Here is a 72,089-nt window from a genome sequence, read left to right on the forward strand (position 1 = left end):
GATGCCTCTTCAAGGGAATCCCCACTGCACCCCCCAAGACTAGAGATTATGGAGCCCCAGCAAATGGTGTTCACAATCTGCATCGAGCAGCAGATGTGACAGAAGCCCTAGCAAGACACCACCAGTTCCTTCCAAAACTAGAGGCAACTGGACCTCAGATAACAACTGTCATCCACAAACACAAATGCTGAGGTCTGAGCAAGCAAGTCTTACATCCCCCCATAACTAGAAATCATGGAACTCTAGCAAGCACCCCCTAGTCACTTCCAATTCTAGAAATGACAGCAGCCCCAAAAGTCACACCCTTAGCTGCTCCTCAACACTAGAGAATGGGCAGGCCCAGCCCAGTGACCCACCCAGTCTATGCCAACAATACAGACAAGGGCAGACCCAGAAAGTGTGACTTCTGATCTCCCCCAGCACTAGACAAAAGGAGGTATATAAAGACCCCGCGAGAGCCCCCTGACTAAAGATAAGTGGAATCTCATGCAATTATCCCTATCCTCTCCCTGAATTAGACACAATGGCCCTCCATCCAGTGACCCGTCCCTGTCACCCCAACATTTGAAAAGTGGGGGCCCTGTACAAGCAGCGGTCCTCCAGTCTCCAAGCACCAGAGACAACAGGAACCTCAGCCTCCTACCTCCCAGTTATCCCCAACATCATGAGGGCTCCATCACATGATACAAGGTTCAGCAAGTGATCCCCCATATTCCTGCAAGATTAGAGATGTTGGAAACCCCAAAAAGCAACTTACATCCCCCTACACACCAAGAAGAAGGAGCCGCAACAAACGCCACACCATTTTCACCAACACAAACCCCAACTTGCCTCTTGACTCCTAAGACTAGATACGAATATCCCCAGCAAAGAGTAACCCCAGTCTCTCCCCGCAGAAAAGAAATGACTAGAGTCTCCCTAGGCAACACACCAGGCTCTCCAATGTAAGTGTCAAACACATCCTCAGAAAACTCCCTCTCTTCCCATTATCACAAAATAATATCTATAGAAGCATCAGCAAGCAGCACTCAACACAAATGAGAGGAGCCCACAATGCAAGTCCCTCCCAACAGGAGACGCCGGCCCCTGTGTTGACTCCTCCCTAATCCCAAACACAAGGAACATTCTGAGCCCCAGCTGGCAGCTCTTCAGCTTCCTCTTGTTGTGTAGATGTCTCTGTCCCCAACTGTAGTGGATAGATAGAGCCCCACTCAACCTAATATCCCCTGCTCTGGAGAATGTGGAGGACCGAGTCTCAGAATAAGGGACACAGCAGTTGTCTTGACAAGCCACCTAAAACCCCCAAGCTCCCCTTCTACAGAAGGTGACAGGAGCCCAGGAAGCAAACTTTCCTCCAACATTTCCTGCTCCAGCAAACCCCTCTTATCTGTTGCACATCCTGCTGACCTTCAGAATATCCTCTACCGCTAAAAGACTTACTAGGGGCCAAGGAAGTTTGGAGCTGGGGTAGAGGCTGAGAAATATAGAGTGGGGAGAGGAGCAAGCGTAAAGGGAAAGATGAGACCGTCCATGTTGTCCCAAACACAGCCATGAATTCCAGAAGCCCCAAACAGCTCCAATCAAACCAGGTTCTTAGGGGTGAGCTGGAGCAGAAGAAAATGAATTCTGGGCTGCTGAGGAGAGGTGGCCTGGAGGAAAGGCAGGTGTGTGGGCTAGCAGCCAAGATAGCCACCAATGGTACTTTACACCTGTGTTTATGCCTTGTGCAGTCTCCTCCCACATTTGATTAGCCGTGAATTGTCATGAACCCAAGTGATCAATACAGTGCTGCAGAAATGACAGGGTCTCACAACTGAGGCTACATCATAAAACACACTGAAGCTTCCTCCTTGGTCTCTTAGATTGCTCCCTCTCTAGGGGAAGTCATCCACCACATCATGAGGATGCTCAAGTAGCCCTGTGGGGATGTCCACGTGGAGAGGAATCAACTTGTCAGTACCAAGTGCTCACCATTCAGTGAGCCACCTGGGAAGATCTTCCAGCCTCAGTCAAATTTTGAACTTTAATGACTATGTATGCTAACATGTTTAGGAGTGAAGTCTGCTGCTGTCTGCAACCTACTTGAAAATGCATTAAACAGAGATGGATTCTTGGGTGATAAATGGATGGAGGTGGCAAAGTAAATATAGTAAAATATAACTGATGGAATCGAGGTGGTGGGCTGTCTTCATTAGGGCTGCCATGCCTAATGTGCCTAATGTGCCCCACCACAGACGGGGTGGCTTAAACAGCAGAAATTTACTTTCTCGTAATTCTGGAGGCTGGAAGTCCAAGATCAAGGTGCCGGAAGGATTGGATTCTCCTGAGTCCTCTCTCCTTGGCTTCCAGATGACCATCCTCTTGTTTCCTCCTCACATGGTCATCTCTCTGTGTATTCGTGCCCCTGGCATCTCCTGGTCTGTGTGTCCTAATCTCATCTTATAAGGACACTGATCAAATTGGATTAGAATCCACCCTAATGGCCCTATTCTATCTCAGTTACTTTCTTTTAAGTCACAACCTCCAAATAAAGTTACAATAAGAGGTACTAGAGTTTTGGGCTTCAACACATGACTGTTGAGGGGACAGAATTCTGTCCATAACATGAGTGTTCACTGTACAACTCTTTCAAATTACCTCCATGCCTGAACATTTTTCCTAATAAAGTGGGTGCGGGTGGTGTGTTAAGGCAGGAAAGAAAAAACGAATTGTTAACAAAAAAATCATGTTGGAAACCCTAGTTGCTCTGTGGACTAGAGATTATCATAGATTTAAATGTAAGTATTAAAGCTGTGAAAATCCTAGAAAAAAACAAGGAATAAGTATTTTACATATAATCTCAGAGAACAGATGGTCTATTAAAAGTATAACATAAAACAAGAAACGAAACTAACACTTTTGATTTCCTTTCAAAAAATCTGCATGGCAGCAACGACCAGATACAAAGACAAAACAAGGAAAAGAGGAGAATTTTGGCAACTCATCACAAAAAACTAATTTATTAATATTAAGGAACTCTTACCAACCAAAAAAAGACTAAGAATCCATTGGAGAAATGGACAAATGGAGAAGAACAGTTCACAGAAAATACAGAATGTTCTCAGTACAAGAGACGATTCTCAACTTCCCCCACCAAAAGAAAAATACGAAGTAAAACACCAAGATTCTTGATTTATTTATCAGATTAGGAACACTTACTGTTTGTTTAATATGTTGATGTATTAGGATGTAGAGAAAGTGGCACTCCCATACCACAGTGAAGGCGGGGTGAATTTGAACAACCTCCGCCTCCACACACGAGGACCTTGGCAGACAGAGAGACCCCAGCGGAGCCCGGGACTTGGCGGGAAAGAGCCAAACTGTGGCAGTGATATCCGAGACAGCCAAAACCAGACCGAGAGAGACGAAACGCAACTGATGAGCCCAGGAGCGGCAGGGAGGGGCCGAGGGAGCAGAGGCGGGCGGAAAGAGCCTAAGAGAAATGGAAATAGCCAAAGATGTGAAGACACGGCGGAGGCCAGGCTGAAGGGTCCGATGCCTGGCTGGAGGAGCCCAGCCCAGCCGAAAAGCGGCGAGAGACGGCGGAGAAAGCCGAACCCAAGGGCCGCTGGGAATTGCTGAGAGGTTGTGGGCGGCAGAGAGAGGACAGGCTGGCGGCGCCGCGGAAGGAAGCGGAGGCGAGGACTGCAGAGAATGAAGGCGACCACGCTGGATGGGGCCATGGACGTGGAGCGTGTAGCCCAGAGCCTTCCACGCGCCCCAGCTGCCCCGAGCGCCCCCCGGGAGAGTCGTGGACCCTGTCGCTGCTGCCCTCCTCCCCGCTCCTCCGGCCCCGCCGCTGCCCATCGCGCGGGGCGCTCTGGCCTGACAGCAGCGTGTCCTCCGCCCACGACGAGGATGCGCGTGTCCCCACGGCTGCATCCTCCAGACGTGATGGCTGTGTGGAGTCTGGCGCTGATGTCCGCTGCGGGGACTGACCCCTTGGGGTGCAGCCTCTGACCCCTGCTAAGCCCATGGACTCAGCCCCTGGAGAAGGCCGCTGGGGGAAGTGACCTCTCTGGCTGACCTGGGGTCTGGGAAGAGGCCCCCATCCAAGACCAAGGCTGCAATGCAACCTGTGGGCCCTTCCTGACCGTCTCCCCACTTCCAACACTAATCCCAGGTTCTCATTTAGGGCTCTTGATTGTGTGAAACAGAGGATTGTTAGAGTGATCGCTCACAGAGCCTCTGGGAGGACAAGGATGGGCTGGAGCCCCGCTGAGGCTGCTTCTATTAGCTGTTGTCCAAATCCATCCTCATCAGAGCGTAGGTCCCACCTCCTGGGTCAGAGTCTGTGTGCGTGCCTCAGCTGCACAGAACAGTTGCCATGGCTGCAGTGGGGAGGCTGCAAATGGACGTATCTGGCATTTTCTGCTTTTAAATCAGGAAGCTGGTGTTATCTGCCCCCAGGATCATAAAGCGAGAGAAGCCTTCAAACATAGGATAGGGGTTCAGTGGCTGAGAAACCAAGAAGGATAACAGATGTCTACTAGGAGGCCCTGTGCTTTAAGTTTTTTGAGAGGAACCACCGGCGACCACATGTGTCAGTAGCCTTGGGAATTTCTGCTCTAATTGTTTATGTTCAAGTTGCTGCAGCTGGAAAGCATGTGTTGTGCTTGGCAGTCATCAGCGAGGTGGCCACTACCCGTCCCAACCTCTGCCGTTTAGGGCCCTTGGTAAGGGCTCGACCAGTGTTTACATTGAGAAGACCTGGTGCCTAAGCAGAGCTGAGCTGACTGGATTGTAGTGAAGAAGAAGGGTGATGGGACACATTGATGTTGGGCCACTGAAGGTGAAAGAGGGACCGGCAAAAGATGGACCAGAGCAGCCCAAATATCCATCATCTGATGAATGTATAAACACAATGTGATCGATATTTCTGTACATTGTATGTTCTTCAGCCATAAAGATATGAAGGACACGTGCTACACCATGGATGCACCTTGAGGAACTTCTACTAAGTGAAAGCATCTAGCCAAAGAAGACCACTTATTATATGATTCCATTTACATGAAATGTCAAATATGGGCAAATCTGTACAGACAGGAAGTAAATTTGTGGTTGTTTAAGGTTGGAGGTGGGATCAGGAAGTGCAGGGGTAATACTCAATGATTTCTACTTGGTTCTTTTTACAATTTCTATCTCTTTATTGATATTCTCTGTGAAGTGAGACACCACTCTCTTTATTTTCCTTGGTTCTTTCTCCCTACTTTCCATTAGCCCTTTGAGCATATATAAGAGAGTTGTTTTAAAGTCCTTGTCTCATAAGTCCAATGCTTGGGCTTCCTCAGGAAAAATTTCTTTCAATTTCCATTTTATCTCATATGAACCAGCTATACTTTCCTGTAGCTTCATATCATTTGTAATTTTGTAGTGGTAACTGGACATTTTGCGTATTACAATGTGGTCGTTGTGACAATCAGATTCTCCTCCCTCTCCGTGTTTTGCTGTTGTGGCTTTTTATGAGCTGCAATCATGCTTTTGTTTAGTGACTTTTTAAAGTATTTTTGCAAAGACTATGTTCTTTGATGTGTGTGGTCACTGAAGTCTCTTTTCAGTTATCTTAACAATCAGCAAGTGATCTGACAGAGATTTCTTTAAATGCAATGACCCAAAAGAACACATTTTTAAAAAAGAAAAAGTTAAAATCTTTCCAGCCTTTGCAGCTGGGGCCCCTGAAGCTCTTCCTTAGACTTCACCCCTTACCTGCATGGAGCCCACAAATCTGCCAGAGGTGCAGGCCCAGGTCCTCTCAGGTCTTTTCTCAGCACACGTCCAGTCCTGGGCGCGCACATTGCACTCCCGCTTCCCTGGTATAAACAGTGGACCTTCTCAGCTTTCATCCCCAAAAAACTTCCTCCTCAGATCTCTCCTTGCCAGATTTTTATGTCTCTCTCCTGTCTCGGCCATCATCCCTTGCACGGGCATCTACAAATAGCATAGACATTTAAATCTTTCATCAGACAATGACACCACTTGGAGACCATCTAGCCTGAGGGGTATAAATACCTCTCAACTTCTGCACTGTTCCCTCAGGGACCCAAAAGACAGATCACTACCACCCAGTCACAGAATCACCCCATTTTAAGAAGCAGGTTAGTATTTGTCTCCTGGCATGTGTAAGCCATACAAGGAATCTTGGCTCCCATCTTCACATCCTCTGTTGTACTAGAGAATGGCAGCGGGTAGGCATTAACCAAAAACACCACAATGCTTTCTTACCCAAATTCAGCCACATTTTCCTTCATTAATCACTCCTCTAGATGCTGTAAGTTTTTCATTATATTTCAGAGTTCTGCAACACTTGATTCTGTCAGTTTTGTCCAACTGAACGGTTGCTTCAGTGGAGAGACTGGTTCTGTGATTACATTAGTTTGCCATTTTTGTTAATAGAACTAGGGAAATGTTTTGATATGTCACCTTTGTCCTTTTTCTCCTTCATGTTTATTTTGTTTGGTGGTTGGTTCTCAAAAATTCTTTTATTTTGTAAAATTTCTCTTTCATATGAATTTAAGAATCACCATCACAAGTTCAAAAAAATATGATTTTTAAGTTTATTACATTGAATCAAGTACTTTTGAGGCAAACATCTCATCCAATATTGTTGGTGAAAACAACTCCTCTGATATTGTTACCATTCATATCTGCCTGAGCCAGCTCCCAACCTCAACTTGAGGGTAGAGGATTCAGTCAGTTGAATAACGTCTCCCAAAGACTCAAGCTCACCCGGAACCTCAGAATGTGATCTTATTTGGAAACAGGGTCTTTGCAGATGTGATTAAAGATCTGCAGATGAACTCATCCTTGATTTAGGGTGGGCCCTCAATTCAATGACTAGTGTCCTTATAAGAAGAGGAGAGGACACAGAGACATGGAGGGAAGAAGATCACGTGAAAGACATAGGCAGAGATTGGAGATCTGCTGCCACAAGACAGGGAAGCAGGAACCACCAGGACCTGGAAGAGGTGAGGGAGGATTCTCTGCTGTTGATAAACTGTGATTCAATTGTAGGGATCCCTTTTGTTCTCACTCAAACCCTCAAAACCTAATAGTGCCTTGTCTTAAAAATTCTGATTATCAAGTGGCTTATCATATGGATGTCCTGAAGATCATGGACCACGCCCAATGCCATCATTTAAATTTCTCAGTTCTGCAATTATCACATGTGAACACCTTCATTTTTCAATGTAATTCATTGAAATCATGGTATACATATAAGAATTCGTCAAGAATAATTTAAAGGTATGGGAGAGAAATCCCAACCAAAGTTAACTTGAAATAATTTAACAGAATATACGAGGGAAGAAAAGATCCAATGAGGGAAGAAATCAGCTCATGGTAACGAGAATTGAGGAGTAAATTGTGTCCAAGTGCAGAGAGGCAGCATACATATGAGGCAGCAGGTCTTGTCCTGACTGCCCCCGTGCCAACACCTATTGTGCTCTCCTCCCAAGTGGCCTCAGACCCTGTCAGTGGCTCCTACACTGTGGCCTCACTGAGCCCAGAACTCCAGGTCTGCCAGGTAAGAACCCCGTGTATACCCAGCTCCAGCTCCTGTTCCATAAAGGGTCCTGTGCCTTGATCCTGTTGGACCAGAGAGGGCCATTTGACACCCCAATCACATGACATTTGGGGGTTTGGAATATGCAGATTAGCTCACACTGAGGAATCAGAACACCCTAGTCCTAGGGAGGAGTAAACCCCACACCACAGCTGTGGGCTCTGGGAGGGAGCCATTGCTGTGTTAAATCCAGAGGCCATTGTCAGGAGGCACAAGGCACAGCTGTCCACCTCCACTCATTCTCTGCCCTTCTATTTTGCAATAACTCATTTACACTCTGAAATAGGCTTCCTTCCCCATGACTGCTAAGACTACTCTATCAAAGGTCTTCAAGAAAGTCCAGAAAATTCCAGATCCTTCCAAAACCACATCAGTCCTTTTCCCTCCTGACCCAGTAAAAGAGTCCTACCATCTCACTTCTGTAACTTGACCCTTTTTGCCACCAAATATTGTTCATGACATGTTTATTGAATAATTATGGTGCGCCCTATTCTGTGAGCAGGTGGACAAGTTTCCTTGACTGAGGACCTAGTGTCAAGGTGAAGGCAGCAAGCCTGCTGTCAAGATTCTCTCAGTGCTAAATGCTCCCAAACAACATTTTCCTTGTTAAGAATCTAAGGTGAACTCTATTTTTAAAAATCACCGAGGTGATTTTAGGTAACAGATAAGGCTGTAACAGGTAGTCTAAGGGCTAATTAAATTATATGAAAATGTCTTGTATTTGAGTTAACATTTGGCAAAAAAAGGATACAACTTATGTTAGATTGAGATATAAAAGCAAGCTTAGTAAAGTAAGACATTTATGGAATCAAATTAATTTAACGTTAAACAACGTTAAAGCTCTTTACAATAGGTATCATCTTTTCCTGATGGCAAGTATTCAAAAAAAATATAACTAAAAATACTAAACGATCCCTTAGGCCAAATTACCTTTAATATAAAAGTGAGTAAGAATCCTGGTAAGCAGAAATTGCAGTATACCAGGACAAGTAAAGATCTTCTTTCCTGTCACATGAAACCCGATCTCTCACCCACACAACTGTCTACTCTTCACATTTATGTCTCTCAAAAGAGTTCAATTAAGTACAATTATAAAATGACAAAGCATCACAGTCCAGAGCAAGAAGCGGGGTTGACATTAAATGAGGCAAGTGAAACCGGGGGCTGTTCATGGGGAACGCTTCTTCAGCATGACCTTCTCCTATTTTCCTTCAGGTCTCAGAACATCCGTCTTGGCTCCTTGCTCTCTGGGCCTCCCTGGCAAACCTCTCTGCCCTCAGGGCCTCAGCCAGTCTCTCCCTTGCTTATTTCACTCTCTGACTCTGTCTGTGAATGTCTCCATAAGTTGCAAGTTGTGTTTAGAGTGGCTGTGGGAGACCGAGACCCACTCCTGGAATCATCTCTGCCCAGTCTGAAGACTGTGTGGCAGTGGGCTTGAGGCTGAGGTCTACAGACCCAGCACCAGCACAGCCCAGGCGTTCACCTGGACCACGTGGTGCAATTATACTTAAGATATTTGTGATATCAAAAGTGCTTAAAAGTTCTCCTTCACTGCTGCAGGCTTGGAGACTCTGCAGTCTCCTGTATGCACAGACTTACTGGGGCTCCTGCAAGGTCTCCTCTCGTTGACTGTAACTGAGCTCATTGCCAGGGTGGGAAGTCATCCTTGTAACTGGCCTCTTGAAAATGCAGCTGGTGAGTCTTCTAGGAAGTGCAGACCTTTCACGATGTCTCCGCTTGGTCTTGGCTACATGGACCTGTTTTTCCTTCTCTGAAGTCTGGGGCATCATATTTCTTTTGAGCTTTCCCCTTTGAAAACAAAATGAAATGTTAAATTTGAATAAAATGGGGGATGCAGACTGCCAGCCATGGAGAATGTTCTCACTTCATTTGGATCTTCCACCCACCTGTATCTTGGAGAAATATCTCTCAAACTGCCCTGTGCATCACAATCATCTGGAGGGTTGTTAAAACACAGATTGCTGGACCTCAACCTAAGTAGGCCTGCGGAGGGCTAAGAATTTGGATTTCTAAGTGTTCCCGGATGCTGCTGATGCTACTGGCACAGGCACCACACACTGAGAACGAGATCCTGGGACATCAAACTGATATGAGTCAAGGACAGAAAGGACTATGAAAACTGAATGATTCTGTGCCCAGAGCATAGGAATTTAGTGCCTCATCTCTAATGAAATCACGTTCCTCTCAGCAATTTGATGCTCACTTCATTTGCACACCCAAGTCCCACCTTCACGCAAATATCCACCTGTTCATAAGTAAATAACTTACACATGCCATATTCCCATCACATAGTTCTATCCACTGTAAAAAACCATTTTTCCTCCCGTGACTCTTCCTTTCTCCTCCTACTCTTCTCTGTTAATCTGGGCTCCACCATCTGACTTAACACAATTGACGCTTCTTAGAAGTTAATCCTGCCCTCACATATGTTCCACATCCACACCCTCTTCTAGGCCAGCCCATCCATTTCCCTGGCTTCACATACCATTAATGAACTAGAAATGCCCATAGAATCAGCACAGATCTGGCTTCAACCCTGAGACCCAAATATCCATCTGCCCACTCACAACATCAGTGATAACTCGATGACCAGCTCGCAGTGAGCTGGGCCCAAGATGAACCAAGCAGTTCTGCAAATAATCACCCATATCTGAGCGTCCCCTAATCTCGCTTGTTTGTATTGATATTCTGTCTACACCTGAGTGTCATTCTGGACACTCTGCCACCCCACACTCATATATCAATGAACCATCCATCCACCCTCCTGAATCCACCTAAAGATTCTCCACTTTTGAATAATTCTTGAGCACCTTTCAGATTTCCTACAAAATACGATTTCAACAGAGTGACCTTTCCTGATACAGCCACCAAAATTAATATCACATTTTCTCTGTTAATTTTTAAAAGTTTAATTGTATGTGTATTATCATCTACTTCTCTCATAGTGTTTTTCTCACTAAATTGGATACTCCATGAAGTGAAGACTAATGTGGACTGTAATGTTTTACACTGCCGTATTAACTCATTGCTTTGCCCTTACAAGGTACTCAATGTATTTTTGGAAAGAAATTATTCAAACTCCAAAAAAAAACTTTCTAAAATTTTCAAACAAATTCACTGAACTACAGTTATACAAGGATATAATCTGTCTTGTGGTATACTGTAATAAATTATCACTAAGATTGCAAATCCTTTCTGTCTGTAATCCATTATAAGACTCTAGGCACAATAATCTATTTAAAATGTAAACCTAATCAGTGCACCTTTCCTTTACAATCTCTCATTTCTGTCTTCAGATACTTTTTGAAAGTGAAGTCATAAATCTCACTTCATCTCTGTTGTCCTGCCATAATTATTAATACCATCTCTGGGGCCAGCCCAGTGGCCCAAGTGGTTACGTGCACTTGTTCCGCTGCAGTTGCCCTGGATTTGCTGGTCCGGATCCCAGGTAAGCACTGACACACTGCTTGGCAAGACATGCTGTGGCGGCGTCCCGTATAAAGTCGAGGAAGATGGGCACGGATGTTAGCCCAGGGCGAGTCTTCCTCAGCAAAAAAAAAAAAAAAATAGAGGAGGCTTGGCAGATGTTAGCCCAGGGCTTATCTCCTCACAAAACAAAACAAAACAAAAATACCATCCCTTTCATTCTCCAACATGTCCCAGTTTGGAGGGAAAACTATTTGGGCGTCCCATTTATAGAACAACCATTATATGTCAAGTTATGTACTAAAACCCATGATCCAGAATTTAACTTAAAAAGTCACTTCACCTGTTTATTTTAATCTTGGTTTGAGGAATGAGTTAATAAAGAGACGGATGAATGTCTAATATAGTATTAGGTATAATTAGATCCTGTAATAAACAGTAAGGGCTACACAGAGATAGAGAGACCGAGGGAGGGATGGAAGGAGAAGAGTAAGGAGGGATAAAGGGGAAAGAAATTACCTACAATTATTTCATTTATTTATTTACCTTGTGAGGAAGATTAGCCCTGAGCTAACATCCATGTCAGTCCTCCTTTTTTCTTTTTTTTCTGAGAAAGGCTGGCCCTGTACTATCATCTGTGCCCATCTTCCTCAACTTTATATGAGACGCTGCCCCAGCATGGCCTGACAAGTGGTGCCTTGGTGCGCGCCCGGGATCCGATCCCCGGCCGCCAGGAGCAGAGCTTGAGCACTTTACTGCTACGCCACAGGGGCCGTCCCACCTACAATTAGATGATGCAGATATTAGTGAAAGACTAACTTATGAGGTGATATTTGAGCACAGAAATGAATATTTTTTAAAAAAGACCAATCACATTGTGGGTAAAATGTTTTCCAGAGATGGGAAAGCGTAAACAGTGCAGGGCTGAATACTATGTCCACTTCCCAGTGATGTTGTTGGTTAAAAACAAAACAAAACAAATGTTTGGACTGTTATCCCAAGAAAGCTCCCTATACAGAAAAGTACAATACCGTGAACATCACTTAACAAACCTTAACACCTAGGAAACAACTTTCAATAAGGTATCTTCTTGTTTTAAGAGCTACTGCCTGCTCACTTATAGAGGTTTCACAGAAAAACAAAGTGTACAAACGGACACTCTTGCTGTCCATATGGCTTCCACACTCACCAGAATAGGCTGGCTTGGAAAACAGGCTAACGCAGGTTCCTCCATGGCTTGAGAGTTGTCCTGCTCACACCACTCCTGATGTGCAGACAGCCTGTGGAATGGTGGAAAATGCAAGGACTTCTGCCTCTGATTCCCCTTTTATTGAGGAAGGGAGTGGATAATCCCATCAGTGGATAATCCAGGGGAGACAACCTGTCTCTTATTAATGGGATTTGAGAGATTCCTAAAGCTTTATACCTAAAAAAAAATGTTGGGTTATTGACACTCTCAGCTACTGTTGGTATGAAAACATTTAATACAATTGTGTGGGGAGGTGGTATTTGCAGTTTCTATCAACATTTTAATGTTTCCTTTTTCTTCCACTAATGATACCTTTGTAAAAATGGGAATGGAAGTTCATATGTACAAAAATGTCCATACCACTTAGGTTTTAATAGGAAAAAATAGAGACTGTGTAAACGTTTATCAATAAAAGAATGTCCAAAATATTTATTAACAAGTAGAATACATCACACAGCCATTAACAAGAAATTAGTATTTAGTGCATTTACATCTCGTGTAATTACCAGTAAACTTGTAATTATTTCAACCGTTTTACTCTTTCCCTTCCCTTTGACCTGAATAATTAATGTTCCTTTACTCTCTTTACTTCATTGATGTTGATTTAACTCTTATTATTCCATTATTTCCTCTATATACTTATTACTTGGAATCATATAGAAATCTTTAATTGCACTAATGGTTAAATCCTGAATCCCTAATACAGTCTAATATGAATAATTACTTTTACCATCTCCCCCAAATGCTAATACCTTCAACACTTTCAATTCTATTTTTAACATTCCTGACATTTGTATTACTGTTTTCATACATTTTATTCTACGTATATTTTAATCTCCATGAGAGATTTCTAGAAGTACTTCACAAAATAAAATTCATTTGTATTTATTTATAAATTATCCTTTCCTTTCCTCTTCAGTCCTTCCTGCATTCCTGGTTTTCAAGCTGGGTTAATTGTCCTTTGGATGTGATAACTCACTGCAGTATTTTGTCTAATTCAAGGCTGCTAACAGTGAAAAGTTTCACTTTAAGTTTTTCTAGGACATCTTTATTTGGGGCACTATTGCTGCTGGGTGTAGAATTCTGGTTTGACATGAGATTTCTTTTAGCATTTTAAAAATGCTGCTCTGTTGATGTCTATCTTATTTTCTTTATAGTTAGAATCACCAATTGGTCTTTTTCTTGCTTATTTGGCCTCTCTCGTCCCGAAAATACTTTACATTAACTTTGGTTTTTAGACCATAGTTTAGTTCACCAATATTTCCTGTGTAGTCACTCTGCTTAGGGAATGTTGAATTAATTGAATCTGTGGATTGATGTCTTTCATCAACTTGGAACATGCTTGTGTATTTTGACTTCTGATATCAATTCCTCCCCACATTCTCTCCATTCTCATTTTAATCACACCCCATGTGTCTTCTAATTTTACCCTGAATTTTCCAATGTCATTTGCCCTATGGTTTTCTTGGGAGATTTGCTCTTGAACTCTCTTCCATTTTAGTAAACCAGCCTTTTGCTGGAATCCAGTCCTTCTTAATTACTTAAATTCTTAATTTCAGTTCTAACATAAACACAATATATCGCTTTAATTTATAAAAAAAGAGATAGCAGAGCAGTTTGACAATGAGGAAATGATTTCCTTTTGATGCAATAAAGCTCAAATAGATGGGATAAAATTATATATTGGATCATATTAAGATATATGAGGAACTAATATTCATTAAAATTGACCAGCAAGACAGAGGGGGCGGAAAACCTGAGTATCTTGTTCTTTGTACTGATGTGGACTACATTTTGAAATGATAATATTTAGGTTTCTTGGGTTAAAGAAAAATGTTATAAAATCTGGTTTCATCTGTTTGTATTTACTTACTTTAACATGTGTTCTGGAAAATTTAAATAACATAGGTCACGTTGTTATATCTCTGTTGGTCTTGTTTGGATAGAGCCATGATGTGATGGTTAATTTTAGCTGTCAACTTGACTAGACTCAGGGGTTCCCAGATAGACTGTGAAGCATTATTGCTGAGTGTGTCTGTGAGAATGTTTCTGGAAGACATTATCATTTGATTCCATGGTCTACATAAACAAACTCACCCTCACTAGTGTGTGTGGGCATCATCTAATCTGTTGAGGGCTCAATAGAACAAAAAGCAAAGAATGGCTGAATCCATTGTGAATTCCTGACCTGGAATGTCCATCTTTTCCTGCACTTGGACATCAGAGGTCCTGGTTCTCAGACCTTCAGAATTTGACTGAATTATATCACTGTTTTTTCTGGTTCTCCAGCTTGCAGATGGCATATTGTGGGACTTATCAACCTCCATAACCTTGTGAGCCAATTCTTACAAAAAATATCCACTTCTATATGTTTATATATATTCTATGGTTCTATTTATCTAGAGAATCCTGACTAATACACATGGATAACAAAGTGCATATTAAGTGAACATTTAGGAAATTTCCCGAGGCATAGGAGGCTCCCCCAATCCCCAGGAGGAAGCAACTCATCCCATCCAGGCAGCAGGCATGAGCACGTGCAATCACACACACACACGCACACACACACATACACACACAAGTAATTTGAAAATGCGCTCAAGCTCAAACTCTCACTCTCTGCCTTATTGTTCATCACAGCAGTGATTTCTACATGGCATGTTATAAATCCTTTGCTATTTATGATATCTTTCCTCCCACTAAGACTAAACCAAACAGGGGCAGTGAGTCTATTTAGTTATTTTGTAGATCACAGGTTTTACACCAGAGCTTTGCATGTAGTAAGTGCTCTAAAAATAGAATGACCAAATAGTTTTCCCTCCAAACTGGAACATATCAGGGAATGAAAAGGGTAATATTAATAATTATGTTAAGACAACAGGAGAAATATGTGCTGAAGACAGAAATGGAGGATTTAAAAGTTAAGATGGACTGATCACTTTTGCATTTTAAACGGATCATTGTGACTAGAATCTCATGATTGGATTATGAGGAGAAAGTATTTGGAATCTTAAGCTACTTCTGCTAATTTATTGCAGTGTAGCACCTAAATGTGGTATCTTTGCACAAGAGTAGTTAAGTGGAGTGGCCGGTCCCATGGCTTAGTGGTTAAGTGTGTGTGCTCCGCTGCTGGCGACTGTGGTTTGGAACCCCAGGTGGGCTTCTCCAGCCATGCTGAGGCCGAGTCCCACATACAGTAACTAGAAGGATGTGCAACTATGACATACAACTATCTGCTGGGGCTTTGGGGAAAAAAAGGAGGAGGTCTGGCAATAGATGTTAGCTCAGAGCCGGTCTTCCTCAGCAAAAAGAGGAGGATTAGCATGGATGTTTGCTCAGGGCTGTTCTTCCTCGGGGAAAAAAAAAGAGTAGTTAAGTGGATGGATTTAAAATATTTCGTGAAGCAATGTTTCAGTGTTTGAATTTTATATGTATATGAATAAAATTTATATATTGTACACATAATATATGTGAGCCATTTATGTGTGCAAAGCCATATGTGAACATTATTGCGGGAAAATTTGGAAAATCCACATTAGTCTTGTCTTCATGAAATAACTAATTTAGTGAGAAAGAACTAAATCTTGAAATAAATATATAATAATGCACATATAACTAAACTAGAAAAAAAATCAACAAAGAGGAAAAATGGAGTTTTGTAATTTAGGTTACTGGAGCAGGAGTGTTCACTGTCTGGAAGTGATATTTTGTATGAGGTCTGAAAGGTTAGTGGAAATAAATCAGAAGTGGATAACCTGTAGGTAGATTCAGAAGGGTGGATGGATGGTTCATTGATATGTGAGTGTGGGGTGGCAGGGTGTCCAGAGTGACACTCAGGGGTAGACAGGTTATTACCAAAAGAAGTGAGTTTGGGAACACTGAGAGAGAAGCCAATTATTTGGGTAAGTGACTTGTTCAACTTGGGACTTGGTCATTGTGAGTTGAGTCATCACTGATGTGGTGAATGGGCAGGTAGATAAATGGGTCTGGGGTTCAGAGTTAGGTCTCTGCTGATTCTTTAGACATTTTTGGCTCATTAGTGGTATTTGAAGCCAGGGAAATGTATGAGGTTACCACAGAAGGAGGGTGCAGATGGGGAACAAGTGTCAGAGCAGGGCTGACTTCTGAAGCGTCAGTCATTGTGGGGTGGTCATAAAGAGAAGCCTGGAAGTGGTTCGGGAAGTTTAGACAGACAAAAGCAGGACAGTGTAGGGTGGTGGATCCCAAGGACAAAGCAGCTTTTAAAAGGACATTGGAGTCCGCAATGTCACGTACTACTGCAGAGCATGTCAGAAAATCATGAAAAGTCCCCAGTGGATTAGTAAGAGACATGGCTTGTGAGGTTAGCAGGAGAAGCATCCACAGAATGGGGATGGGATTAGGTGGGCACTGTGGAAACAGAGGCATTGGGATATATGTGACCTTTTCAAAATGGATCCCTGGCAGGAGGAGGAGAGAAGGGGCGTGGAGGCTGAGGACTATTAGGAATGCTGGCTGAGAGATTGGTTTGTAGATGGTGGAGATTTGTGCATATTTGAAACTTGAGGGATGATTCCAGTAGGGAATTTATGGAAAGCACAACAAATATTGAGGGCATAATGTCATTGAAATGGAAGGATAAGATAAAAACCAGTGTGGTTTCAGCCAAAAAATCAATTTATTTGGATACAACAACAGAAAAACTGTGATAAATGAATTCCTTATGAGGAATATTTGTAGATCTGATGACCAGAGAGCGAAATAGTTCTTGTCCGGTGGTTAAAAATTTATCTGTGAAATATGGAGGAGGTCGGAATATAGAGATTTATGGAACTCAAGAAATGGAAAGAAATGAGCAGAGCATTAAGGAAGCATTAGAGAAATGCATATAGGTCCATTGGTTGCTGTTGATTCTCTGTTGGGATCCACAGGCTCCTGGCGCATTCTCTGTTCAGTGCAAGTGTCAACATGGCATGGCAGGTATTTGAAATCATCTGAAGTGTGCAGGGTGGATATGATGGCAATAAAGAATCTGGGAGTATGGTCAGTGGATGATTGAAATGATGGACTGTGAATCTCAGATTACTAGAAAGGATTATGAGAAGAAAAGAAAGAGAGGTTCGTGAAGATATTCCTACTGGAGTAATCTAGTTTACTGAAGAATGGTTATTTAAAGTGAGTTTCTTTGTGTAAAAACTGGAAATGTGGAAATTTGTGGTGGGAATATGGTGTTTGTGAATTACTGATTTGTGAGCAGGAGAATTTTGGGTGAAGATAGGATCTTGGTGTGGAAGTGAATGACTAAGGATGGAGTAGTGAAAAATTTGATTAGAGGTGAGGCCCTGAAAGGAGCTCTGGAGTCCTTGGAACTCTGTCCCAATAACAGTGGGCTGTGGGGCACCAGCATGTGTGTATTCGACCATGACAGAGAGAGGAGGAGAGGAACGTCCTGAAGCAAGACGGGGGAGGGAAGTTGGTCTGGATTTGACACTGGATTATGACCTTGAGCTTTCTGTCCTTGTCTCACATCAGCTTGATGATTTCACTGAATCCTGTTCTCCACGTGTGGTCCCTGTACCAGCAGCTCAACATCACCTCTTAGAAATGAAAATTCTCCATTCCTTCCCCAGACCTACTTTGGTTGAGATCCAGCCATCTGAGATTTAAAAACCCTCCAATGATTGTGATGCATAGTGTGATTTGAGACACATGTGTCCAGGGAGAGTAGGAGGGTGGAATATCCACGTGAGCTGAGAAGATTCTCCACGGATGGTACTCTTCATCCTCCATTTTGTTGAAATTTCACATTTAATTTTGTTTTGAAAGAGAAAGCTCCAAAAATATTCCCCGACTTCATAGTGGAAACAGTAAGACCATGAAACTAAACCCAATCAGAAAACTGAAGATCTATGCACCCTGAAGACTAAGCAGCTGCATGTTCCAGAGGCCAGTTACTGGAATAACTTCCCATCCTGGCGGTGAGGTCAGGTGCAGTCAGTGGGAGGAGACTTTGGAGAAGCTGCAGCAAGACTGTGGATACAGTAGACTGCAGGGACTCCAGGGCTGCAGCAGTGAAGGAGAACTCTTAAGTTCTTTGGAGTCGCAAATACCTTCGAAACAGTGACAAAGGCTGGTCCATGTGAATCCGTGGACCATGCTTGGGCTGAGGCATCTGCACACCAGTCCTGAGCCCACCCGAGCCACTGTCAATATTGGTCAGAGATGAGTCCAGGAATGGGTGTGGGTCGTTCACAGCCCCTCTGCAGGCAACAGGCATCTTCTAGAGATATCAGGAGACAGACACAGAAAGTGAAGAAAAGCATGGGAGAGACTGACTGTGGTCTCGAGGACAGATGAGATTGCCGGGGAGGCAGAGAGAGCAAGGAGCCAGGAAAGGCATCCTGAAAACACAGTGAGGATAGCAACATCGGTGCTGAAGAAAAGGAGAGTGGTGCCGTTGAGAAATTCCCCATGAGACAGGCTTGACTCTCAAAGAATCTCTTTATAACGTCCATCATGATCTTGACCTTTCATGGTAAACCTCAATTTTTATTTACCATGAGTTTTCTCCTTTTTATATTAAAATTGATAGGATAATTGAAGCTGAGGAATTAGTGTTTTGAACTTACATTTTTTTTTCCAGAACTTACACTCAATGAAGTGATGATACCTACTAGAATGAGATTTGTCTTTGAATGTGTATTAAATCCGATTCCATAAATTTTTATTATGATTTTGCATCTAATTTTTTTTTTTTGTAGAGAAAGTTTCACCCTAAGCTAATATTTGTTGCCAATCTTCCTCTACTTTTTGTGTGGGTCACCATCACGGCATGGCTGCTAATGAGTATTGTAGGTCCATGCCTAGTAACTGAACCTGGGCCACCAAAGCAGAACTTGCCAAGTTTAACCATTCAGCCAGGGGCCAGCACGATGATTTCGCATCTAATTATAACATAAAATCCATCAATCTTTCTCTTCATTGTCACATGGTAATTCAGACATATGTGATTTCTATATCATGAATTAAGTATCTCTTATCTGTTACCTGGCAAACTTGTGTAGCTTTGATTTTGGAATCTCCAGAATGAGCATACGCCCTGGGGGCATTATTTTCCACTTAGAGAACCTTGGCAGCAGGCTCATTGTCTTCCTTCCCACACTAGATCCAGAGTCGTGGAAATGTTTGCCTTGCACACAGCACAGAGCACACAGGAATTACTCAACAAACATGTGATAAGTCAATAATTGGTGGCATCATCAGGTCATTCACAGAGGCCAGACTGAGAGAGAGCTTCCTCAGGTCAGGAAGGAGACGCAGTCCTTTATATTTGTGATGTTTTAGTTTGTAACATTGTAATGTGGACACCAAGTATACTGTTTTTATCAAAATTGTGTTCTGAAGGTTTTCAAAAATCTCTAAAACTCAGAGTAGAGAAAAATCAATCTCTGTGAACCTGTTACTTGCTTCAAAGATTGTCAACTCGTATACCATCTGGCTTTCATTATCTTCACACCAAGACCCCAAGAATTAACCAGAGGAGATGGCTGAGAGCAAATCATTTCAGCTGTAAATATTTCAGTTTCTCTTACAGATGAGGGATTTTTGGAACACAAACACAATAACATTATCACACACTAAAATAAAAATGTCATTCGGATAATCAACTATCTAGTCAGAATCCGAAGTCTCCCAGTTTTGTCAAGGTTATTTCCTGGTTTTACATTTTATTTGAGTCAGGATCTTAACGAAACCCTTCTTTTGCAATTGGTTGATCTGTTTCTGAAGTCACTTTTAATCTCTTAGTAGTTCATGCATCTTGGGATTTGGGTCGGATATGAGTGTGTGTGTTTCTGCTGTCTACACCGATGTGTGAATTCTTTCTGTTCTGGATGGCAGTGCTCTGAAAGGAAGGACCTGGGCTGTGGGAACCAGGATTTCTACTCTGCTTCTGGCTGAACTGAAAAGGCCTCCCTGGGTGACACTTGCAGCCTTCAGAAAGGAGGGGGAAGAAGTACTAAGGAATTCAAGACAATGGTCCTTGTCTTACAGGGTGTTTCCAGGGCATGATGTTCAAAATGCCGGGTGCTAATCCTTTAGCTCCAGGTCGTCGGGTTGGTTCTCGGCATGAGCTCTGAGCAGCGTCTGTTAACCACCCACCTGGGGAGCATTTCAGAATTTTAATTAGTAAGGTTGTGTCTGTTGTGTCTAAGATTGGTGGCATTCCCCTGCTGGACCCACTTCTATACCTGCCCCTCTCCTGCCTCATCTTTCAAAACTCCCAACAGGAAAGTTTCACATCCCTGTAACACAAATCCATATTACAACAGCACAGACTGGGGAAAAGAACACAGCCGTCCCAGGGGCTACGTGCTCTATGCCCTCAGGCCCAGCAGCCCCTTTGGGACAAGTCAGTAACAACACGAGTGTGTAAACTAGTGATGGTCTGAGACCAGGGACCTCAGAACCACATGCGCCCAGATGTCACCCAGGGCAGCAAGGGATGGTGTAGGTCATTCAGTGGACAGGATTAAGGTCTACTAGTAAACCAGAGCTTACCCCTGATCCATCAGGCCCAGCTGGGGAGGAATGGCCATGATGTACCTGACAGAGAGGCTGGGGGCCATCTATGGAATTTCTGCCCAAAAAGAATCATACAAGGAAGTGCAAGGATGTTGGAAATCCTAGTTCACTGGGAGCAGTTAGGTTTATGGAACAAATTCCTGTTGTAGGTTTAAAAGGTTCATCATGAATCTTTCCCTCTGGATATGAAACAAGCGGGAAAAGGACTTCCAAGGGCATGGGCCAGGATCCCAGGAGGATTTCAATCTAGGCGAAGAGTGAATATGGAGCCCTAGAGGCGGCCTGATGGGGATGTCCTGTGGGCCCTTAGTCCATCTGCACATGAGCTTCCTCTGTCCTTGTCCGTTACACATGAAAACTTTTATCTTTTTACATTTTTTTTTCTCATTTAGTGTTGATGCAAATCCAGAGACTGGTTAGAAAATGGCAAGTTCCAATATCTTATCAAAGAAACCTCAACAAGAGAAGCAAAAAACATTCATTCTTCCTGGAAAGCTGTAGAAAGACAGCCACTGTCCTGGGGAAGGACATGGTCCTGGTAGGTGTTATTTGAAAGACACCCACATTTCAGTGGTTATTGCTCTGCCTGGGAAAGTCCCTCCAACCTCTACATCCAGGGAGATCTGAGGGGCTGTCTCTGCTCCTGGTCCAGGTGAACCACACAGAAATGCACCTGTCCTCTGAGGAAGGGGGACTTCAGGGTTTCATTCAATAGCCAGGGAGGAGGCTGGCCCTCCTCCCTTCTGCCACATAAAATAAGCTGTGACCATACACAAGTTCTTAATTCAAGGAGGAAAGTGAGATTCTGTGTCTCGTTTACATGAGCATAAGAAGTGAAAGAACCACACCACAACACCCAGGCTGTGACAGAAACAGGATATAACGTAAGAGTCAAATCTACCATTTACTAGTAAAGAAATAATATCACTCCTCCCCAATGGGTTAATAGTCGCTGGGGTGCAGATGTCAGGGAGTTGGAGGTGGTGGTGCCCTCCCTCTGGGGCTTTAGGGGAAACCAGGGAAAGTCTTAGGATGTCCTCGTTCACTTAGGGTGGGAAGAGCTGGCCCGGTACACCCCGAGGGCGCCAGTGTCCCTGCTGGTCAGGAGGAGCTACACTTGTGGTCTCCAGAGTGTGACGGCTCATAGCCAAATGCGTGGCGGCTGAAGAGAAGAAACAGACTATTTTGGGGTACCTCCCTGAGATTCATGGCACACATCCCTGCCCCCCTGCACTCTGATCCAAACCCTGTGCTGTGTGCTGAGTCCATCAACAGCACCCTGTTTGTCCCTGATGCAGGAGGCATCATTTAGCATCACCCATTTCAGAGGAGGCAACTAAATCCCAGAGAGGAGAGAGGAGCGGCCCGTCCCAGGCATGGTCAGCAGTGGAGCTGGGACCCAGGCCCATGCTTAGCCTGAAGCTGCACTGAGCCCCTGGATTCAGTCGCTGCTGGTCTCAACACTCACTCGGCCTTAAACTGGAGGATGTCCGGTTCCTCTTTCTCTTGAAGAGCCGCATTTTGCTCGCCTTCTGGTGTGCGGGCTCCAGCTGGCAGGAGACCCAGTAGCTACAGGACAGAGTGGACCTGTGAGCTACAAGGAGCCACACCTCAGGTGTCCCTCCCAGAGCCTGCCAGCAGCTGAGTCCCAGTGCCCCATGGCTCACCACGCTACGAGTTCTGAGGCTGATTAGCGAGCCAAGCCACAGGCTCTGGAGCTGGCCATCAGAGAGAGTCTGCCCTGCCCTCACCCAACTCCTGTCCCCCTCACCTCTCAGGGACACTGATGGGCTCCATGGCCTGGAACCAGGCCCCAAATCGCTCTTCGGGCTCCAGGTCATACGCATTTGCAGCCTGCTGGAGCAGCTGGATTTTTCTGATGAATTTGAATTTCTGGGAGGAAGGACAGGGTGCAGACAGGGCTTGGGTGGGGAACCTTGCCAGGGATTTGTGTGGAGTGATGATCTGGTCTGGGGTCTGTGCTCACTCGGGAACCCTCCTTCCTTCACACTCCATTCAGGACTCGCCTGTCCTCACAGTTGGCTTGAATTAGTTCCTCATCCAGGAAGGTGTCCTTGATGCCAGCCCCCCCCGCACCCACCAACGTGAGGGGATACCCAGCTTTGTGGATCTTACCCAAGGGATGAGGCCAGAGAAAGTCTTGCCAGGGGAGGTCTGTGATTTCCACTTCCGCACCCTCCCCACAGCTGCTCACCTCATACCATTTCTGGAAGTTGGCCCTATTTGCTTGGAATTGAGACAGCCAATATATATCAGAAACAGCCCCCTAAGCCCATAACTAACCCCCATCCCACCCATTCTCAGGCTGCAGGAACGTCAGGGCCCAGCAGAGGGCAGACCTTCCACAAAGAGAACTTGACACTGGGCCAGGCTCTGGGCTCCAGAGCAGGAGGGACAGGGGAGCTGAGGCCAGAGACCTTATGTAGCACACCCTCTCTCTAATGACAGATGGGGAGACTGAGGCCTCAGGGAGGAAGGGACAGCTGGACCACAGAAGTGCTTCCTCACTTGCAGGGGCTGATGGCACTCCCCCAGGGGCAGGGCCTGAGGGTGAGGCTGAGTGCAGCTCAGACACAGCCTTCTGCAGCTCTGCAGGCAGGCAGCACTGAGCTTCACCAGCCCAGGGAGCCTCGTGGAGGGCTTACGCAGAGCGTCTATTCATGCATTGTTAAGATGGGCCTGACTCCCCAGCTCCCAGGGATGGCCATGGGGCTCTCATGAGAGGAGGTTTGCCAGGTACTGGGAGCTCAGGGCCCAGTGCAGGGCTCTTGCCTTCCAAACCTCAGGATCCTGCTCCCTGGCCCCACCTCCAGGCTCACTCACTTCCAGATCATCCTCCATCCCAATGTCCAGCAGCTTCAGGTGATGGAGGAACGTGCCCGGGATGGGGAAGACACCCTGTGAAATCAGGGTGGGAGTGGTGAGATGAGTCCCACCTCTCAGGTGCCCCCATGGACCCTCCTCCAAATCCCTTCACCCCAGCCTCCTGCCCACCACAGACTCCCACAGAGAGCAGCCTAAGACCCTCAGCGGCCTCCCCTCAGTTGCCCACTCCAAGACCACCCAACTTCCCCAGTCACCTCCCAGGGGCGGCTTTTGGTAAATCCCAGGTTATGTGCTCCCTGCCCCTCCCCTCTCTAATTCATCCTTGGCCCAGCCCTCCCAGGCCTCCTCCTGGTCACTTCCAGGGCAGGCATTTCAGGCTCTGGGGCTCCAGGAGCTTGGCTGGAGGAGGAGGGATCCCTCTCTTAGGGAGGCCTCAAGCCGTGAGGAGAGAGAACCCCTCCTCTGACACCCTCCCTCTCAGGCCCCCTCACCTGCTGCTGCTGCCTCTCTTGGGCTTCCTGGGGATCCATCTCTAGGGTGGCCCACACAGAGGTCACCTCCTGCAGGGTCAAGGACAGGCTCAGGGTGGCCATGCTCCCTTCCCCGTGTCTCCCAGGCCCCTGATCCTGGACCCCAGACATCTGGTGTCTATAGCTAATAGACATTCCGGAGTGCTCTGATTCTAGATCACTCCCATCTCCAACACTCCCTCTGTGCCCTCAGGCCTGCCCAGGCCCCTAAGCTTGTCTCCTCATCAGAAAAGTGTGAGGAGGGCTCCCATGTCTCCTAGGGTCCCCGCAAGACTCAGTGTCATCTGACTGTCACCAGTACTCTCCCCTCCCCCCTCGAGGTGGAGGAGTACAAAGCTCCTACACATTCCTCTCCCCCTTGTACCTCATCACCCCTGTGAGGCCTGCACCCCAGATCATCTCCCTCCATTTCCCAGATGAGGAGACCGAGGCGCACAGAGGGGCAGTGACTTGTTCAGGGGACCACAGAGGAGACCCCCCCCTCCTAGCCAAAGGGCCTGGCCCTCGGTCTTCACTCCTCCTCCAGACAAACCTCTGACCAAGGTCCTGTCCTCTGGACTCTCGGGGTGTGTTAAGGCCCTCAGTCAGCCTGAGCCATGGATTGGGAGGCACAAGGTGTCTCGGGGTCCTATCCAAGTGGATGCTGTGTTTTCCAGCCCCCTGGGATTCTCTGACACCAGGCTGGACCTGAGGCCATGTCAAAGACCTCAGCTCCTTAGCATCCCCTCAGGATGAACCCTGCACAGAACTCCTCCTTTATTCACTCAGGAAGGGGACACCCTTGTGCCACATCTGAGTGACAGTGTAGGGGGTGACCATGGTGTTGTGTAATGGTGACATTTGCATCCATTTTTACTTGGAAACTTCTAAAGTCCCATCAGGAAGGTCCATTAAGGATCTGTAGGTTCCCCGATAATTCTCATTGCCATCTTGGGTGTATCTTTGTCAACCAGGCACCGGGCGAGACTCACTGGTTTGTCAGCAGTGACCACTATAGGGCTAGATTGCACAGTCCCAGAGAGCACACAGTTCTGTCCCAGATCCACCATTTGGCCCAAGGCTTGGCAGCCCCTGTGTCCACAAGGCCTGTGTGACCTCACAGTGCCCATCCCTGGGGCAGGCAGAGTGCCCTCCCCTGCGAGATGCAGTGAAGACAGAAGGAGCAGCAGGGGCCTGGCTTCCTGAGGACAGGCTGGGCTGCTTTAGGAAGAAAGGAACCCCCACCCACTCCATCCACCCACCAGCCTGGAGGAAGAGGTCCAGCTGATGGGTCTGCATGGAAGCCAGAGACCTGCTCATTCTGCCAGCTTCTCACCTCCTGGAACAGTCCAGGTGACACCACTGTATCCCGTGACCAAGGCTTCCTGCCCCAAACAGTCCCCACCTGCCCCTGCAGCTCACACCCCCTGTTTCCTGTCAAGCTGGACAAGACAGACCGTTATTTCTCATGGAACCTTAAGTGAAAAACTTCCCAAAGCACATCCTGCCTGGTCCCTCCCCCCCTCACCTCACCTCCTTCCAGATCTCCAGCCTCCACTCACCTCCTTGAGCAGCTTCCTGCTCTCCCGCTGGCTTGTTTTCATCAACATTTTAAGTTTTGTCCAGTTCTTCCTGATGAGGGAAAAAAGGAAAGAAACACTATGGAATGGTTTGAGGGTAAATCCCTTTTGTTTGAAAACCCAGAAGATCCAGACAGCCTGGATGAGCGTTTTCACTGTGTCCTCTGAACCCTGAGGTGTCTGGGACTGGGGAGGGTGCTCTCCTATTGTCACCTGGGGCCTCCATTCTCTTATATTCTCAGAAGATGTGTTTTAAACAGTCTTAATTTCATGTAGACAGAGAGTTCTGTTGCTGAAAACACTTGAAAATCTTCAATTTGGCTCAAGCCAGGATCTGTCACTTAGGGAAACTGATTCCTGAAGCAGAACCACTGGCCTAAGTTTTCAGAAAGACTCCAAGCCTTCCAACCAGGTCAGACCCTATCTCCAGGGTTTGCTGTCTCCCAGGAGGTCCCAACTGACTGAAGGGCAATGCCAGCCCTGTGTTGTGTCTGGTCCACCCAGGTGGTGCTCAAATGGACAGAGGCCTACCCACCTGGACACCCAGCTCCATGTCTCTTTTAAACGCTGAATGGAGGGGCCCTGCAGAGCCCAGAGGATCACATGGAGTGAGGAAAGGTTCCTCAGGCCTTGGCATTCCTGGGGAAGGGAAGAGAATGAGCTGTGAGGGGGAGCTGGAGCCCTGTTTCCTCTGGCTTCTGTCGCCTCTTTGACGTCTCCTCTCCTGGATGAGACAGTGGCTCAGGGAACCCAGGAAAGGCACAGCTAGAACCTGATGAGGAATACTTCCAGGAGGAGGATTTTAGCTCAAGCCAAGGAAGGAGCCAAGGAAAGGGTGAGCTTCCCAGCACTGGAACCAGGAGTCAAGTCATCGAGGCACTGGCAGGAGGGGCCTAAGGATTGTGCAAAGACTCAGACCACAGACTTCAGACATGAGAGCTGAGAAAGGAGAAAGAGCAGTTCCCCCGACTCCAGATAGGGGTTTTCAGGGCCTCCCACATCTTACCCTGGCCATCTGGATTTAGAGCTCCACCACCCTGGCCCTGTCCCGGACCGTCATGCTCGGGTCCCCAATGCAGGTGGTGACGACATATTCGACCATTCTGTTAAAGTGGGTCATATTGGCATCGATGGTGGGTGCCAGGTGCTCATTACCCCTGTTGTCACACTGGGACCAGATGGAGTCCAGGAAGTCGTGGGGCATCACTTTCTTGAAGAGATCCTTGGCAGGACAGGGAGTGTCACCCAGCCCTGACACAGCCCAGCTCAGCCTCCGCATCCCCCAGTCCCAGGCCGGGTCAGAGGTCAGAGCTGGAGCTCAGGAAGCTGATAATGCGACCTGAGGCTTGTGGGAGTCCCTGGGTGTTGCCTGTGTCCCCTGAGGGCACCCAGCACAGGATGACCCAAGAGACGATACTGTGGCGCAGGGAAGTGGCATTTGCTCGCTGCCCAGTCTCACTTCCTCCAAGCACCAGAACTCGGCTCCTGCTTGACCATCTCTAGGGGCATGTCCCACCCATTCTGACCATCCTAGGGTCTGTCTCCTTTCAGGTGCACATTTCCCCAAGGCAGCAACATCCACGGGCTTTGTTTGTCTGCCTTGTAGTCATGTACACATGAGGTGCTTATTAGTGCTGAGGCTGTTGAGGCCTCCTTGGCAAATGAGTGAACTACCCAGGATGAGACAGCACTTCAGTGTGCTCCCCTCCCCCACCAAAGCGCAGACTCTGCCCAACGTGGTCTCTGCTTCACCTCATCCATCTGCACAGCCACTCTGCATGGCAGCTGCTCTCAGTGTCAAGCGCTACTGTACACATGAGGACAGCAAAAGCTTGGGAGTTAAGAAGTCTGCTCAGGTCACATGAGGGTAAGCAGGGAAGCTGGACCGAGATCATGGGATTCTGGATCAGGAAATGTCAAGTGTGGGACAGCTCATGGCACAGAGAAGGCCGACCCCACCTAACCTGAGAGCCCCGCTGCTCACCACATCCATCAGTGTCAACTGCTCTGCCACCAGCCGGGGAGGGAACTCCAAGAAATCAGGCTTCTCCTCCCTCAACAGGTTCTTGCTAGTCACATCCCAGGGGCAGGCGGGCTCTGGGGCTGGATCTGGCTCTGCTGTTATCTCTCCAGGTGGAGTGAGGATTCTCCCTGGAGCCAATTGTTCAGCTGACTCCAGCTCAGGAGCTGGCACTGGGGCTGGAGCTGATGTTGGTGGTGACTCTGGCCCTGGAGGGACTGATGGAGGTGACACTGGCTCCAGCTCTAGCACAGGTGGTGGAACTAGAGCTGGAGCTTGATCTAGCCTTGGAGCTGGCCCTTGCTCTGGCTCTGGAGCTGGAGGGAACTCTGGAGATGGTACTGCAGCAGGAGAAAGAAACAGTGTCACTCAAGTAGCTGACTTCCCCCGTCCCTGTCAAAGCCAGGAAAGAATCCACTGTCTTTAAGGGAAACTAGACTTTGAAGATCCTGCAAATCATCTTCCCAGACTGCAGTCTTCTCACCTTCCAGATCTCCCCCAATGGGCCTTGGATGCTCCAGCTGGACCTGGAGAAAAGTAGGCGTGGAGCCCCAGCTCCGAGACAGGAGAGCTGAGATGCAGAGATGTCAGCTTCATCCTGAAGCAGGGAAAGTGCAGGGGTTCCCAGAAATCCTGCCCTGGGTCCAGGCAGGTTCCCACCAGAGAAGAGATGGCACTGGGGGAGGCAATTTTGGCAACAGAGTCAAAGGCCTGGCCTTTCCCTCCACACTACTCATGCAAGGCACCGATGCCTGCCCCTTCTCATCCTGGCGATGAGCCCCTGCTCATCCAGCATGTTGAACACAGAGCCTGTTGTGACTCTCTTCCTGCTGACACTCTTCTCCTGAAGGGCCGGGACACAGCCCAGCCCAACCCTCCATGTACTTGTGCAACTGGATTGAGCAGAGGCCGGTTTTTGAGCAGGTTCCTCACAGACCTCCTGTCTTGGGCCTGGAGGTGGTGGTCAGAAGAGGTGGATATGGAGAAGAGGAGACAGATTAAGATGGGTCTGTGATGGGAATGGGTCTCTTGGAGACAACTCAGCCTAGCCACCCCTCTGCTTCCCAGGGGTCCTGGCACCCATCCATAGCTCTTTGACTCCTGTCTTCCTGGAGTGGAAGCCACCAGACCTCAGCCTTCCATTGGGAATCAAAAGATGTGTGAGACACAAGGTTCTGACAGGCCCGCCCCAGCCACAGCCCCCATCTCTCCCTCCACACCTTGTTCTGTAGAGACAGGAAGCCCTTCTTCTGGACCCAAAGACCACTCACTTTTTTAAATGGTCTTGTGCTCTGCCCTCCTGGCTGGACTAAGGGAAGATGGCTCCAGCTATAAAGGAGGCTATCAGGGCATCACTTGGGATGTACCATGGAAGACAGGACCTGCGAAAGATGTCTAATGTCACTGTCTGACTCTCAGACAACAACTGAGGCACAGCGATTGTGTCTCCTTCATTCACTGACTTTACTAAGTGTCTCCAAAAGTCCTGCATTTAGTAGCTGTTTAATCTACACACTTGAATGAATGAAGTCCAGCCAGACCATCCCAGACACTTGAGTGGGCCTAGGGCCTCTCTGCTGCCCCAGAGATCCTTAATTGGCTACCCCAAGGAAAAGGATCAGGACCAGCTGGATGGAATCTCAACTCCTTGACAGGGTGCTTTCCATGTGTTTTTCCACACTCAGAAAGGCCACATCCTAGAGATCAGCGAGGCAGACTAGTTTTCAAGGTGAAGAGAAAAATAAACACCATGGACAACCACAGCACGTCCACAGCCCTCTCTGCAGATCCAGGGACCAGGTAAGCACCTGCCATTGCTGATCCCATTAGTCCCTACAAAATCACCATCAAATTTATCCTCCCCACCCCCACTTTTCAGAAGAGCAAACTGAGGCTCAGAGAGACGTGGGGATTTGCCCAAGGTACACAGCTGGCAGTGGGCAGAGTCACCACTGTGCTGAGGAGGGAGTGGCTACTCAGCTAGTACACAGCTGGTCCAGGACCCGGTGGGATGTGTCTTAGGCCGAGTAGTTGACCATGAAGGTGTTGAAGCTGGACGTGTTCCTACTCAGGATATCTGGTGCCATGGACTCTGTCAGCTTCTCCATCATGCCTGCCTGGAGGGCACACATCCTGCAGGTCTCATTTAAATTCACAGTGAACTCATCCTCACACTGGGGGAGAGGAGGAGGGACATACAGTAAGTGATATCACAGTGAACCACCAGGAGGACTGAGGTGACTTTCTACCCTCCTGTGTAGCTGGCGGGGAGGAGTGGAGGTCAAGATTCCTTTGAGAGTGGGACTGTGGGGTACTCTAGTGAAAAAATTCTGGTGGCGGGGAGTCCAGGGTGTTCTCAGATTTGAGTCTGAATTCTAGTACTGCCTTGGTCATCTCAGAGTCCTGCGTGTGAAGACCCCTCTGCACCCACACTCACCTCAGAGCAGCCCTGGTCATTGAGGGACTGGTGCACTTGTGTTCTCTCCAGGGAGAGGGTGAACTGGAAACCATCCACCAGATCCTTGACCATCTCTTGGGTGCAGCTCTGCAGTGACAGTGCCCAGCAGTCAGGCCAGGAGGGATCAGGGGCCTGCCTGGACTTTGCCACAGGGGGAAACACCCCCACAGATCAGGCACAGAGGGGAATCTGCATAGACCCCACCAGGGAAGGAATGCGAGGACACTTTGAGTGCCCAGGATTCACATGCAGATAGAGGAGGTAGGTCCCCAGCACTCACCTTCCTCTTCTGCAACCAAGATCTTGAGTATGAACATGGCACACTGCCCGACTCCCACCATCTAGCTTCCTGCTCCTGCCCAGGCTGGGTGCTCCTCATCCCCAGCTTCCCTAACTCCACCTCCCACACAACACACACACACACACACACACACAATGAGTGTTAAGGGGTGTGGGGCTGTCCTTTTGTGATCACAGTTCTGGCCTGACCTAGAGTGACCTGCCCTGGCCCACACTGATACCTGATGGTTCCTCCTGCCAAAAGGCCACAGACATTCGAGGTGAGGGCTGAGCCAATGTCTAAAGCGACTTAACATGCTCTCATTCTGGGCTTTCCGGGGGCCAGAGCCTCAGAAAGTTGCGGGAAAACATGAGAACATCCTGCTCTGTAGAGTGTCTCCACTCAAATGAACTGGACAGGAGGCTGTGATTATAATGTGGGTGCCTGGTAACCAGAGTTCTAAGTTCTGTTGGGGGTTGTCACCAAGGAAGTGAGGTCACTTCTTCAAGGTTCCAATACTTGGCCCCTTCATTCAATCAGACCCACCCAAAGCCCCCTCTAGGCTGTTGGCTGCTCTCCCTCCTTGCTCGTGTCATCTCCATCACTGTACACAAATACCCATCACCACCCTCCCCACAGATCCTTGGAAGTGGATCTGGGGGCCCAGCTTTGAGGAGACAGAGCTGAAGTCAGACCTCTTTTCTCCTACCAGTTCTGTTTCCTGGAAAAGCTGCTGTGCCTCTCAAGATCTCCCCAGTCTCCCAAGCTGCACAATGAGGATTGGGCTAAAAACAGCTTCCTAGGGACCTTGTCATGGTCCATGTGAAAATATGTACAACATCTGTGGGCTGGTGTCACATGTGTCTAATGTACACACTTAGAGATGGAGGAAGTAAAAGAAGGAGTAGGACATCACATAGAATACCAGTCAGAACTTCTCTGGGTTCCAGATGTGTGATCTTGGAAAAGTCACTGCCCCTCTGGGCCTCATGTTCAGGTCTGCATCCTGAAGGAGTTGAAATTAGAGGAAATTCAGACATTGTGATCCACTGGCATTAACCCTTCCACGGTCCCCTGTTTTACTCAGAATCAGTCCCAAGTGCCTCACGTTGGGCTATGTGGTGGGCAGCCTCCACAATGGCCCCAATGCTCCCCCCGCCTCCTGAAGTGCACATCCTTTTGTCATCACTAAGTGGTCAGTATGTGCCTTCTGAACAACAGAACACAGCCAAGGTGATGAGGTGTCACTTCCAAGTTGTAATTACAAAACGTCTGTCACTTCCTGCTTACTGGCTTACTTGGGTTCCCTACTTACCTCCCTCCTTCTGTTTCCCTCTCTCTCTTTCTGTCTCTCTCTCACTCTCGCTCTCCATCAAATCACCAGAACTGGGAATGCAAGTGCTGATGTTTTCAGTTGCACTATGTAGAGGCTCCATAGGAGAGATCTGAGGGAGTGTCCAGCCAACAGACAGACAGGAGCTCAGACTTTCAGTCCAAATGGATCCTGACAAAACCCATGTGAGTGATCTTGGGTGGGAATCCCGCCCCATTTGAGCCCTTTTGAGACCACAACCCTGCTTCACAGAGACTTTGAGGCAGAGGCAACCAGCTAAGCCATGTCAGATGCTTGGCTCACAGAAATTATGAGATGTTATATATTTGTACTGTATAGGTGGTAGGTTTTGGAATAATGTTGTCACAGAGGAACAGAAAGTAACAGTCTACCATGTCCCAGGATCCAGCCTGATCACCCTCCTCTCTCCCCTCACTCTCTCTTCTCAGGCTCCCTCTAGTCACAATGGCCACATTTCTGACCTTCCCTAGTCAAACTCGCTTATTCCTGTGAGTCTCTACACCAGGGAGCCTTCTTCTTGACACACTAAATGTTCCCAGACATACGCAGGGGAGCTTACACTTGTCATTCTGGTCACAGCAAAGGTCTGGAATGCCTCAGAGAGGCCTTTCAGAACCTCCTAGCACAGTCGCTACCATCACAGATCTTACATCCAGAAGAGCATTACATGATTTCCTCCTCCTTCCTCCCATTGAGATAAAATGAGTGCACAGGGAAGGGCTGTCTGCTTTTACTGATGCAGAGGCAACTCCTTCTGGTTATACCAGGAACACGACTGTCTCTTCCAGGCCGAATTATTCCCACCACGAGTTCATTGTTTAAGGAAACCATCATTCCCTCTCGTTCATGGGTCTGGTTTCCCTAACAACACAGTGAACCATCCCCTCTCCCTGTGATGCATCACCATAAACCCACAGCCAGAAGATAAGCACCAGGTTAAAACACCACCAGATCCTGAATTCAGTTACTGCTGAGACCCTCCCATCAATTTTGTCACTCAATGGTGACTCCTGAGGACACCTTTCCCCTGAGATCCAGTCCCAGCCTGTCCTCAGCTTTTTACAGTAACACTGAGATTTCCTCAGAGTCCTCCCAACCTGGGCAAGAAACATTCTGAAATGTTCTCTGTATTAATTTTCAGGGACTGGGGACATTGGTAGATGTAATTTGAGTGTGTATGTGCAGTAGTTTCTACGCAGGTATTCTATTTTTCAGACACAGATAAAATATTGTAGCTAATCAATGCACCAAGAAAATGAATAACTGATCAAATTTTTTCATGATGTGAAGTCTTTAGAGAGTAAATGTCGTGGTTAAGAGCACAGAGTATGGAGATAACTCCTCATGTCCAAATTCCAGCTCAATCCCGTACTAGATATTTGTATTGACTGAGTTATTTACTTGATTGGTGACTCAGTTTCCTCATCACTCAGTTGGCTTAATGATCAGCATACCTACTTTGTAGGTTTATGGGGAGTATTAAAGGAGTTAATGTTTGAAAAATGCTTGCAACACCTACTGCATTGCCAGTGCTGTGTCTATATATTAGAAATTCTTCTGACACTGCCTGTGAGCCCCAGAGGGTGAGACTGTTGCCTGGATGTACGCAGAATGCACTCCATGAAATACGATGAATAAATGAGTGAACAACATTGGCGAATGCATTAGCAATGTCACCTATGTGACCCTACAAGCATTCCCAAGCCGAACCACACTCAGACATTCCTGCTCTGTCCTGCATCACATTCCCTGGAGGAATCACTGGGGCTTCTTGGACCCTGGTAACCGTGCCCACTAAAGGTTCTTTTCTGTCAGCAAACCCCAGTCTTTGTCCAATTGCTGCAGCTCACAGGGTCTGCGCTCTGATCCTTGTCTTCACTGGAGGGAGAAGTGCCATCCTCAGATCTGGGCACACACAGAGCCTGAGCCTTGGAGAAAATGATTCTCTGGCCCTAGGTCAGGTAGACAGAGTGGGATTTAGGGAAAATCCTCCAGGTGTTGTCAGAAGGGATGGAGGTAGGGGATGTGTCAGCAAGGACTGGTCTGGTTGGTGGGCCTTGGTGGTTAAATAGTAGGGAGGCTGGGAAGTTTCATAGGTTCTAGCATAATACAATCAATATGACGGTCATGAAATCAGAATCAGCCTGATTAAGGCCAAATTAACCCAATGTCAGCTGTTCCCTGACTCTCTAATCCAGTACTGTTCTATCATCTCCTTTTCATTGATTGGCTAGAGTAATTATACTTTACATAGCCTGTCTATTTTTACATAGTAAAGAAAAAGTGAGTTTTAAAACAACCCTCCTTGGAAAAGTCTCCCTAACATATTGAATTAATAACAGAAGCCAGGACAGGAAATTCACCACATATCTTGAGCTTTAGTCTCTGGTTTTAGATCTTCCTAACTGGTAAATTACCTTGACTTCTGCCTTCTTTCTTGAGATTAGTCCACTTAGGACTAAGTAGGAGGGCAACCTCATGCCATGGGAGAAGTGGTGACTCTAGGAAGAGGTTTGTTTCATTCTGTCAGTGTCTGTGTGTGTGTGTGTGTGTGTGTGTGTGTGTATGACAGTTTTTGCAGCATCTTGCAGTGTGGGCCAGTGTAGACGCCTTTTCTAGGGAAAAAAAAATTCCCTAACTACTTTCTCTGGTATTTATTTTCAATGATGGTTTCATCGGCACTGTCCAATAGTAACATTAAGCACTCTTTATTATAGAATTTAATTATTTTCTTAGTAGCCACATTTTAAAAAATGAAAGCAAACAAGTGAAACTAATTTTAATAGTATATTTTAACCCACTATAACAAAGATATCATCAATGTGGGTGCAGTCTATACAAAACTTAATAATGAGAGACTTTACATTTTTCCCCTGGGTTTCATAAATCCAGTGGGTACTTCCCTCTTACAGCACATTCTCCATTTGTAAGTTGAGTTTTTTCAGACATACATTCTCTGTACTGAGATTTAATGTTCATTGCTGTCAAATAAGAGTCACTAGGAGTGGGGTGGATGATAATTTCACTACTGATTTAAGCTCTAATGGAGCTATGAACACCAACTGGTCAATGGGTTAATCAAATGAATAGTCATATCGTACAGAAGAATACTATGATTTGAGATTTATAAAAAGACTGGGGATCGTGGGTCCTGACAGGGAGCACGAGGTCCTGAGAGTGACAAGGACAAAAAGAGAATAACGTCATACTCATAAGTGTCTAACAACATGGGGGAGAAGAAATGACTTGCCGTAGTCCTGGGTTTTGACCTCGAGATTTCTGTTCTTGACCCAAATCTCTTTGATGATGTCCCAGGACACAGGTCAGATTAATCCCCACAGGGAGAGAGGGAGGGTAGAAGTACAAGGCATCTGACATAATTGTCCTGGGAAGGCAGGCTTCATTTATCACTCTGATCCACATTTCCAATTTATTTTTATAGGGTAAGAGGAAAAGAAGTATGATGGTTAATTCATCAAAGAAGAAGCGACATGAATGTGGACACCAATCCAACCCAAAACCTGGTATGAGCATCTCCATCCCTTTGAGGATGTCCAGTTACATATTCAAGAGGCCAGTTACTAGAATCACATCCTATCCTGGCAATGAGGTCAGATGCCATCCATGGGAAGAAACCTTGGAGCAGCCCCAACAACACTACTGGCAGAAGAGACTGCAAGGTCTCCAGGCCTGCAGAGTGCAGGAGAACCGTTAAGTCCTTTGGACCTTGCCGAAGCCCTGCTGAATCTTGCACTTAGTTGCACAGGTGCATCCCTGTCAGTTGTGCTCACAGGTGATCCGAACTCCAGTCCCATGCCCACCCCTGCCTTGTCTTCAGATTCAGCAGAGACGATGCCAGGAGCTGGTCTGTACATCCCACAGCTCCTTTGCAAACAACTTCTGGTGACTCAGGAAGATATCAGGAAACAGGAAGAGAAAGTGAAGACGGCAAGAGAGAGACTTGTGGTAGCACTGACGCAGACAGACTCGCTAGAGAGGCAGGGAAAGTGAGGGGCCAAGAAGGACATCCCGACAAACACGATGATAAAAGTCAAGACGGTGCAGATGACATGGAGCTCACACTACATCAATGTCTCTGCAGTGGTCATTAGGTTTTCTTGCTTTGAGCTCTTGAAACTTTAATATATACCAATACTTTTCTTTTCATTGATTCCTTTGCATGACAGAGAAGATACAGACAGTGATCCTTCTGAGATGGGAGTTTGAGATTCAGGTGAGGAAAGAAAGGAGATCTTTCCTTCCTTTCCTTTCCTGAGTGTTATGTATTTGTATTTTAAGAGCAACAGAGAGTTATCACAGTCAGGGGATTCTTTAGAGTTTTGACCTCACAGTCACAGAGAAAACATACCTGGTCCAAATTGATTGTCCTTTTTGTGTAATATTGCAATAGATTCCAACATAACATTTCACTAAAGAGCTGTTATATCTGTATTCTCAAAAAAGACACCTACTTCTGGGTCTTTATTTTTCTGGTATTTGTTGCATGTTGAATCACTAGTTGCATACAATGAAATACTGGATTTTACATTTTTTTAGATTTATATACGTCGGAAATTTGATTCATTATAATTGATATGCCATTGCGGTATCATGCTGTCAGGAGAACGACTGTTTTCAGCATCACAAGTCTCACAATAAGCCAGTGTGTTGGGATTTGTCTATTTGCCTGATCGAGTATGTTGCACTCTTCAAATCCTCTTTATCATTACTTACTTTTGTCCCACAGATTTATCAGTTTCTGATATTATCTTAGTATTTATATCTTCCCTAAAAAATGAGTTATTTTTTAGCTAAATCTTCTCTCCTCTATTCTTCCATGTGGTAATCATCTGGAATTTTGGTTCGAATGTGTTTTTAATGTCTTGTTTTAAAACTAATACTAAATTAGACAGACGGTTTTTTCCTTTCCTCATGACTCCTGTTATGTTTCTTGGGTTCACATTTCTTCTTCCTGATGTACATTCTTTACCGGTTCTTTCACTGCAGGCTTGTGGGAGGTCAACTTTGAGTCTGTTTGTAAGTCAGAAAACGTCTTTCTTTCTTTGACACATAGTTTGAATAGGTGTTTAATTTAGCTTTGTAGTAATTTTTTTCCTTCTTTGTCAAGTTATTTAATATTTCTGAGCCTCCACATCTTTAGTTTAAAATGGGAATAAAACCCTAAATATTGTGACTGCAACTGAGATAATACACGCAGAGCTTGCCAGTCATGTTGCTTAGGAGAAATTAAATAGTCAATAATGATAACGATTATTAACCATTATAATGATATTATAATAATGTAATATAGAATAATAATATATTAATGTATAATAATTATACATTAATTTATAATTATAATGTACAGTGTATAATATATTCAATGAATAATAATATATTAATATTATTAATCATTATAATCTTCAGAGTGTGCATTCTCAGAGAAGCACTGCTTAAGATTGAGACTGTGAAGCTCACACACAAAAAGTCTGAGAGAGTGCCATGACTGTGACTTTAATTCTCAGCCCTTGGGTATCTTCAGCTGTGGTCTTCTGCACAGTGTGTACAGATAATGTAATCTGTTCCCACAGACCCACTGCAGAACAGCGCAGCCTGCCTCATGTCTGGGATGCTCTGGGCTGCTTGTTGGGGAGCCTCTGCTGTGATGCTAGTTGGACTCTGTACAGAGAAAGATGAAAAAAACTCTTTCTTTTCCCTCAGATTTCTCCCGCTGAGTATTATTCACTTTTACATCCAGAGCAGATACTCTCTTCCCAGAGCCTTGGTGTTTCTCTGGGATTCAGGATTCCCAGACACCCAGTCATTTCAGCTCAAAAGGCCCAAGGTGACTGCAGAGTCATGTCTCACACACTCCTCCCATCTTGGCCTGTTTCCCGTCATGGAGCACCCATGAGTGGGGAGAGGAGCCATTGAGGGAGATTGATCTGGAAGTCCTGGTGAATCTGAGCTTCAGAGAATGAAGCAGAAAAGGGGAACCTGAGACTGCCAGGCTTTCAGTGGGGGAGGAATATGGAGGAACCGAGAGGGGTGTGATGGCTGCACAGAGTCAAGGGGAAGGATGTTCCAAAGTTTCCTAAGAAGGGAAACCTTGCACTGAAGTGGGCATTTGATTTTACATGATGGCAACGTCTGTGCTGGTTTCACCAATTCTGTTGTCCCTGAGGGATGAACTGGTGTGACACCACAGAACAGAAGTTGAAGTCACTTTCAGGACTTAAGGAAGCTGAAACCTTTCAGCTTAGACCCCTGTGAGCCAGTCAGGGGCTAAGTCTAGAAAGTCTCGGAGCCTGTGTCCGTTCAATATGGTTGTGTTCTGTTCCAGCCAAGCTCCTCTGGACCACAGCTGGGAAAAGGGGACCTCAGATCTAGTCAGATCTAGTCATCGCAGCTTCCGTAGGTCGCCATGAGTCAGGTAATAGCCCAAGCGTCATCTCTGAAGCTCATAGTTGCCCTCCTCCTTCCACTGGCAGACAGTGACTTCTGAGGTGAGGAGAGCACATTAAAATTGTCCAGTCAGCTGCCCAGTATGGGAGATTCCAGGGGAAGGAGATACCAAAGCCACAGAGACCCGATGCCTCCTGTGTCACCCTCTTCCTTTTGTCCACTTAATTTTCACCCTCAGACCTTCTTTTCCTTTCCTTTTCCCTCTTTCAGCTCTCTCTCCCTCTCTTTACCCTACATGCTCTAGCTTAATTGAGGTATTAATGACATACAGTAAACTGTATACATTTAAAGTGAACAATTTGATACATTTTGATTATAACTTATTGAACCATCACCTCAATCAAGAAAAGGAACGCCCATCCTCCCGAAATTTCCTCATGTTCATTTTAATTCCTCCTTCCCTGCCATTTGTAAACACATTCTCATTCCCAGGCAACCAGTGATTCGGTATATGTCCCTATAGAGTTTCCTGTATTTTCCAAGGATTTTTATAAACGGGATCATATACTATGTAGTCATTTTTTACTGGATTCTTTCACTCAGCATAATTATTTTGAGATTTATTCTTGTCATTGCATGTACTATGAATTCATTGCTATCCCCAATGCTTCCCTGGCAGCATTGTGCACACCCCCAAGTGCTTCCCAGGTTGGAGTGAGAGCCAATAGTACTGCTGCATCCCCAAAAGTAGGAATGCGCCTTGGTGCAACTCTGGGAGGAGTTGGCGGGAGCCTTGGACCCTCAAAAGAATGCTTTCCTGGATGATTGGAAAGCCCACCGTGCCACTGCAGTCTCAATGATTGGCCAATGCTCAGAACCCGTGAAGAAGTCCCACCCACCAAGCACAGAGGCTGGCATGAGTATAAGAAAAGGCAGCAGCAGATATATGGGCACATGCAAATGCTTTCCCAGATGGCACAAATACCCATAGTAGTGCTGCAGTCTCACAACTGGGTATGTGCCTCCGTGTGGTGGCAGCTCTGAGCCCAGTGTGAATGCTTTCCCAGTGGATGGGAACAGCCATTGTATCCACTCAACTTCCAGCATATGGAGTGGGATCAGAAACACAGCTCATGCTTCCCCCCCAGTGGTAGCAGGCGGCATCTGTGACCTGATACTACCACAAATACACAAGCAAAAGATGAGTTCATCAAACACCATAAGAAACTACAGTAACAATTCAGAGCAGAAGGAAATGACAAATCTCCAGAAACGAACCTTGAAGTCACAGAAATTTACAATCTAAATGACAGAGAATTCAAAATAACTGTCATTAAAGAAACTCACCATTTTACAAGAATGTTCAGACAGTTCAATGAACTCAGGAAGAAAATTAATGAGGAAAAGGAAGACTTCATCAAAGAGACTGAAACTATTAAAAAAAAAAGACAAGCAGAAATTCTGGATATGAAGAAAATAATTAATGAGATAAAAAAGAATCTAGAATCCTTAAAAAACAGAGCTGATATTATGGATGAGAGAATTAGTGATTTAGAGGATAGAAATATAGAAATGCTTCCAGTGGATGAGGAGAAAGGACTCAGATTTTGAAAAAACGAAGGAATCCTTGGAGAAATATATGAGTCAATTATAAAAACACCCTAAGAATTATACGTACCCCAGAGGGAGAGAAGAGGGAGAAAGGAGTAGAGAGCTTGTTCAAAGAAATAATAGCTGAGAACTTCCTAAACCTGGAGAAGAACTGGACTTACAAATACATGAAGCCAAGAGAACACGTAATTACATCAATGCTAAAAGACCATCTCAAAAGCACATAATAGTAAAATTGACAAAAGCCAATGACAAAGAAAAAATATTAAGGGAAACAAGACAGAAGAAAATAACCTACAAAGGATCACCTATCAGGCTTTCAGCATATTTCTTGGCAGAACTTTTACAGGCAAGGAAACAACGGAATGATATATTAAAAATACTGAAAGACAAAAACTTTCAGCCAAGAATACTCTATCCAGAGAAATGATCCTTATGATACAATGGAGAAATAAAAGTTTTCCCAGATAAACAAAGGCTGAGGGAGTTCAATGCCACTAAATCTCCCATACAAGCAATGGTCAAGAACGCCATCATACCCGAAACAAAAAGAAGACAAATGTCTACAAAGCTTTGAGAAAAGAGATAAAGAGAAAGACAAAATCAGAAACCTACAGCTCTGTTTCACAACAGGGTAGCAAATACTTAATTATAACTTAAAAAAGGAAGGGAAGGAAAGCATCAAATTAACTATAAACACTTCAGCTTAGTCACAAACGCACAACACAAAATTGAATAACTTCTGACAATAACTCAGAAGGAGAAGAGGAAAGGGATGGAACCTGCTTAGGCTAATGGAGATAAGAGGCTCTCAGAAGATGGACTATGTCACCTATGAGATCTTCATACAAACCTCACAGTAACCAGCAAACAAAAAATCAGAGCAGAGCCATAGATCATAAAAAAAGAGAAATCCTCCACAGAAAACCCCCAAAATGAAATGGTAGTCAGAAACACAAAGGAGAGAAACAATGGAAATATAGATTATGTGGGATTAAGCCCTCATGTATCTATAATCACTCTAAATGTAAATCGATTAAATTCTCCAAATCAACAGACACAGAGTGGGGAGGTGGATTAGAAAACAAACCCAACAATGCGCTGCCTCCAGGAAACACATCTCAGCACTAAAAACAAACAGGCTCAGAATGAATGGATGGGAGAAAATACTGCAACCAAATGACAAATAAAAGAAAGTAGGTGTTTCCATACTTATATCAGACAAAGCAGACTTCAAGATAAAAAAGTCTATGAGAGACAAACAGGGGCAGTATATAATGATAAAGGGGAATTTACAGCAAGAGGACATAACACGTATAAAGATATATGCACCTAACACAGCAGCACAAAACAATATAAAGCAACTATCAATAGCCCTAAATGGAGAAATTAACAGCAACAAAATAATAGCAGGGGAGCTGAACAACCCACTTACGTCCATGGATAGATCATGCAGAGAAAGGCAACAAGTAAATAGTGGAATTAAATGAAACATATGATCAGATGAACTTAATCGATATATAGAGAGCATACCCTCCCAAAAAAGCGGAATACACATTCTTCTTAAGTGCATATGGAACCTTCTCAAAGATATACCATATGTTGTGAAACATGGCAAGCCTGAATAAATTTAAGATTGAAATCATATCAAGCTTCTTTTCTAAACACAATGCTATGACACTAGAAATCAACTACAAGACAAAAGATGGGGAAGTTACAAATATGTGGAGACTAAAGAACACAAGACTGAAGAACCATTGGATCAATGAACAAAGCAAAGGAGAAATCAAAAAATACCTGAAGACAAATGAAAATAAAAAGACAACAAAACAACTCTTATGGGATGCAGCAAAAGAAGTTCTAAGAATGAAATTCATAGCAATACAAGCGCATCTCAACAAACAAGAAAAATACTAAATAAGTAACCTTAAACTACACCTAATGGAACCAGAAAATGAAGAACAAATGAAGCCCAAAGTCAGCAGAATGAGGGAAATAGTAAAAATTAAAGCAGAAATAAATGAAATAGAGAGTAAAAAAACAGTAGAAGGGATCAATGAAACAAAGAGCTCGTTCTTTGTGAAGATTGAAACAAAATTGACAGACTCTTAGCCAGACTCACTAAGAAAAAAAGAGAGGAGGCTCAAAGACATAAAATTAGAAATGAAAGAGGAGAAACTACAACAGATACCACAGAAATCCACAGGACAATAACAGAATACACTGAACAACTTACATGCCACCAAATTAGATAACCTAAAAGAAATAGATAAATTATTAGATTCATACAACTTCCCAAAACTGATGCAAGAAGAAATAGAGAAAATGAACAGACCAATCACAAGTAAAGAGATCGAAATGGTCATCAAAAACCTTCCTAAAAAACAAAAGTCCAGGACCAGATGTCTTCTCTGGAGAATTTTACCAAATATCCAAACAAGATTTAATACCTATACTTCTCAAACTATTCCAAACAGTTGAAGAAGATGGAACACTTCCTAATTCATTCTATGAGGCCAACACCACCCTGACAGCAAAAGCAGCCTAGGACAGCAAAAAGAAGTTATATTACAGGACACTATAGCTGATGAACACAGATGCAAAAATCCTCAACTAAATATCACCAAATGGAACACAGCAATATATGAAAAGGATCATATACCATGATCAAGTGGAATTTATACCAGGGATGCAGGGATGGTTCAACATCCGCAAATCAATCAATGTGATACACCACATTAACAAAATGAGGAATAAAAATCACATGATCCTCTCCACAGATGCAGAGAAAGGATTTGACAAGATCCAACATTCATTTATGATAAAAACTTTCAATACAATAGGTATAGAAGGAAAGTACCCCAACACAATAAAGCCCATATATCACAAACCCACAGCCAACATCATGCTTAATGGCAAAAAACCTAAAGCCATTCCTCTGAGAACAGGAAGAAGACAAAGGTGCCCACTCTCTCCACTCCCATTCAACATAGTACTGGAGGTTTTGGCCAGAGCAATTAGGCTGGAAAAAGAAATAAAAGGAATCCAAATTGGAAAGGAAGAAATGAAACTCTTGCTGTTTGCAGATGACATGATTGTAAATATAGAAAACCCTAAACAATCCAACAGAAAACTATTAGAAATAATCAACAACTACAGCAAAGTTACATTATACAAAATCATCTTACAAAAATCAGTTGCATTTCTATACACTAATAATGAACTAACAGAAAGAGAACTCAAGAATACAATCCCATTTACAATTGCAACAAAAAGAAAAAAGTGTCTAGGGATAAATTTAACCAAAGAGGTTAAAGAACTATACAATGAAAACTATAAGACGTTATTGAAAGAAATCAATGATGACCTGAAGTAATGGGAAGATATTCCATGCACATGGATTGGAAGAATAAACATAGTTAAAATGTCCATATTACCTAAAGTAATCTACAGATTCAAAGCAATCCCAATCAGAATCCCAATGACATTCTTCATAGAAACAGAACACAGAATCCTAAAATATATATGGAATAACAAAAGACCTCAAATAGCCAAAGCAATCCTGAGAAGAATGAACAAAGCTGGAGGCATCACAATCCTAACTTGAAAATATATTACATAGCTATAGTAATCAAAATGGCATGGTACTGGCACAAAAACAGACTCATAGATCAATGGAGCAGAATTGAAATCCCAGGAAAAAAACCACACATCTGTCGTCAGTTAATCTCTGACAAAGGAGCCAAGATCATACAATGGAGAAAAGAAAGTCTCTTCAATAAATGCTGTTGGGAAAACTGGACAGCCACATGCAAATGAATGAAAGTAGATCATTATCTTCCACCATACACACAAATTAACTCGAAATGGATAAAAGACTTGACTCTAACACTTGAAACCATAAAACTCCTAGAAGAAAATATACGCAGTACAGTCTTTGTCATTGTTCTTAGCTGCACCCTTCCCAATACCATGTCTACTCAGGCAAGGGAAAGAAAAGAAAAAATATACAAATGGGACTACATGAGACTAAAAGGCTTCTGCAAGGCAAAGGAAACGATGAACAAAACGAAAAGACAAGTCCAGCCCTGTGGCTTAGTGGTTAATTGCGCGAGCTCCGCTACTGGCGGACCAGGTTCGGATCCCAGACGCGCAGAGACGCACCTCTTGTCCGGCCAAGCTGAGGCCGTGTCCCACATACAGCAACTAGAAGGATGTGCGACTATGACATACAACTATCAACTGGGACTTTGGGGAAAAATAAAAACTAGGAGGATTAGCAATAGATGTTAGCTCAGAGCCGGTCTTCCTCAGAAAAAAAGAGGAGGATTAGCATGGATGTTAGCTCAGGGCTGATCTTTCTGAAAAAAAAACACGAAAAGACAACCCACGAACTAAGAGAAAATATTTGCAAATCATATCTGACAAGAGGTTAATCTCCAAAATATATAAACAACTCACACACCCAACAACAATAAAAATATAATCCAATCTAAAAATGGGCAGAGGATATGAACAGACATTTTTCCAAAGAAGATATACAGAAGCCCAACAGGCATATGAAAAGATGTATAACATCACTAATTATTAGGGATATTCAAATCAAAACTAAAATTAGAGATCATTTTACACCTGTCAGAATGGCTATAACTCCCAAGACAAAAAATAACAAATGTTGGAGATAATAAGGAGAAAAGAGCACCCTCACACACTGCTGGTGGGAATGCAAACTGGTGCAGCCACCAGGGAAAATATTATGGAGATTTCTCAAAAAGTTAAAAATAGAAATACCATACCTTCCATCTATCCCACTACTGGGTATTTATTCAAAGAAATTGAAATCAACAATTCAAAGAGATTTACTCACCCCTGTGTTCACTGCGACATTATTCACAATAGCCAAGACATGGAAGCACCCCAAGTGCCCTGCTACAGATGAATGGATAAAGAAGATGTGGTATGTATTATATACAATGGAATACTACTCAGCCAGAAAAAGAAGACAAGATCATCCTGTTTGCAACAACTTGGATAGACCTTGAGGGTATGATGTTAAATGAAATAAGCCAGACAAAGAAATATGCATGGTTTCACTCATATGTAGAATATAAACATACACAGGGATAAAGAGAACAGATTAGTGCTTACCAGAGGGGAAGGGGACTGGTGGTTGAGTGAAAGGGTTAAAGGGGCACAAGTGCATGGTATGCGTAAAAGTCAGACTACTGGTGATAAGCACGATGCCGTCTATACAGAAATTCACATATAATAATGAACACCCAAAATTACACAATGTAAAACCCTTTATAATTTCAATAAAATAATTAAAAAAGAAAAAAGTAATTCATTCATTTTATGATTGAATAATATTCCACTGTGGGGATATACCACACTTTGTGTATCCGTTCACCAGTAGATGGACATTTGGGTTGTTTTCCGTTTTTGTCTACTATAAATAGGTTTTTATCAACATGTGTGTAAAAGTCTGTGTATAGACATATGTGTTTATTTCCCTTAGATGGATTCCTAGGAGATGGATGGCTGGGTAGACGTATGTAATTATTAAAGACGCATCCAAGCTATTTTTGACCAGCACTCGATGAGAGTTTCAGTGACTTGACATCTTCAACAACACTTGCTATAGTCAGTTTTTTTAATTTTAGCCATTCTCAAGTGTGGTGGAATCTCATGATGACTGTCACTTACATTTCCCCAATGACTCATGTGTTGAAGGAGAAGGCAAGCCATGCACAGACTGGGAGAAAACATCTGCAAAACATATCCCTAGAAAAGGATGTGTATTTATAGTATATAAAGAGCTCTTACAACGCAATAAGAAGAAGACAAGCAACACATCATGGCTTACCAGGAGACAGCAGATCAGGCGTGTGATGAGCACCAGGAGTCCCGCCAAGCAGATGAGGATGAGGGCCCAGAAGGGGAGGTCTGGGGAGACAAGTGGTGGGGTGAGCCACATCCTGTCATCGCCCAAGGGCTCCTGGTGACCCCATTGTGCCTCAAACCTCCTTGACAGGGGTTGGCAAATATTCTTCATCATCCAAGTCACTGTGCACATGGTTCTCTTCGATGAGACACAGCATCAACATACTTGTCCCCTACCATGGGCTGGGGCTTCCTGCAGATTTACCAGGCTTCTAGTCAAGGTGTCATCTCTATTGGGAGAATATTCTGGAAGTGAATGAAATGGAGAATGCATGTGAGTGTGTTTCACTCTTTTTAATAAAAGTTTTTAGACACAGAAAAATTAAGGGAACAGTCTCATAAACAGCCATCATCTAGATTTAACAATGTGTATTCCATCCAATTAAAACAATATTTGATCAATGTATAAATTATTAACACTTGCCACCCTTGATTCATCCCATGTTTTCAATGAAATATTAAAGTCAAGTAGACATCATGATGTTTCACTCAATTTTAGTTTCCATCTATAAAAAGTGAGCACACTTTGCTAGAAAATCCAAGACCATTATCACAGAACAAAAGTCTAATAAATTACACCAAATTCATACCTCTGGGCACAAAGGACTGAATTTGGGCTGGACTTTCTTAGGACGGTCGGGGGGAGAATGGGTCATCACAGTTGGCAAGCCTATGGGATCTCTCTAAATTTGTAAAATCCCACTCAAAAGTGTTCTTCCATGCCTGGAAACACATCATCCCCTTCTACTTTATCTATTTGCTTAATATTCATTTTCTAGGATTAACCTACAATGTAATATCCTGCAGGAAGTCTTCTCTGATTACCGCCTCCAAGTATGAGTTTGTTCACATCAAATAATTGATAAGTTTCAATTCTCTATTCTTGTTATTGCCAGCTACAACATAAACTCCAGGAGGGTAAGACACACAGCACCCAGTGGGCATGGGAGGAGGGGTGCAGGTCCACCTACTTGTACCTCTATCCAGACAAACTCTTAGAGGTGTGCTGTCTGATATGGAGCAGCAACAAGTCTCTTTTTGAATTAAAATTAATTTTAGTTAAATAAAATAAAAAATCTACTACCTCAGTAACATTAAAAATCAGTAACAATAAAGACCAGTCACAGTACCATCCTTTGAGAACTCAAAATCCACATGTGGCTATACACTGGAGACCACAGATATAGTACATTCCCCTACTGCAGAAAGTTCTAGCACATTGGTGCTCATCTAGAGCGGGACTTGGCAAACTATAGCCTGTGGATCAGAAACCACATGACCCTCAAACCTGTAGGTCTGCTTCACACACAGCTGGAGGCCCTCACTGACCATCTGGCCAAGTGGCTTTCAGTGCAGAGATAAGGAAACAAAAGTCCAGAGAGGGGAGGAGACTAGCTTGAGGTCACAGAGCTGTCTAGGAGAAGGTGACGACCTCTTATATTACACTGGTGTCCTTTTCTCTCTCTCAATGGTGGGTAAAGACTGGGGGACTATGCCACCTCCTGCCAGCCTGAGAATGTTCAATGCTCTCTCAGCCCCAGGCATCCAGAGTCCCCAGAAAGGCCTCACTTCATTTCCCAATGACCAGGGAGCCTTAACATCCCCAAGGACACTCTTCCTGTCCAGGGTCAAGTTCTGCAGCTGGGTCCATGCTTGGTCAGATGCAGGAATTCCTCCTAGATGGCAACTCTGTCCAGTCTCTGTGCCAAGGCGGCAAGGTACACAGGGAGTCCACTCCAGCGTGGTTATTGTGAGGGACAGACGTGGAAGGGAACAAGGGATGAACAAGGGTGTCTAGAATTCTACCCTGATTCTAGATTCCCTGTTTCTGGGTCCTGTCCAAGATAACTTTCTGCAATAATGTAAACATTTTTCTGCACTACCAAATACACTCATTATTAGCCCCATGTTTTTATCAAGCACTTAAAATGTGGCTAGTGTGTGTGAGTGAGGAACTGAATTTCTCATGTAATTTAATTTTAAGTAATTCATTTATAAATAAATAATCACAGGGAGAACATTTTTGAAATATTTGAGAAAGGACTTCTTCAAATGCAGAAATGCATAAAAACAATGAGAACACTGGTAAAAATGGTCAAAATCAACTTTTCAGGAGTCTAGAAATTAATCAAGGGCTTGTAAGAATCTGAGGAAGGTTTAGTGAAGAAACATGGTGGAATCTTGATAACGGGAGCAAAATTTGTGGCATTAACTTGCACTATTCCCATCCTGCTCTCACAATATCCTCCATATCTTTGAAAACCATCAGTCTCAGAACCATGGTAGCTGAGACAACCAGCAGCCAAGCAGCCATAATGGGTTTGGAGCTCTGAAAAGACCCATCCCCACCGAACTGTCACTAGCTGACCTGTCTGGCAGCTTCCCGAAAAAGCCCCATGTTCAGGGCTTGAAGTTACTTGACTCAGAGCTTGCCCAGGGAGGAAAGTCTGTCCCCAGGGCACTTGCTAAAAATATTCAGGGCTAATTGTTTTCTATTGTAGTGGCCTGAGGGAGTGATACCAGCTGAGGCAGGCAAGAGGTGAGCCAAAAACTTAGAAGAAAAATTGGGGGAATGAGATGTCCACAGGGGGCTTTGAAAAGCTCCAGTGTATTTGCGGGCATCTAGAAGGCCACAAGGGCTCAGGGCTGTGGCACGCCCAGGAAAGACTTGAGAACATCTTAATCTCTCACCTCTAGTTGAAGGGTTGGCTTAATATCTGAAAACTTGACTATGTATTACACAACATTAATAGAATAAGGGCCAATACCACGCAATCTCGACCACATATACAGAAAAGAATTTCACAAAATACAACGCCCTTCATGTCTAAAAAAGAAAACACTCAACAATTTAGGAATAGAAAAAGCTTTCTCAACCTATAAACAGCATCAATGAAAAACCCACGGCTAACACCATATTCAGTGGTGAAAGACTGAAAATTTCCCCCTAAGACCAGGGACAAGACAATGATGTCTTCCCATATCTCGTATGTTAATCACAGGTACTAGAGGTTCTAATGAGGGCAATTAGGCGAGAAAAAGGACTAAAAGAAACCCAGACTGGAAGGGAATAGGTAAAACTATTTGTTTTGCAGATGAGAAGATATTGTATATAGAAAAACCTAAAAAATACACTCCTCCCCACACATAATATGTGAATCGTATCCTAATAGGTGTATAAAAAATTTAAATTGCCCCATGTGGTTAGTGGCTCCACTATTGGAGAGCACAGTTAGACTGCTGATATTTGTTGAAAGTCTCCAGAAGAGGAGGAGGAGCAGGATGCTGGAGATTGGTGGCCCAAATTTTAATGCTTTTCTCATCCCCCGAAAACCTATGGAAGGGGATGTTAGGATTAGCTGACAGGGATGTGGGGCAGAATGGGCACAATGTAAGTGACTTCCACATCAATGATGTGTCACGGGAGCTCAGAGTCATCAGCCGCCAGCTCAGCCAATGCTTCCAATCTCCTCAACCTACATCAAGTCGGTGACCAGGCAGGAGTGGAATATGTCTCAAAGCTGGCTGCCTCTGTAGAGCTTGATGACGTAGAACAAACGCAAGGGAGAGTGGGTGAGATGGAGGTCTCCCGGGGACCCAGGTGGCCACTGGAGCCAGTGAAAGATCACAGACCTTGGGGCAAGGGAGACCTGACTTCAAATCCTTGCTGTGTCCCTAACTCACTGTGTGACTTTAGGCACAATACTCCCCTTTCTGAGCTTCAGTTTACCCATGTGAGAAATGGGGAAGGCAGCTAGGACATCACCTCTGGACACTGAGAGAACCCAGACATGCAGGGAAAGCGAAGGGTTGAAACAATCACATAACAGATGAAAGTCAGATGGAGGAATGACGGTGCCCTCAGGGCAAGGAGAGAGGGGAGAGGGAGACCCCACCTGGTCCTGGGTGTCTCTCAGCAGGGTGGTGTACTCCGAGGATGTGGGCTCCGAGTTGCTGAGGTTCCAGCTGATGATGCGGAAATGTAGCTGGTGTTCTCTCTTGATGGATAAATTCTGCGCTGCAGAGTCTGGAGCCACCGAGAGGAAGAGCAGACAGGTGGAGACATTCAGCTCCCAGCACAGAGGTATGGTGGCCCACGGGGTCAGGGTGGTGGGTGCAGACAGCGTCCACACAGGTGGCTGCCCCATCCTTCTCAGGCCTGGGGAGAGAGGGATGTGGGGATTCTAGAGAGAGGTCCTGAAACCTCTGGGGGTGGGGGCCAGAACAGGAAGGGCGAAATGGGAGGACAGTGGGGAGACAGAGAGGGGTGGTCACAAAAGTAGTCATTAGGGTCAAATGCTCAGGGGAGGGTCTCACATGAGGGAGACCAGTCTGCAACTTGAGTAGAAGGGGCCCAGGCTGCTCTTCTTGAACAATGATCGAGCTGGGGAGGAAGGAGTAGGAGGAGGAGCAGGAGGGACAGGGGTTGGGGGAGGGGCTGGGTGGGACTTAACCCACCAGGAGCTGCTGGGACCAGGGTCTCACCAGGCTCTGCAGGACCCTCTCAGTGAAGTTGAACGTGGCCTAGCCGTTGCTCATGTGTGATGAATACCGGAGGGTGGAGATGGTTACGTTGACTGTGAGGGTCTTCAGGTTGTGCCCCAAAGCCGCAAGACGAGAGGGAGAGTGATGTCCATCTCTGAAAGCTGGCCTGAGACCAGACCAGAGTCCTTCACTCATTATAATCTGTCGTCTTCTGTCCCAGTGTCACCACCACCCACCCGTGTGGTCACCCAAGTCAGAACCAGCATATCTGCTCAGCTCCTCCTCCCTCCCAGTAACACCCATTCACCTTGCACACTGGTCCTCACATGCACTCCCTCTCTCCCTCCCTGTCCTAGCTCAGGTCTTAACTTCCTTCACCTGGACCAACACCTCAGCAGGCTCACTGGATGCTCTGTCTAAAGGATGTTCTACATGGACTACTAGAAGAATCTTTCTGAAATTAATACCTCACTATGGCCGCCACTGCTCTAGTACCACCCATGGTTCCCTATGGCCTTCAGTGTTTAGTTCAACCTTCTTGACCTGGCACTCAAGGCTCTACTCAATCTGGCTCCTGCTGAACTTTCAGTCTCATTTTATCCATCTACTGCGGGTTAAACATTATGCTTCATGCAAATGTTTCAATTCGTTTCAATTCTCCCCCTACGGCATGTTGTTTCTGGCCAGAGCCTTTGCTCATGGAATCCACTCTGCCAGGAAAACCCTTCATCCTCTATTTGCCAGGGTCCCTCCTACTCATTCTTAAAGACTTCATTCTGGTGAAACTTTCTCTAGCAAGCTCCTCCCCTCCAAATTATGCCAGGTGCCTCTCCCCGAAATATTCCACATTGTATTATAATGGTGTGTTTATTTCACAAGACTAGGGGCTCTCTGATGGCTGGCCTTAGAATGAATCGTTGGTATAATCTTTGTGATCAGCATGATTGCCCTAAAACCAGAATTTCACACCCTGGCTTCCCAGCTCCTGGATCACACTGGCTCATGGGGAGTGGGGCCAGAGAGCTTCTCTTGGGAAGGAAAAGGGAACCCCCAGATACCTGTGGTGGCTTCTGGTGGAATAGGTGGTGATCAAGTATGCAGGGACGTGTTGGCCGGCTCGGGAGCTGTGGATAAGTCTGTCATCAGGGAGGGACAGAGTGGGAGGAGCACCCAGGCTCACACGGGCTCCAGCACTGGCTGTCTCAGGACCACCATTCACAGTTGAAGCATAAATGAGAGTGAGGGGATGGCTGACTCTGTGAACAGAAGGATGAGCAAGCCTGTGGATGAGAGGAGCCCAAGAGAGAGAGATAGGTGAACAAGAGTGACTGAACTCGGAGGAGAGACAGATAGGCAGAAAAATGGGCAGATGGATGGGATACCTGGAAAAGGAGGACCAAGGGCGGGACTTTAGGAGAATTAAAGTGAAAACCACGTGGGGTCAGAATGTGGTGGAGAACATGCCTATGTCTAAGGCTTTCTCACACTGGGCTGGGACTCTCCACCAGAACCCAGGAGGGAGAGAAGGGATGAATTAGGGCACTTCCAGGTCCTTCCCTCACCAAGGACAGCAGGTGAAGGAGAAAAAGTGCTCCCAAACCCCAAATGCAGACGGGACACAGGAGATCAGGGCCAGGAATACTCACTGTTGGTAGTCGGGGCCACGGCTCCATAGGTGTAACCTGTGGAGAGAAGGCGAGAGGAGCTGAGCAAGAGTTGGGGTGAACATATAACATTAGGGGAGAGGAAGGATGTAGGGACCTTTGTGGGAACAGCAGAGGGGATAAGTGGAGGGGTGTTCAGGGGGAAGGCAATGAGATGGAAAGTGGCTGGACCCAGTGATCACACAGTGATGAGAAGACTGAACCCAGACCAGGAGGATAGAGTGATGGATCATAGCTCACTTTAGAGCAACGGAGGGAACACAGAACTCAGACTGGGAGAGACTGCGTGGCTGTAGCACAGCCCCTCACCACTGACATAGAGGCTGTCACAGTCCAGGGTGAAGGAGCCCAGGTGGGTGACGCGCTGAGTCTCATGTCTCAGCTCCCAGTAGAGTCACTCTCTGTCCAGCCCGGGAACTGCCGGGGTCAGAGTGGAAGGTGCAGATGATGTCCACTCCAGTGGCTGCCCCACCCTTCTCAAGCCTGGGGGAGGAAGATCATGGGGATGTGGAATACTGAGCAGGGGTCGTTCTGGGTGTGGAAAGCGAGAGAGGGGAAGGGAGGAAGGTGATGGAGATGCTGAAGGGGCTGCTCTGATGCCTGCAGGGGCTCTCCTAGGTGTCTCCCGTCTGAGACAACCCCCTCACAAGTAAGGCCTGACTTCTTTTAGGATGTGGAGGGGGGCATGTGAGTGGCAAAGAGGGGTGAACTCACAGACCTGGGTGAGGGGGCGCCTGCAGGTCTACACGGACAGCAGCGAATACAGTCAGTGCCCTGTGCCATCTGATACATGCAGGCAAGAAAGTACCTTTATGTTCTCTCGGTTCTACACTCCATGGTCTTTTCTTTCTACTTCTTTCCTACTCCACAGCCATCACTCAGGCCTAGGGAACAATCATCTTATTCCTAATCTTATTCCCAGCACCTCCCATCTTGCCTATTAAGTCTTCCTTCTTAACCATGAAGTCCATTTTAACCCACATGCTTAGACCAAACGCTAATCTTATCATCCTTCTACTCGCATCTCTCCAGAGTCTTCCCACTGGTCTTAGAACAGAGTTCAAAGTCACCTCTCATCTGGTCCTGCCTGTCCCCCCTCGCTGGTGAGGCTCACACCCCTGCCCCTGTGTTGACTCGGCCCAGCCATTCTTCTTCTCAATTCATGGACACACCAGGCTCTCTGCTTCAGGGGTGTCCTCATGCAGGTCCCTCTGCCTGAAACGCTCTCTTGAACACACTCCCATACCCTCACTCCAGTCTAACCCTCCGACCAGCTAAATCCAGTCCCAACTCCAGCTCTCAAGCTAAATATCAGTCCTTCTCAAGAGGGCTGCTCTGCACCCTCAGGTGGATTCCCCTTGTGCCAAACTCCCACATCACTCTCATCATTAATTTTTCAAAATCCAAATTCCCAAATACAATGTAAATTCCATGGAGGTGGGATAAGGTTTCTGTGGTTCTCCAAATCCACATGCATGTGGCCCAGGGCCTGGCTCATGAGATGAGGAACCATCCCGGTTTGTCTAGGACTGCCCTGGTTTGAACACTAAACGTCCTGTGTCCTGGAAAACCCCACTGTCCTGAAGAAACGAGGATGGTTGGTCCCCATTAATTATACACTCAGAGAATATCTATTGCATGACAAGCACATATTCCCCTCAAGAACATCACAGGAAAGCTGGAATGAAAAAGGCACACACATATACACACACAATTAGTAGAGGCCAACAACTAAATACAAAATTACTTAACAAGATTCTCTGCAACGTGAATCACCAGACCGTTATTTCAGAAAAGTTTCAGAAACAAGGTTAATACCCTTTAGAAGGCAAGGTGGAGAGGACAGTCTTTTTGGAGACTAGCACCCTTCCCTTCAATCTACAGTGTTGCTTAGTACTCCTCCAAATGATGTGAAATGTCATAAAGAAAAAAATGCTCAAAATAAATCTGGTTACTGGCAAATTCAATTTTAAATTTGTTATTAATACAAAGAAGTTCAAATCATCTTTTTCCCTGAATGTTCCTTTATTTCAAATTTATGTGGAGGATTTATAGGACTTTAGAAATCAAATTGAATGGGTCTAAGGAATGTTGCTGAGTATCCCTGCTAATATTTCATGGGATGTCTTCTAATACTACATACACACGCAAAACATTTCTGTATTTATATTTTATATAAATCCTGACTTTTGAGTATTATGCAATGCAAGTAAATCTATATTTTCTACTATAATACACATTTGCAGTTATTTATGTTTGTTTCATGTGTTTTTATTTGCATATAACTGTACTTATTGATATATTTACCACACAGAACCACACACAGCTTACCATCTTTCCATCCATCAAACATCAATAATTTTTCTCAAGATACTTTCACTCTCAGTGACTCCAGGTGGTGACAACCCGAGCACAGGAAAGCCCACTGGCAGGTCTTCTGCACAGCGGAGGCTGCCAGGAACCTGTTGGTACTAGGTCCACAGGGTACTCACCTGGTCACACAGAAATCCATGGATCAGCAAGGACAGGTGGACCCTGAGCCTGGTTTCACCTCAAACTTGAGCTCCACGGATGCTTTTCGTGTCTGAGGGGGGAAAAAAAAGCGCAAACAAGCTTTTGAGGCCTTTTATAGGGTGTTGGATGGAAAGGCCAACCCCATTCACTTTTGTTTTTTTGTATTTACTGATTTAACTGTAACTATTGGCTGTGGCTGGATTTTCCCGATTCCTCTCCAGCCACCTGCTGCTCCCCGAGATGGGAGAAAGCAGCTTCGTGCCTTGTGCACTTGAGTCGCTCAACTCACTTGGCTGGACAGAGACTTTTTGGTGACTCTGGACCCTTTAAAAAAGCTTGTCATTTAGGGACCCTGTAAGTGACTCGCTGACTTGTCAACAATTTCCACATTTCATTCAGGGCTCGGGAGATTTCCAGACCCTGGAGCAGAATTCCAACCTCGGCACAACTGACATTTGGGGCCGGATAATTCTCTGTCGTGCCGTCCTGAGCCCTGGAGGATGCTGAGCAGCATTCCTGCCTCTCCCTCTAGATGCCAGGAGCGCCCCCATTCGTAACAACCCAAACATCGCCTCCAGAAGCGGCTAAAGCCCCCTGGGGACAAAATCACACGGAGGACGGTGACGGGGACGTTGAGGAGGGGACGGCGGCGCCCGGAGCCAGGAGGAACAGCAGCCTCGGGGGCCCTGAGCGAACAGCCCAGGGGAAACGGGGCTCCGGGGTGACGGAGGGACGCCGGGCCCTGACGGGGCTGCCCGCGGCTCAGGCCCCTCCCTGGACCGCAACTGGAGCCGGGACCGCCCGCCGCTCACCGAGCCCCGCCGCTGAGGGCGAACGTCCACGGGAATGCGGTCCGCGCCGAGAAGACGGAACACACCGCGCAGAACGCCGGCTCTATCCAGGCGCCCCCCGCGCTTCCGGTTCCCGTCTCGGGCGGCCGTTCGGGGAGGACGAACGTTTGGGGACTGTGGGTTGAGGGGGCGGGCGGGGAGAGGCCGTGCACCCCAGCCTCGGTGTAGGTGTCTCGTTTCTAGAGTGAGTGAGAAGCTGGAAAGCGGGCTGGGTCAGCATCAGGGACAGGGATAAAATCTAGGGGCGTGGCTGTGGGCGGGTACAAGGCTGTGAGTGACAGCAGGCCGGGAAGGCAGTTCTATGGGCGGGAATAAGGGTGCAAGCAGGGCAATGAGTCCCGGCCAGGCTGTGGGCGGAGGCAGGCAAGAACATTGTGGGCTGAGACCAGTTCCAGGGGCGGGAAGAGGCGGGGGTGTGGCTGGAATAATTCAGGCGGACTTCACAGGGAGAGGAAATCAGCTCCAGGGCCGTGGCTGGAGGCGAGGCTTTCCGTGGACCAATAGACTGTACAGGTAGCTGGATGCTGAACAGCTGTTCTTCATTCCTTTCCCCACCTTTACACAGCCTCATAGAATGATGTGTCCATATTTAGAATTCTAAATTTTTTGTGCGTTTGCTGTTCTTAATTTCGTTAAAAAATTGGATCATATATTCACATTTCTCTACAACTTGCTGTTCCAAGCCAGTAGATAAGGATATAACGCTATTTTAATTTTAAAAATCTGGGGGGAGGGAGGCCTACGTCATAGGTGCACGTATTGGAAAACTTCAAATATTCTCACTCTACCACTGTCTCCCGGTACTTTTGCACAGAGATAAACATCCTTTCCTCCTCATCTTTCCAGACATACTGTGTATATGTGGGACTGTGTATATGTTCAAGCCCAAGAGGGATGTCCCCAAGCAAAACCTGAAGCCCAAGAATTGTCTCATGCATCAGAAGTTAATGAGAAGAGATTTAATTTTCTGGTGGAAGGAGATGAACCAGTGATGAATCCATAGGAAGACAAAAAAGAAACAAGAGAATTTTACCATTTAAAAAGTCAAAGGAAAAAGTGAGAAAGAAAATGTATTCATACTATCTGACGTAGCACATCTCTGGATAAGATTCATATGCTATAAAATGGTAAGCACTGATGTCATAAAACAGTAGACATTGAATTCTGATTTATCCTAATTCATTAAATAGTTATATTGGGCAAGGGGAATTATGTTTTTAACATAGGTAATAACTCTTCATGCTGATTTTTTTAAGAGAAGAAATAAACTATAAATAGTCACAAGCTGAACAATGAAAAAGCTGTATGAGTAGCTAATTTAGAAATATAGATTTTAAACCAGAAAATTAAAGAAGTTGTTTTTGGAACCAGAGTCAAGAGTGGGGAAGGTAGCTTTTCATTATAAGCCTTGGAGTATTATTTGAGAGATGTGCGTATACATACACACACACGCACACACACGGAAGCCTGAATTTGTATTCCAAAGGGATCATCTAACTCTACAAAGAATTTGTAAAAAGGATTCACTTTACAAGAGTAGAACGTATTTTGAAAACTACAGACTTCAAGCATTAAAAAAGCTGTCATCATCCCGGTGGAAAAATGAATGGGGCATCACTTTCCAACCCACATGTTGATAAGCCTTTTACATACATTACTCTTGAGTATTCTCACAGCAACCCATAAGGAAGATGGTATTATCTATCTCCATTTTGCAGATGAGGAAATTGGTGACAGCATATTGCTAAAATTTTCATATAAGTTCTCAATAGATATTGTTTTATGTTAAAATTGTTTATTGAATTTTCTTTTCATTAATAAAATGATATGTGTCACTCTTAGAAATAAGCAAAGGCTGTGTAAAAACAATTTAGCAAAACTACAGTTTTCTTTTTTTTTTTAAAGATTTTATTTATTCATTTTTTCGCCCCAAAGCCCCACTAGATAGTTGCATGTCATAGGTTCACATCCTTCTAGTTGCTGTACGTGGGACTCGGCCTCGGGTTGGACGGAGAAGTGGTGCCTCGGGGCACGCCCGGGATCCGAACCCGGGCCGCCAGCATCAGAGCGCACGCACTTAACCGCCAAGCCACGGAGCCGGCCCTACAGTTTTCTTTTGATATAATTAAATATAACAATCACTTCATTATTTTTCTGCTGTCTGCCTCACATCTACGAAGATGTTTCCTATACCAAAGGGTTACTAGAAAACTTGACTAAAAATCAAGAATCAGGGAATGCCCATATTATGCAAGGTTCCTGAATACATGCAAAAAAAGACATTAGAACAATTTTTTGTACAAAAATCTTAGATCATTCATGAACTGATAACAACACAAATCATGATTAGGCAAGGTATTTCTGTAGAATGACAAATATTTAAACTTCAGACATTTAGAAAGGTAATTCATTACAGTAACTAATGTGTATAAGAATTTTTTCAAACTCACTAAGTGCCAGGAAATCATTTGACAAAATGCACTGCAATATTATTCACAATAACCAAGAGATGGAAACTACCTAATTGTACACCCGTGGGTGAAAGGATGAAGAAAATCTGGGGCATCTATACAATGGAATATTATTCAGCCTTAAAAAGGAAGGAAATCCTGTATTCAGAATTGCTTGCCTGGATAATTTCAGTAGCCATGTGTTTTCTTCCTTAATCCCCTCTGATCCATTCGCCAACCAGGAACCAGGGTGATCCTTTTACAATGTAAGCGCCACAACCTCTAATGGACCCCTAAAAGAGATTTTGGAGATGGACTGGCTGGGTACCAGCTGTGTGAGTTGGTCAATTATATAACCTCTAATGTTCCTCATCCATACAATACAGGTTAATAGTATTGTCTCCATGGCATTGTTGTGAGGATTCGATGAGTGAATACATGTCAGATGCCTAGAAAGTGCCTGGCACATGATAAGGCATCATGAAAAATTTAACTGTAATTATAACCAAATTAAATATTGTGATGGCCTATTAATTAAGTTGAACCATATGAAATTTCTAATATTCAACCATTTTGACCCATTATTATTGTTGAATAAATGATAAAAGTCTAGGCAGGTTTGTTAGAGTGAAAAAGAATTTGAAAATGAAAATATTATTAGAAAAAATGAGCTGAAATAGATTGCTTTGCAATTTACAAAGCAGTTTCTCATACTTTGTTTCATTTAATCTCTATAGAATGCTTTTCAGGGTATTATTACCACTGTCTCTGAAAGAGTAACTGACTTTCCCTAAATCACACCACATTAAATAACACAATTAGAGTGGAAACATCATTTCAAGTATAAATCACATATGATATTTTTTTCCCCTTCATAATATCATCGGTTGTCTCAAGAAAGTGATGAAATAATGCTGATTCATAGGAACTTAGTCTTAAAGAGACATACTCTCAGATGATAAACACTATGTCTTTGAAACAGGGGTGTTGTAAGGAGAAACTTGGGACCCATGCTTTCTGGGTTTTCAAGTCCATGATTAGACTTCTGGTAAACAGCCAAAGAAGGGAAAGGGTGAATAATAGTCCAGAATGAAAAAGGTTTGACGTATATGTAACTTTATTGATAACCTCAAGATTCTCTTTTAGTTTATGGTCTGTGTCACCCTATTAGAATATAAATGCTCTTAGGGTAGATCACTGCTATCGTGCAGCAAGTGGTAGGCACTGAGTAAATATTTATTAAAGGAATGAAAGTGGCCTTGAATACATCTGCTCTTTACTCATCAGAGAACAGCCCCATAGCAGGCAAATGGCATCATTAACAAAATTTTAAAAATCATATCCTTATTAGCACGTAACCATGGATACAAGGCTCCCATTTATTTCATACTTTCTAAATACAGAAGAATTCTGGTGTATTAGGGAGTGTTTCCACAGCCTTTCTGTAAAATAAAGCAAGACTTTTTGGCCCATTGATTGCTGTTTCCAGCAGGGCCCATCTCTATACTTACCTCTAAACAATGAACTATAGATTTGTTATCCCAATGAACAACGATATGGTATGGAACCTGTTTTGTCAGTGTCATGCGAAAGTAGACATTTGATATGTCTTTAAGGGGTGATATGGATAATAATGTTGATGCAGAAGAAGACAACTAAAAATTGTCTCTGGTCTTTGTCAAGTGCATCTGGGTGAAGGGTATCTTGTTGTCACTGGATTTCAGAACTCAAAAAGACTCGTCCAACTCTTCATGTTACAGGTGAAGAAACTGAGGTCTAAAGAGGTTGAGAGATTTGACCAAGACTAACCCCTGGGACTAGAGAAAGTTCCTCTGATTCTCAGCTCGCCACATTGTCATAAGATCTCCAGCTCCAAACAGCCACGTGAAGCAAGTCTGTTGATTTCCAGGCAGATATGATTTCCCTTCACGTTTTTACTTTTTCTCCCTTAGATGCCTGCTCTGCCCTGACAAGGAATTTATCTGATGTTTACGCTAAACTTAAGAAGAAGAAATGCTCCTGGCAAACACTTGTGATTTAGTGTGGCAATGGAGAGCACAGTCATGAAAAAATGAGAATCAAAAGAATAAGAGTTAAATAATATTAGAGAAGAAGAGAAAATCTATTATTTTAGTGGGACATAACTTATAAAATTTAGCACTGGTAAATAAGTGCAGTAATGTATAAGGAAGCTAGATTCCTATATGAAACATCAAAAATACTGTTACATGAGCAAGAATTAGTTTAAACATGTAAATAATTATACCATTCATAAGAGCAATGAATTATTTAAGATGAGTAGTTAAGGGCCGGCCCCGTGGCTTAGCGGTGAGGTGCGCGCGCTCCGCTGCTGGCGGCCCGGGTTCGGATCCCGGGCGTGCACCGACGCGCTTCTCTGGCCACGCTGAGGCCGCGTCCCACATAAAGCAACTAGAAGGATGTGCAGCTGTGACATGCAACTATCTACTGGGACTTTGGGGGAAAAAATAAATAAATAAAAAAAAAAAGATGAGTAGTTAAAATAATTGGAACTACACATTAGTTATATGAAGAAGATTATAGAGAGATACAAAGCGTGTAAAAGCTCTGATTAAATGGAGAGATATACTATACTTGTGACCGATAACAGTGTTTCAAAGATATCAATTTTCCAAACATTATTCAGATTCCATGTGCTTCAAATCAACTTTTAAAATGATGTAGTGTTTGTTTTATAGACTAAAAGATATCCATTTGTAAAATAAAACACTGGACCATCAACTAACATTATTCACAAGTAAATCATTCCAAATGGATTATAAGGGCTAAAATTAAAAGTAAAAATCCTCCACGTATAACAGTGGTGGATGACAATATAGAGGAATATCCATAATCTTAAAATTAGTGAAGATATTCTTAATATATATGCTTAAAGATGTCTGGTTGAAAAGAGGAAGGAGAAAAAGTAAAATGGAAGGTGATATGGTCTCTGATTTTCTTTCAGTGACTTAATCTAGAGAAAAATATTCCAGTCTACGATATTGGATAAAGAAATAGAAATCTGTGATAATTACACAAATAATGAGAAGACATATATAAATGGTAGCATAATGTATCAGTTAGCTTCTGCTGTATAACAAACCAACCTAAAATTTGGTGGCTACAAATAAGAATAGTTTATTTTTTCTCAAGATTCTCTGGGCTAACTGGGCAGTTATTTTGATCTGGACCTATTGGTGGCTCAGCTGGGATTGGCTGGTCTAGGATGGCCTTACTCACGTATCTGATTGTTGACTTGAAGTCACCTGGAGTAATAGAGATGTGCAGTCTATCTAGACTCATTCACATATTGATGGCCTCAGGCTTCCCAAGGGCAGACAGAGAAGGACAAGTACCAACAAAGAGCAAGTGTTTTTCATGCCTTTGTTTATGTCATTTGTTAATGTCCCATTGGCCAAAGCAAGTTACAAGGCCAAGTCTACCCAGAGTCAACGTGGGATGCTACGACCAAACAGACAGTAGGAGAAGACTAATGTGTCGCCATTTTCGCAATCTTTCACACATAATTTTAGAGGAGAATTAGTATGAATGTTTTTATATTTGTTCATTTGAATGCCCGAGGAAAATTGTACAAAGCCAAAACAAACGTAAAGCAAAAAATTAAGTGGAGATGTAAGGTAAGTTTAGTTGGTACTTAAAGTGGATCTGCAAAAATGTGGTAGTTTATTTTTCAAGTGTAGGCAAGTTCTTGTGACCTATGAAAATAACTTACATTTCAATTATTTTCTCGCTGAATGTGTTTTATTCGTTAACACATTTGATGTGTTTCTCTCTGGCCTTAGGAAAATAACGTAGCACTTGGGAGCGAAGATGCAGCCAAATAGCCCGACACTGGAGGCGAAGATGGAGCAGACATCCACGGCCACCATGACCTTGCCCTTGATGCTGTGGTAGACGGGGAGGAAGGTGACCAAGACACTACAGAACACCAGCATGCTGAACGTCAGGATCTTGGCTTCATTAAAGGTGTCAGGCAAATTCCGGGCTAGGAAAGCCACAGTGAAGCTGCCCAGGGCCAAGGAGCCCAGGTAGCCCAGGACACAGTAGAAAGCAGTGACCGAGCCCTTGTTGCACATGATGAAGAATTGGCTGTGTTCAGAGTGTGCATCTGTGTCAATGAAGGGAGGATAGGTTCCCAGCCAGATTCCACAGAGACTCAGCTGGATAAAGGAGCAGATGGGAATGATGAAGTTAGGTTCCTCTGACACCAACCACTGCCTCATCCTTCTCCCTGGTGCAGTGACCTTGAAGGCCACAGCCACAGTCATAGTTTTGGCCAACACAGTGGAAACAGCCACAGTAAATACAACTCCAAATGTGATTTGTTGAAGAATGCAGGTGGCTGTCTTGGGACGACCAATGAAGAGTAAGGAGCAGAGGAAGCAGAGGGTGAGGGAGATGAGCAGGATCTAGCTGAGAGTCCGATTATTGGCCTTGACTATGGGAGTGTCTTGTTGCTTCACAAAAACCCCCAGCACCACAGCTGTGAGGACAGAAAAGCACAGAGCTGTGCAGGCCAGGGCCATCCCTAAGGGGTCCTCATAAGCCAGAAAGGTCACAGCTTTTTGGAGGTAGCAATCACACCCTCTGTTGGCATACTGATGATCTGGACACTTCACACACTAATCCATGTCTGGGGAGAGATGCAAAGTGTCCTCAGCCCAGGTTCAGTCATTCTGTCTCATTCGCATGCCCCCAGAGAAGGCATTGGGTAAGTTTAGCCAATTGTCTTCCTTTGTTGCTCCAAGCACCAAATAACAGAATGCTCTGCAGAGAACCATTCCTAGTTAATACTGCCCATCTTATTTATGGTTAAGTAAACAAAGCTATTATCCTTCTCAGTATTTATCTTGCATATTCAGGAAAGCACTTTTTTCTCAGCAGAAAACCAAATGTCCTCCTTGTCTCTCTGAGCTATACTCTTGTAAGCTATGGCCTAGATTTACTCATTCAATGAGCAAGCAGTTATTGGAAACCCTCCATGAGCCAGATAATATGCTACAATCTAGGGAAACAGAGATAACCAAGCCATAGACCTCACACCTCGGGAGTTTCAAAATGAGACCGTTTCTACCATCTAAAATGATCTCCAAAGCATTTCATCTTGATTTCACTTCCACCACTTCTGTTAAGATTTTAGTCAATTCTCTCCTATGTTATCATAAGATCCTTTTACTCTGGTTCCCTCCCCTTGTCCTGCATCTCAAGTGATACTTCTACATGTAAGTGGGATCATGTTTATCCTCCATTAAAAAATCCAACAAACTCTTGGGAAGACCAAAAATACTGTATAACGTTGGTCTTGCCTACCTCTACTACCTCTGCTCTGATTTTTAAGATTCCCAAATCTTCATGTGGTTCTGAATCTGTTCCGTGCCCACTCATCCCTGCAGGTATCAATAGATGCTTTTTCCTTCTACAGGGGCATTGCTCCTTCCTCTTTATGTCCCTTTAAATTCTCTCACTTTTCACGTTTAGAAGTACAATCTGCCTGATAACGTTTTCTGTGGATGGTGTGAGTTAGGGTTGGCGAGTCATTGTCTTCTTCATGAAGACAGCCAATTTACCCAACATGGTTTATTGAAAAGGCTTTCATTTTCCCACTCCTCCTCAGTGTTTCCTTGTAAATCAGACGTGTATACGTGAGTCCCTATATGAGCAGCTTGTATCTGAACTTACCATTTGGTTCCGTTGATTTTCTTGTTTATCTTCTTGATGAACCTCCTCTATTGAGATGTTATAATACTTGATGTCCGGTAGAGTAAGTCCTCCCACTCTATTCATTGTTTTCAAGATTTTCTTAGCTAAGTTTTTCCTTTATCATTTCCATAAGAATTGTATCAATTGTAATTTCCACAGAACGGGTCATCATTTTAGCTGCAATTTTGTGGAAGCTGTAGATTAATTTGGACAGTTTCGATATCTGTAGAATTTTGAGTCACGAATTTGATTTATCCCTCCACTTCTTTCAGTCTTCCTCCATTTTTCTAAATGCTGTTCTATAAATTTATGGAAAGAAATCTTTTGAAAGTCTCATTAAAGTTATTTCTAGGTACTTTATACTTTAAGATGTTGTAAATGCCATTTTTTTAAACTTAAATTTTGAATGCTTATGACGGGTAGATGGAAGCAAAACTTTCTATATTAACCTTGTATTCAGCCACCGATAAACTCAGTTAATACCTTAATTTATATGGATTTTACATTTATACCATAATATCATCTGAAGATAACATCAATTTTATTTCTTCCTTTGAAGTAAATTATTCCTTTTATCTCTTTTCCTGCCAATATTGTATCAGGCAAGACCTCCAGCCTAACGGCTTATAGAGGCAGTGATGTTGAACATTTTTCTCTTATCCTTGCTTTCAACAGTGCACCATAAAGTTCCATTCTGTGAATACTGTGTATGGGAGTAAGAGAGTTTCCTTCTGTTCCTGATTTGGTAACTGTTGTTTCTGTCGTTGTTGTTTGTTTTGAAATAGTAATAGGTGTTTAATTTTACTAGTTTTTCTTACAGTTATTAAGATTATTATTTCTCTTTTTTCAGAGATTAGTGTGCTGAATTACATTTCATGAACCTAATTGGGTCATGATATGTCCTTCTTATAAAATATGGCTAGACTTGGAATCTTGATTTGATTTGATTTTTTTTTTAGGATAATTGAATTTAATCCAAGAAAGAGAGTAGCCTATAATTTCCTTTCCTGCAATGATTTTGTTACATTTTGGTACCAATGTTAATCTCGTCTCTCAAAGTGAGTGAAAAAGTCTTCAGTTTTTCCTATTCTCTGAAAGAGTTTGAGTAGATGTATATTATTTTTTTCTTGAATATTTGGGCAGATTCATCAGCTTTGTACCAAATAAATAGCTTACAATAAAATTTTGTAGAAATGTTTTAAAGGATGGTCTCAATTTCTGTAATAGGTATGGCAATATTCAGCTTTTTCATTTTTTCTTGAGGCAGTTTGGTAACTTTTATTTGCCTAGAAATTTGTAAATTTCCTCTAAATTTTCATTGTATCAACATGATGTTATTTATGTTTTCTTCATGTTAAAAATTTTCCATATGATCTGCACAGATTACTCCCTTTTCAGCCTTGGTATTATTTTGTTGCAATTTTTCTCTTTCTTTGAACACTAGTACTAGGATTTTATTGAGCATATTTGTCATTTCTTAGAATCTAATTTAGTTTTATTTATCCTTTGATGTTTGTCTTTTATTTTGTTAACACTTCCTCTAGTAGTTATCATTTTGTGTTTTCTCTTTTCCTTGTGTTTACTTTTCTGCTCTTTTTCTAGTTTGTGATGAATGCTTAGAACTTAGAAATTCAACCTTTCTTTATTTAAATATACACAATAATATATAAATATATATAATCTAGGATTATACATTTCTCTTTAAGTATAGATTTACTTCCACCCCATAAGATTTCATGAATAGTATTTTTAATTGGAAATACATTCTAATTTCCATCATAGTTTACTCATTAATCATCAGTTGTTTACAAGTGTATTTATTAATCTCCAAGCATGTAGGAATTGAAGTTAGTGGATGTAGTGTTCTTTAGATGTGCACATGGAACATATACCAAAACTTACCACACGCCAAATGTGCACGTGGAAGCTTTATCCAAATTGACGATATGCCAGACTAGATCATCAATCTCAGTACATTTCAAAAAAATTGAAATTATACAAAAGATGTTGTGAAATTAAGCTTCATATCAATCACAAAAATAAAATTAGATAATGCCACCATTGAGGGGATTCCAGCATTGCACCGTTTAATATCATAAATCTGAGTAATTCCAAGATGTTAATTATTGTATGAAAATCTTCACTGATGGTTTTCTGTCCCTCTTCTACTTCATGACCCAACTCCCAAACCCACGTTGTCTGTGTTCTACTCATGTTGAACCTTTTCTCAGCTCCCTAGAATATTAAATGCAGGTCTAATTTGCCAGTTTCTGCCATTTCTAAGAATTCCACCAAGAATTAAATGCACCTTCATTAGTCTGATATAATACTAATGCTACTGCCTTTATGAAGAAGTCTATGACACTTCCCTCCCCACAAACATATATACTATCACTTATTTCATCCCATGGATCTCTGCATACCTATATTGCAACCCTATGTCACCACCTTGAATTCACATCACTGCATGTTGTCTCCCCTACTTACCTGTGAACTCGAGGAGATCAGAAACCAAGCTGTACCATAAGCTTATTGTACACTATGGAAATACTTACTTCTTAAATCAAACACAACCTTTCTGAGCTCCTGCTCTGTGGCAAGAACAGCACCAGACATTGGAAAGATAAGGATTTGTCAATGTGATCTAAATGTAGCTTTAAAGAAGATGAAAAGTAAGGACTTACAAAACCATGTGTTAGATTCCATGAGAGAGATTTAAGTTAGTTACTGTGGAGTGGTCGTAAAGGGTTTCCTTGTGATGATAATGCCTGTAATGATACTAAAATCAGACAAGCAAGCTAGTTCAAGGTAGAGAGAGAGAGTATCATTTTGGGAGGAAATATTATTGGCTATAAAAGTTAAATTACTAAATGGAGGAAGGCAACATTTGGACCCTGCAGTCCTCATCACAGCTTTTCCGTTTCTTTGGGAGAACGGTGCATACAAAAGAGAGGTGGAGAGCCAGCCCTGATAGCCTAGTGGTGAAAGTTCAGTGCTCATCACTTCGGTGGCCCATGTTGGTTTCCTGGACATGGAACCACACCATCTCTCTGTGAATTGCCATGCTATGGTGGTGGCTCACATAGAAGAACTAGAATGATTTACAACTAGGATATACAGCTATGAACTACAGTTGTGAGGACAATAATAAAAGAGCAAGATTGGTAACAGATGTTAGTTAGCTCAGGACAAATGCTTCCCTTTAAAAAAAAAATAGAATTGGAGAATGTCACTGCAAGGCATATACTCACCTATCTCATTGGAAATCTCATTCTCTGGGCTGGGAATGCAAGCAAAACAACAGGTAGCATTGCTCTCTTGAGGGCTCTTCCTGAATCCCGGACTGCAACTCTCACTGCATGCAGAGTGTGGAGTTTGGAGAAAATCAGATAACACTTGGTAACAGCTGTGACTTTTACCTAATTTTCAAGTAACTAGAGTGTTTTTATTATTGGACCTTAACAAACTTAATCTTGAAATACTTAAATCCAATTCATTGGTTAGACGCCATGCTTATTGTATGATATAAAACACTGGTACACCTCAGAAATACTGTGGGTTTGTTTCCAGAGCACCGCAATAAATCAAATAATGCAATAAAGTGAGTCACACCAATTTTTTGATTTCCTAGTGCATAAAGAAGTTATGTTTACACTATACTGTAGTGTACTAAGTGTGCAATAACATTATCTCTAGAAAACATGTACGTAACTTAATTTAAAAAAAAAATTATTCCTGAAAATTACTAACCACTTTCTGAACCTTCAGCAACTTGCAATCTTTTCCTTATGAAGGTCAGGCTTCCATCTTGGATTGTTGGTAAATGAAAAAATTACTTCAGTTGGAAGTGAATTGTTAAATTCCCATATATGGCCCTTTATGAAGCTCTGAGGGGACAGAAAACTCCAACAAGATTTTGATTATTCATGTGTGGTGTAAGTAATTGTAATTGAGTTCAACCCACCTCAGTAATTCCCGTGTCCCACTCAATCACCTCCTCAGATAAAGACAATTCTTGACCACGTGGAGCATGTTGGGAATATTCTCCTACTTTCACCTTAAGTCCAAGACCTACTGGAAAATTCCCAAAGTTGAGAATGGTTTACTCTGAATCTGATTTTCCTTCATCAGCCAAATTCGCTGAGTCACCAGCAAGATTGTTAAATTCTATGTTCCTCAGAAAGGGGTGCAGCTAGAAGAGACACATCATCCTGTGGTGAAGTGGGCCCGGGTGTTAAAGAGAAAAACCCTGAATTGGGGACAGCCTTTCATTGTCTGTAATCCTTGCTTCATAATGTACCTTTATTACAAGTGTCCAATGAAGTAAAGCAAATGAAATCATATGGAGAACTACAATATCATAATGTTTCTAAAATATCAGTGAGTTTCAAGAGAAAATGCCTAAAGACAAGAATATCAAGATGATCAGTGGTGATAGGATTCAGACAAATCTCGAGTACAAGGTCCAATCTAGCCACCCTCATGCACTCTCTGAATTTTCCCAGACCATCAACCTGCATAATGATGTTAGTGATACCTAAAGTTGTTGCAGAATTAAATGAGATCATTTATCTAAAGTATTCACTATGATATTCAGCACCAGAGAGGCACATAAAGGACAAGTTCTCTTCTTCTTGTCATGGAGGAGCTTCATGGGAGAAGACAGGATATTCCCTATTGAAACGTTAGGCAGGCAGGATGTTGGGATCCTTTGTAACACAAAGAATTGATATTGACTCATAGCTCACTTCCTCGTTGCCACTAGAACCTTCTTGTAGATGACTTACTACCCAGGACTAGATATAGCTCCTAGAGAGTGAAACAAGTATAGAAACTCTTGTGCTTTTCTTGGAGAAAGAATCCTAACTGCTTGGTTTGAGCACCTGTGGAACCATAAGAAAGTCATTTTTATGAGTGTACATTCTGTTAAGTCGAAGAGACTTTACCTGCCAGGGACAAAACACCAGACCTTCCCCACTTCTATTGGTTGCATTTCTGTATGTTGAAGAAGCAGCTTGTGAAGGTTCCAGGCCACAGCATACACAGCATTTTACATACTGTAACTCCATTCAGTCATGCTTGTGTCAAAAATCTGCCAAGGCAGCCATCCTAAGGAGGCATTAGGTGGACAATTCTCCATTGTTTTACAGTAAGACTCAGAAGTCGTGCAAGGAATAAAAGGAAACCACAACATAGTGAGGTAAATGTCTTCTGGATCTTTGGAAGTGTTAACTGTCTGGATAAAATTTTCAAAGCCAGGGACCTCACTACGGTGGTGTGAAAAAATGAGAGTCCCATGGAATGAGTCAAGAATGAAATCTCTCTCACTGTGGATAAAATCCCACTCTGATGTCGTGACCCAGACTTTCCATATCACTAAATACTCCCAAGTAGAAAAGCTCAAGCTTATGAGAGAGTTGGTATCACCACAAATGATAACCACATTCCCTTCTGTTTCCTATACCTGCAAATCCTATGGCCATGTCTTTGAGTAATATGACCTTTCAGTCACAGGAATCATTTCCACAAAGGCTGCACAGATTCCATTCCGGTCTATGTCTCCTCTCAAGTCTGAGAGAAACTCAACACCTTTCTTGTCTTCCGAGATGAGCAGCCCCACCCAGATCCAACTGAAATGAAGCAACAAAGAGTCCATGCCAAAGGCAAGAGATGTGTCCCTGGGGGCCATCTAATAGAGAAATGGAAACTGCTCATCATCATTCAGGGTAAGATCAAAAGGACCATAGGTAAGCTAAAAGGAAAAGATAATTGGAAGCAATATGAGGAAGGGAATTGGCAAAAATCACACTCTCAGTCCTGAAGGCTGTTCAGCAACACCTGGAGTGGTAGAAGGGGACAATTACTCATTTCATTTTCCAATCATTTTGCACTCCCTGAAAGCTTTCTATAAAGTAAGATCAGTCAGAGTTCCAGGAAACTGCTTTGTCTCCTTCCCCCTCAACCTTCTCTCTACTCCAAATATAGGAAATGTCATACTCCATCGAGGTCCTTTACACGGACCCTTTGAGATCATATCCTTTGAGAGATGCGCAAACTCAGTCTCCTTCTCTCTTCATTTTTAAACCCCTGACAATGGCACCAAAGGAGACATGGTTTCATTTCTCCCCATCCCACCCAGTCTTACCTGTTGAAATTTGTACAGTTCCAGCAGTGTTCCAATCTCGGCAGAAATTGCCCAGGTGTTTCCTGTAAGGACCGCTAGAGACTTACTCTCTCTCCTGCAGTCGTAATTAGGGATGTCCTTGCCCAACCCTGAGAGCCAAATCAGGGAACTTTCCAATGTCCTCCTTTCACTGGGCAGGGCATTATAGAGATCAAATCCCAGAGACATGTTGGGCAAGATATGAGGGTTCCTGTTGATTTCCTCAATGGCAAAAACCAAGGCCAGAACATACTGGTAGTTCTTGTACTGAAACCTGCATAGAGGGATAAGGATCCTTAGGGAAAATACTCAAAATGATTTCCTTCAAATGCAATACAATGACTTTATTAAAATGAATTTGCTATTGACTCGAATGTCTGTGGCAACAGATGGCACTCCTGAAGCCTTAGAATTTATAACTAAAGAAAATATCATGACTCCAGCTGTGGAACTTCCTTACTGAATTCCACACTCATGAAAGAAACTGGTTAAATACACAGAAGAAAGTACAATGAATGAAAAAACAGATCACATTCAGAGTAGATTTGTAAATGGCTCTTTGGTTCAGGATCCAAAATGCTTGTTTATATGAGCACACCATTAAATCTTTCCTAGAAGAGCAACAATATTAGCATGATATTGGAGAAAGCCCTGGGGAGGAAGAATAATTGCAACTGAAAGATACATGACAAGCATAGACGCATGACATGTGCACGATGAGACTGGTGCAACAGAAGGCTGTCAATCAAATTGCCTAACCTCTGTCCCCTCAAACCTGTGCGTCTGCCACCATCAAAACCAGGAAACTAAGGTGAACTTCAGAGATCCAATGAAGGAGGAATCATCAATAGGCAGGAACAATTGAAAGAATCAAGAAGGACTGAAAGAACTAGGAACACTTAGGAGTCTAAGAGAGAGAGCATTGTAAAGTTTAAAAAACTTCTCATCCATTTCTTATTTTAAAAATGTAAAATTAAAATTAATCATTAACATCTTTAACGGTACCTATTCCTGACAGCCCATATTGTCTTCTTCTTTTCTACAGACTTTCTAAACACAAATAACACCTAAGCCAAAGAAAATTCTCTGCATTTCTATTGCCTGGGATTTGTAATGGCATCAAGAATAAAATAGAGCAGTCACTTGTACTTATTTCAAGTGTTCTATTATTTGAGGATTGATTAGTACCCTAGTTCATGCTCACTGCTTGTTAATGCTCCCCATGGGCTTGTGAAGAATAGGTGTTCTTCACTTGTTGGGTATAGGGTTCGATGTGTATCCATTAAATCCAACTTGCTAATTTGTTTTTCAAACACTCTATTATTAGATATATGTTATTCTTTGTCTCAGAGGAAAGTTGAAATTCTTCACTATGATGATATATTATGTCTACCTCTCCTCTGCCTCTGACTCCCTCTCCTGGACTTCCTCCTCTTCCTCCGATTTTTCTTCTTGTCTTCTCCTTCTTCTCCTCTTCCTTCTCCTCCTTCCTTTCCTAGTTGAGGCTATATTACCTTCACATGACATCGTGTGTAGTATAACGACTATATCTTCATGTTAAGTTGAACTTATATACCATTGGGGATTAACCACTTAATTCCTAATGTTGCTTTTCTCCTCATCTGTTTTATCTCATATTATTATAGCTACCCTGGGTTGATTTTTGATTGATATTTTCCTAAGCATATCTTTCTATCTTCTATTCTGTTTTGAATTTCTAGTTTTCCATGTTTTTTAGTTTTCACAAGTCTTGTAAACAAAATACAGCTAAATTTATCATTGTCGCCTCAAATTTAACAATCTGTATTTAACTCGAGAATTTATTCAATTTACTTTTGTTGTGATTATTTATATCCTTCTTTTGCTCCCACTATCTATATGTTTTTCTTCTATTTTTTCCACAAGTTTTATTATGTTATTTCCCTTTAAAATTTATTGATTTATACTTGTTTTCCATATTCTATTGTATCTCCTCTATTTGGGTGAGAGTTATATTCTCTACTTCTATTTTACCACCAGCCCACATTGCCTGAAGTGGATATAGTTTCTCATCTCCTGAGAAATTTATAGACCCTTTAACTTTCAGTTTTACCCTCATGACTCACTTGTTTTTGTTGTACAGTACTTTATTTCTCCTTTTTCTTTACTCTCTCTCATTATCTCCATATCGAAATTATCTTTCATGTTTTTTAGTTCCTTGTCTTTCTATGCTGCATTCTATTTCCTTCAGAATTCAAATTTGGTTTTCTATTTGCTTTTCTGTTGTAGAACCCATCTATGAAGTTTTAAAACTCAACAGTTATGTATTTTTCCTCTCTTAAAGTTCTATAAGGCGTTTTGCCAAATATGTCAGATCAT

At 43.7% G+C, this 72,089-nt stretch overlaps 2 protein-coding genes and 1 long non-coding RNA gene across 3 annotated transcripts; all 3 read right to left on the bottom strand.

Moving 5' to 3' along the window:
• Nucleotides 1–8,997: 8,997 nt before the first annotated feature.
• LOC131402105 (putative methyl-CpG-binding domain protein 3-like 5) lies at nucleotides 8,998–12,293 on the bottom strand (the record flags this gene model as incomplete). Its single annotated transcript, XM_058537039.1, is given in 2 exon segments — nucleotides 8,998–9,402; nucleotides 12,231–12,293. Coding segments are annotated over 2 exon segments (468 nt in total), but the record flags the coding sequence as incomplete, so codon positions are not given.
• A 14,522-nt stretch (nucleotides 12,294–26,815) lies between these two features.
• Nucleotides 26,816–28,580, bottom strand: LOC131402118 (ral-GDS-related protein-like). The gene is made up of 4 exons (XM_058537042.1): nucleotides 28,571–28,580; nucleotides 28,299–28,385; nucleotides 27,779–28,032; nucleotides 26,816–27,016 (listed from the first exon to the last, which is right to left on the bottom strand). The coding sequence occupies exons 1-4, from the start codon at nucleotides 28,578–28,580 to the stop codon at nucleotides 26,816–26,818; spliced, it is 552 nt and encodes a 183-aa protein (XP_058393025.1).
• A 23,375-nt stretch (nucleotides 28,581–51,955) lies between these two features.
• Nucleotides 51,956–55,417, bottom strand: LOC131402128 (uncharacterized). The gene is made up of 3 exons (XR_009218299.1): nucleotides 55,341–55,417; nucleotides 54,507–54,598; nucleotides 51,956–52,032 (listed from the first exon to the last, which is right to left on the bottom strand). It is a non-coding gene; the product is annotated as an uncharacterized LOC131402128 (long non-coding RNA).
• Nucleotides 55,418–72,089: the final 16,672 nt, after the last annotated feature.

This window comes from Diceros bicornis (assembly GCF_020826845.1).
Source record: "Diceros bicornis minor isolate mBicDic1 chromosome 30 unlocalized genomic scaffold, mDicBic1.mat.cur SUPER_30_unloc_2, whole genome shotgun sequence".
Taxonomy (NCBI): domain Eukaryota; kingdom Metazoa; phylum Chordata; class Mammalia; order Perissodactyla; family Rhinocerotidae; genus Diceros; species Diceros bicornis.

Excerpts from the sequence above, each read along its gene's own strand:
- LOC131402118 (XM_058537042.1), bottom strand. Across the intron at positions 28,033-28,298 it reads CATTGGGGGAGATCTGGAAG|TCCCTCCAGGGCCAGAGTCA; the intron begins GTGAGAAGACTG and ends CACCTCCATCAG. Across the intron at positions 27,017-27,778 it reads AGTTGACACTGATGGATGTG|GATCTCTTCAAGAAAGTGAT; the intron begins GTGAGCAGCGGG and ends TGTCCTGCCAAG.